Genomic DNA, 72,089 nt, shown 5'->3' on the forward strand with positions numbered 1-72,089 from the left:
TTTCACATCACATTTGTGGGTCTTGGTCTTCAACACAATCTGTGGAATTTTGAGCTGTCTGTGTTTGCTACAAGAGGAGATATCACAAAGTATGTTTTTTTCTTATTTACATTGGTTTCCATTTATTTTGGCGTAAAATGAGCATTTGCTGTTTTCTCTTAAACGCAATGTGGGAGAAAAACCATTAAAAATCACATTTGTGGGTCTTGGTCTTCAACACAATCTGTGAAATTTTGAGCTGTCTGTGTTTGCTACAAGAGGAGATATCACAAAGTATGCCCTTTTGTTGTTTCCATTGGTTTCAATGCATTTTGGCCTTAAACGAGCATTTGCTATTTTCTCTTAAACGCAACATGGGAGAAAAACCATTTCACATCACATTTGTGGGTCTTGGTCTTCAAAACAATCTGTGAAATTTTGAGCTGTCTGTGTTTGCTACAAGAGGAGATATCACAAAGTATGCGCTTTTGTTGTTTCCATTGGTTTCAATGCATTTTGGCCTTAAACGAGCATTTGCTATTTTCTCTTAAAACGCAACATGGGAGAAAAACCATTTAACATCATATTTGCCTGTCTTAGCTCAAAATTTCACAGATTGTTTTGAAAACTGTCTGTGTTTGCTACAAGAGGAGATTTCACAAAGTATGCGCTTTTGTTGTTTCCTTTGCATTCAATGCATTTTGGCCTTAAACGAGCATTTGCTGTTTCCTCTTAAACGCAACATGGGAGAAAAACCATTTTACATCACATTTGTGGGTCTTGTTCTTCAACACAATCTGTGAAATTTTGAGCTGTCTGGGTTTGCTACAAGAGGAGATATCACAAAGTATGCGCTTTTGTTGTTTCTATTGGTTTCAATGCATTTTGGCCTTAAACGAGCATTTGCTGTTTTCTCTTAAAACGCAACATGGGAGAAAAACCATTTCACATCACATTTGGGGGTCTTTGTCTTCAACACAATCTGTGAAAATTTGTGCTGTCTGTGTTTGCTACAAGAGGAGATATTACAAAGTATGCACTTTTGTTGTTTCCATTGCATTCAATGCATTTTGGCCTAAATCAAGCATTTGCTGTTTTCTCTTAAATGCAACATGGGAGAAAAACCATTTCACATCATATTTGTGGGTCTTGGTCTTCAACACAATCTGTGAAATTTTGAGCTGTCTGTTTGCTACAAGTGGAGATATCACAAAGTATGCACTTTTGTTGTTTCCATTGGTTTCAATGCATTTTGGCCATAAACGAGCATTTGTTCTTTTCTCTTAAACGCAACAAGGGAGAAAAACCGTTTCACATCACATTTGTGGGTCTTGATCTTCGAAACTAACTGTGAAATTTTGAGCTCTCTGTCTTTGCTACAAGATTAGATATCACAAAGTATGCGCTTTTGTTGTTTCCATTGGTTTCAATGCATTTTGGCCTTAAACGAGTATTTACTGTTTTCTCTTAAAACGCAACATGGGAGAAAAACCATTTCACATCACATTTGTGGGTCTTGTTCTTCAACACAATCTGTGAAATTTTGAGATGTCTCTGTTTGCTACAAGAGGAGATATCACAAAGTATGTGCTTTTGTTGTTTCCATTGCATTCAATGCATTTTGGCCTAAAACGAGCATTTGCTGTTTTTTCTTAAATGCAACATGGGAGATAAACCATTTCACATCACATTTGTGGGTCTTGGTCTTCAACACAATCTGTGAAATTTTGAGCTGTCTGTGTTTGCTACAAGAGGAGATATCACAAAGAATGCACTTTTGTTGTTTCCATTGGTTTCAATGCATTTTGGCCTAAAACGAGTATTTGCTGTTTTCTCTTAAAACACAACATGGGAGAAAAACCATTTTACATCACATTTGTGGGTCTTGGTCTTCAACACAATCTGTGAAATTTTGAGCTGTCTGTGTTTGCTACAAGAGGAGATATCACAAAGTATGCACTTTTGTTGTTTCCATTGGTTTCAATGCATTTTGGCCTAAAACGAGCATTTGCTGTTTTCTCTTAAATACAACATGGGAGAAAAATATTTCACATCACATTTCTGGGTCTTGGTCTTCAACACAATCTGTGAAATTTTGAGCTGTCTGTATTTGCTACAAGAGGAGATATCACAAAGTATGCGCTTTTGTTGTTTCCATTGGTTTCAATGCATTTTGGCCTAAAACGAGTATTTGCTGTTTTCTCTTAAAACGCAACATGGGAGAAAAACCATTTCACATCATATTTGTGGGTCTTGGTCTTCAACACAATCTGTGAAATTTTGAGCTGTCTGTGTTTGCTACAAGTATAGATATCACAAAGTATGCACTTTTGTTGTTTCCATTGGTTTCAATGCATTTTGGCCTTAAACGAGCATTTGCTGTTTTCTCTTAAAACGGAACATGTGTGAAAAACCATTTCACATCACATTTGGGGGTCTTGTTCTTCAACACAATCTGTGAAATTTTGAGATGTCTCTGTTTGCTACAAGAGGAGATATCACAAAGTATGTGCTTTTGTTGTTTCCATTGCATTTCAATGCATTTTGGCCTAAAACGAGTATTTGCTGTTTTCTCTTAAAACACAACATGGGAGAAAAACCATTTTACATCACATTTGTGGGTCTTGGTCTTCAACACAATCTGTGAAATTTTGAGCTGTCTGGGTTTGCTACAAGAGGAGATATCACAAAGTATGCGCTTTTGTTGTTTCTATTGGTTTCAATGCATTTTGGCCTTAAACGAGCATTTGCTGTTTTCTCTTAAAATGCAACATGGGAGATAAACCATTTCACATCACATTTGGGGGTCTTGTTCTTCAACACAATCTGTGAAATTTTGAGATGTCTCTGTTTGCTACAAGAGGAGATATCACAAAGTATGTGCATTTGTTGTTTCCATTGCATTCAATGCATTTTGGCCTAAAACGAGCATTTGCTGTTTTTACTTAAACACAACATGGGAGATAAACCATTTCACATCACATTTGTGGGTCTTGGTCTTCAACACAATCTGTGAAATTTTGAGCTGTCTGTTTGCTAAAAGAGGAGATATCACAAAGAATGCACTTTTGTTGTTTCCATTGGTTTCAATGCATTTTGGCCTAAAACGAGCATTTGCTGTTTTCTCTTAAACGCAACTCGGGAGAAAAACCATTTCACATCACATTTGTGGGTCTTGGTCTTCAACACAATCTGTGAAATTTTGAGCTGTCTGTCTTTGCTACAAGATTAGATATCACAAAGAATGCACTTTTGTTGTTTCCTTTGGTTTCAATGCATTTTGTCCTTAAACGAGTATTTGCTGTTTTCTCTTAAAACACAACATGGGAGAAAAACCAGTTTACATCACATTTGTGGGTCTTGGTCTTCAACACAATCTGTGAAATTTTCAGCTGTCTGTGTTTGCTACAAGAGGAGATATCACAAAGTATGCGCTTTTGTTGTTTCTATTGGTTTCAATGCATTTTGGCCTTAAACGAGCATTTGCTGTTTTCTCTTAAAACGCAACATGGGAGAAAAACCATTTCACATCACATTTGGGGTGTTTTGTCTTCAACACAATCTGTGAAAATTTGAGCTGTCTGTGTTTGCTAAAAGAAGAGATATCACAAAGAATGCACTTTTGTTGTTTCCATTGGTTTCAATGCATTTTGGCCTAAAACGAGCATTTGCTGTTTTCTCTTAAATGCAACTCTGGAGAAAAACCATTTCACATCACATTTGTGGGTCTTGGTCTTCAACACAATCTGTGGAATTTTGAGCTGTCTGTGTTTGCTACAAGAGGAGATATCACAAAGTATGTGATTTTCTTATTTAAATTGGTTTCCATGCATTTTGGCGTAAAATGAGCATTTGCTGTTTTCTCTTAAACGCAACGTGGGAGAAAAACCATTTCAAATCACATTTGTGGGTCTTTGTCTTCAACACAATCTGTGAAATTTTGAGCTGTCTGTGTTTGCTACAAGAGGAGATATCACAAAGTATGCGCTTTTGTTGTTTCCATTGGTTTCAATGCATTTTGGCCTTAAACGAGCATTTGCTATTTTCTCTTAAACGCAACATGGGAGAAAAAACATTTCACATCACATTTGTGGGTCTTGGTCTTCAAAACAATCTGTGAAATTTTGAGCTGTCTGTGTTTGCTACAAGAGGAGATATCACAAAGTATGCGCTTTTGTTGTTTCCATTGGTTTCAATGCATTTTGGCCTTAAACGAGCATTTGCTATTTTCTCTTAAACGCAACATGGGAGAAAAAACATTTCACATCACATTTGTGGGTCTTGGTCTTCAACACAATCTTTGAAATTTTGAGCTGTCTGTGTTTGCTACAAGAGTAGATACCACAAAGTATGCGCTTTTGTTGTTTCCATTGGTTTCAATGCATTTTGGCCTTAAATGAGTATTTGCTGTTTTCTCTTAAAACGCAACATGGGAGAAAAACCATTTAACATCATATTTGCGGGTCTTGGTCTTCAAAACAATCTGTGAAATTTTGAGCTGTCTGTGTTTGCTACAAGAGGAGATATCACAAAGTATGTGCATTTGTTGTTTCCATTGCATTCAGTGCATTTTGGCCTAAAACGAGCATTTGCTGTTTTTTCTTAAACGCAACATGGGAGATAAACCATTTCACATCACATTTGTGGGTCTTGGTCTTCAACACAATCTGTGAAATTTTGAGCTGTCTGGGTTTGCTACAAGAGGAGATATCACAAAGTATGCGCTTTTGTTGTTTCTATTGGTTTCAATGCATTTTGGCCTTAAACGAGCATTTGCTGTTTTCTCTTAAAACGCAACATGGGAGATAAACCATTTCACATCACATTTGGGGGTCTTGTTCTTCAACACAATCTGTGAAATTTTGAGATGTCTCTGTTTGCTACAAGAGGAGATATCACAAAGTATGTGCATTTGTTGTTTCCATTGCATTCAATGCATTTTGGCCTAAAACGAGCATTTGCTGTTTTTTCTTAAACGCAACATGGGAGATAAACCATTTCACATCACATTTGTGGGTCTTGGTCTTCAACACAATCTGTGATATCTCCTCTTGTAGCAAACACAGACAGCTCAAAATTCCACAAAGTATGTGATTTTCTTATTTACATTGGTTTCCATGCATTTTGGCGTAAAATGAGCATTTGCTGTTTTCTCTTAAACGGAACGTGGGAGAAAAACCATTTCAAATCACATTTGTGGGTCTTTGTCTTCAACACAATCTGTGAAATTTTGAGCTTTCTGTGTTTGCTACAAGAGGAGATATCACAAAGTATGCGCTTTTGTTGTTTCCATTGGTTTCAATGCATTTTGCCCTTAAACGAGCATTTGCTATTTTCTCTTAAACGCAACATGGGAGAAAAAATGTTTCACATCACATTTGTGGGTCTTGGTCTTCAAAACAATCTGTGAAATTTTGAGCTGTCTGTGTTTGCTACAAGAGGAGATATCACAAAGTATGCGCTTTTGTTGTTTCCATTGGTTTCAATGCATTTTGGCCTTAAACGAGCATTTGCTATTTTCTCTTAAAACACAACATGGGAGTAAAACCATTTCACATCACATTTGTGGGTCTTGGTCTTCAACACAATCTTTGAAATTTTGAGCTGTCTGTGTTTGCTACAAGAGTAGATACCACAAAGTATGCGCTTTTGTTGTTTCCATTGGTTTCAATGCATTTTGGCCTTAAATGAGTATTTGCTGTTTCTCTTAAAACGCAACATGGGAGAAAAACCATTTAACATCATATTTGCGGGTCTTGGTCTTCAAAACAATCTGTGAAATTTTGAGCTGTCTGTGTTTGCTACAAGAGGAGATTTCACAAAGTATGCGCTTTTGTTGTTTCCTTTGCATTCAATGCATTTTGGCCTTAAACGAGCATTTGCTGTTTCCTCTTAAACGCAACATGGGAGAAAAACCATTTTACATCACATTTGTGGGTCTTGGTCTTCAACACAATCTGTGAAATTTTGAGCTGTCTGGGTTTGCTACAAGAGGAGATATCACAAAGTATGCGCTTTTGTTATTTCTATTGGTTTCAATGCATTTTGGCCTTAAACGAGCATTTGCTGTTTTCTCTTAAAATGCAACATGGGAGAAAAACCAATTCACATCACATTTGGGGGTCTTTGTCTTCAACACAATCTGTGAAATTTTGAGCTGTCTGTGTTTGCTACAAGTGGAGATATCACAAAGTATGCACTTTTGTTGTTTCCATTGGTTTCGATGCATTTTGGCCTTAAACGAGCATTTGTTCTTTTCTCTTAAACGCAACACGGGAGAAAAAACTGTTTCAAATCACATTTGTGGGTCTTGATCTTCGAAACTAACTGTGAAATTTTGAGCTCTCTGTCTTTGCTACAAGATTAGATATCACAAAGTATGCGCTTTTGTTGTTTCCATTGGTTTCAATGCATTTTGGCCTTAAACGAGTATTTGCTGTTTTCTCTTAAAACGCAACATGGGAGAAAAACCATTTCACATCACATTTGTGGGTCTTGGTCTTCAACACAATCTGTGAAATTTTGAGCTGTCTGTGTTTGCTACAAGAGGAGATATCACAAAGTATGTTTTTTTCTTATTTACATTGGTTTCCATGCATTTTGGCGTAAAATGAGCATTTGCTGTTTTCTCTTAAACGCAACGTGGGAGAAAAACCATTTCAAATCACATTTGTGGGTCTTGGTCTTCAACACAATCTGTGAAATTTTGAGCTGTCTGTGTTTGCTACAAGAGGAGATATCACAAAGTATGCACTTTAGTTGTTTCCATTGGTTTCAATGCATTTTGGCCTTAAACGTGCATTTGCTGTTTTCTCTTAAAACGCAACATGGGAGTAAAACCATTTCACATCACATTTGTGGGTCTTGGTCTTCAACACAATCTGTGAAATTTTGAGCTGTCTGTCTTTGCTACAAGAGGAGATATCACAAAGAATGCACTTTTGTTGTTTCCATTGGTTTCAATGCATTTTGGCCTAAAACGAGCATTTGCTGTTTTCTCTTAAATGCAACTCTGGAGAAAAACCATTTCACATCACATTTGTGGGTCTTGGTCTTCAACACAATCTGTGGAATTTTGAGCTGTCTGTGTTTGCTACAAGAGGAGATATCACAAAGTATGTGATTTTCTTATTTACATTGGTTTCCATTTATTTTGGCGTAAAATGAGCATTTGCTGTTTTCTCTTAAACGCAACGTGGGAGAAAAACCATTTCACATCATATTTGTGGGTCTTGGTCTTCAACACAATCTGTGAAATTTTGAGCTGTCTATGTTTGCTACAAGAGGAGATATCACAAAGTATGCGCTTTTGTTGTTTCCATTGGTTTCAATGCATTTTGGCCTTAAACGAGCATTTGCTATTTTCTCTTAAAACGCAACATGGGAGAAAAACCATTTCACATCATATTTGCGGGTCTTAGCTCAAAATTTCACAGATTGTTTTGAAAACTGTCTGTGTTTGCTACAAGAGGAGATTTCACAAAGTATGCGCTTTTGTTGTTTCCTTTGCATTCAATGCATTTTGGCCTTAAACGAGCATTTGCTGTTTCCTCTTAAACGCAACATGGGAGAAAAACCATTTTACATCACATTTGTGGGTCTTGGTCTTCAACACAATCTGTGAAATTTTGAGCTGTCTGGGTTTGCTACAAGAGGAGATATCACAAAGTATGGGCTTTTGTTGTTTCTATTGGTTTCAATGCATTTTGGCCTAAAACAAGCATTTGCTGTTTTCTCTTAAACGCAACTCGGGAGAAAAACCATTTCACATCACATTTGTGGGTCTTGGTCTTCAACACAATCTGTGGAATTTTGAGCTGTCTGTGTTTGCTACAAGAGGAGATATCACAAAGTATGTGTTTTTCTTATTTACATTCGTTTCCATGGATTTTGGCGTAAAATGAGCATTTGCTATTTTCTCTTAAACGCAACATGGGAGAAAAACCATTTTACATCACATTTGTGGGTCTTGGTCTTCAACACAATCTGTGAAATTTTGAGCTGTCTGGGTTTGCTACAAGAGGAGATATCACAAAGTATGCGCTTTTGTTGTTTCTATTGGTTTCAATGCATTTTGGCCTTAAACGAGCATTTGCTGTTTACTCTTGAAACGCAACATGGGAGAAAAACCATTTAACATCATATTTGCGGGTCTTGGTCTTCAAAACAATCTGTGAAATTTTGAGCTGTCTGTGTTTGCTACAAGAGGAGATTTCACAAAGTATGCGCTTTTGTTGTTTCCTTTGCATTCAATGCATTTTGGCCTTAAACGAGCATTTGCTGTTTCCTCTTAAACGCAACATGGGAGAAAAACCATTTTACATCACATTTGTGGGTCTTGGTCTTCAACACAATCTGTGAAATTTTGAGCTGTCTGGGTTTGCTACAAGAGGAGATATCACAAAGTATGCGCTTTTGTTATTTCTATTGGTTTCAATGCATTTTGGCCTTAAACGAGCATTTGCTGTTTTCTCTTAAAATGCAACATGGGAGAAAAACCAATTCACATCACATTTGGGGGTCTTTGTCTTCAACACAATCTGTGAAATTTTGAGCTGTCTGTGTTTGCTACAAGTGGAGATATCACAAAGTATGCACTTTTGTTGTTTCCATTGGTTTCGATGCATTTTGGCCTTAAACGAGCATTTGTTCTTTTCTCTTAAACGCAACACGGGAGAAAAAACTGTTTCAAATCACATTTGTGGGTCTTGATCTTCGAAACTAACTGTGAAATTTTGAGCTCTCTGTCTTTGCTACAAGATTAGATATCACAAAGTATGCGCTTTTGTTGTTTCCATTGGTTTCAATGCATTTTGGCCTTAAACGAGTATTTGCTGTTTTCTCTTAAAACGCAACATGGGAGAAAAACCATTTCACATCACATTTGTGGGTCTTGGTCTTCAACACAATCTGTGAAATTTTGAGCTGTCTGTGTTTGCTACAAGAGGAGATATCACAAAGTATGTTTTTTTCTTATTTACATTGGTTTCCATGCATTTTGGCGTAAAATGAGCATTTGCTGTTTTCTCTTAAACGCAACGTGGGAGAAAAACCATTTCAAATCACATTTGTGGGTCTTGGTCTTCAACACAATCTGTGAAATTTTGAGCTGTCTGTGTTTGCTACAAGAGGAGATATCACAAAGTATGCACTTTAGTTGTTTCCATTGGTTTCAATGCATTTTGGCCTTAAACGTGCATTTGCTGTTTTCTCTTAAAACGCAACATGGGAGTAAAACCATTTCACATCACATTTGTGGGTCTTGGTCTTCAACACAATCTGTGAAATTTTGAGCTGTCTGTCTTTGCTACAAGAGGAGATATCACAAAGAATGCACTTTTGTTGTTTCCATTGGTTTCAATGCATTTTGGCCTAAAACGAGCATTTGCTGTTTTCTCTTAAATGCAACTCTGGAGAAAAACCATTTCACATCACATTTGTGGGTCTTGGTCTTCAACACAATCTGTGGAATTTTGAGCTGTCTGTGTTTGCTACAAGAGGAGATATCACAAAGTATGTGATTTTCTTATTTACATTGGTTTCCATTTATTTTGGCGTAAAATGAGCATTTGCTGTTTTCTCTTAAACGCAACGTGGGAGAAAAACCATTTCACATCATATTTGTGGGTCTTGGTCTTCAACACAATCTGTGAAATTTTGAGCTGTCTATGTTTGCTACAAGAGGAGATATCACAAAGTATGCGCTTTTGTTGTTTCCATTGGTTTCAATGCATTTTGGCCTTAAACGAGCATTTGCTATTTTCTCTTAAAACGCAACATGGGAGAAAAACCATTTCACATCATATTTGCGGGTCTTAGCTCAAAATTTCACAGATTGTTTTGAAAACTGTCTGTGTTTGCTACAAGAGGAGATTTCACAAAGTATGCGCTTTTGTTGTTTCCTTTGCATTCAATGCATTTTGGCCTTAAACGAGCATTTGCTGTTTCCTCTTAAACGCAACATGGGAGAAAAACCATTTTACATCACATTTGTGGGTCTTGGTCTTCAACACAATCTGTGAAATTTTGAGCTGTCTGGGTTTGCTACAAGAGGAGATATCACAAAGTATGGGCTTTTGTTGTTTCTATTGGTTTCAATGCATTTTGGCCTAAAACAAGCATTTGCTGTTTTCTCTTAAACGCAACTCGGGAGAAAAACCATTTCACATCACATTTGTGGGTCTTGGTCTTCAACACAATCTGTGGAATTTTGAGCTGTCTGTGTTTGCTACAAGAGGAGATATCACAAAGTATGTGTTTTTCTTATTTACATTCGTTTCCATGGATTTTGGCGTAAAATGAGCATTTGCTATTTTCTCTTAAACGCAACATGGGAGAAAAACCATTTTACATCACATTTGTGGGTCTTGGTCTTCAACACAATCTGTGAAATTTTGAGCTGTCTGGGTTTGCTACAAGAGGAGATATCACAAAGTATGCGCTTTTGTTGTTTCTATTGGTTTCAATGCATTTTGGCCTTAAACGAGCATTTGCTGTTTACTCTTGAAACGCAACATGGGAGATAAACCATTTCACATCACATTTGGGGGTCTTGTTCTTCAACACAATCTGTGAAATTTTGAGATGTCTCTGTTTGCTACAAGAGGAGATATCACAAAGTATGTGCATTTGTTGTTTCCATTGCATTCAATGCATTTTGGCCTAAAACGAGCATTTGCTGTTTTCTCTTAAACGCAACATGGGAGATAAACCATTTCAAATCACATTTGTGGGTCTTGGTCTTCAACACAATCTGTGAAATTTTGAGCTGTCTGTGTTTGCTACAAGAGGAGATATCACAAAGTATGGGCTTTTGTTGTTTCTATTGGTTTCAATGCATTTTGGCCTAAAACAAGCATATGCTGTTTTCTCTTAAACGCAACTCGGGAGAAAAACCATTTCACATCACATTTGTGGGTCTTGGTCTTCAACACAATCTGTGGAATTTTGAGCTGTCTGTGTTTGCTACAAGAGGAGATATCACAAAGTATGTTTTTTTCTTATTTACATTGGTTTCCATGCATTTTGGCGTAAAATGAGCATTTGCTGTTTTCTCTTAACCGCAACGTGGGAGAAAAACCATTTCAAATCACATTTGTGGGTCTTGGTCTTCAACACAATCTGTGAAATTTTGAGCTGTCTGTGTTTGCTACAAGAGGAGATATCACAAAGTATGCACTTTAGTTGTTTCCATTGGTTTCAATGCATTTTGGCCTTAAACGTGCATTTGCTGTTTTCTCTTAAAACGCAACATGGGAGTAAAACCATTTCACATCACATTTGTGGGTCTTGGTCTTCAACACAATCTGTGAAATTTTGAGCTGTCTGTCTTTGCTACAAGAGGAGATATCACAAAGAATGCACTTTTGTTGTTTCCATTGGTTTCAATGCATTTTGGCCTAAAACGAGCATTTGCTGTTTTCTCTTAAATGCAACTCTGGAGAAAAACCATTTCACATCACATTTGTGGGTCTTGGTCTTCAACACAATCTGTGGAATTTTGAGCTGTCTGTGTTTGCTACAAGAGGAGATATCACAAAGTATGTGATTTTCTTATTTACATTGGTTTCCATTTATTTTGGCGTAAAATGAGCATTTGCTGTTTTCTCTTAAACGCAACGTGGGAGAAAAACCATTTCACATCATATTTGTGGGTCTTGGTCTTCAACACAATCTGTGAAATTTTGAGCTGTCTGTGTTTGCTACAAGAGGAGATATCACAAAGTATGCGCTTTTGTTGTTTCCATTGGTTTCAATGCATTTTGGCCTTAAACGAGCATTTGCTATTTTCTCTTAAAACACAACATGGGAGAAAAACCATTTCACATCATATTTGCTGGTCTTAGCTCAAAATTTCACAGATTGTTTTGAAAACTGTCTGTGTTTGCTACAAGAGGAGATTTCACAAAGTATGCGCTTTTGTTGTTTCCTTTGCATTCAATGCATTTTGGCCTTAAACGAGCATTTGCTGTTTCCTCTTAAACGCAACATGGGAGAAAAACCATTTTACATCACATTTGTGGGTCTTGGTCTTCAACACAATCTGTGAAATTTTGAGCTGTCTGGGTTTGCTACAAGAGGAGATATCACAAAGTATGCGCTTTTGTTGTTTCTATTGGTTTCAAAGCATTTAGGCCTTAAACGAGCATTTGCTGTTTTCTCTTAAAACGCAACATGGGAGAAAAACCATTTCACATCACATTTGGGGGTCTTTGTCTTCAACACAATCTGTGAAAATTTGTGCTGTCTGTGTTTGCTACAAGAGGAGATATTACAAAGTATGCACTTTTGTTGTTTCCATTGCATTCAATGCATTTTGGCCTAAATCAAGCACTTGCTGTTTTCTCTTAAATGCAACATGGGAGAAAAACCATTTCACATCATATTTGTGGGTCTTGGTCTTCAACACAATCTGTGAAATTTTGAGCTGTCTGTGTTTGCTACAAGTGGAGATATCACAAAGTATGCACTTTTGTTGTTTCCATTGGTTTCAATGCATTTTGGCCTTAAACGAGCATTTGTTCTTTTCTCTTAAACGCAACACGGGAGAAAAACCGTTTCACATCACATTTGTGGGTCTTGATCTTCGAAACTAACTGTGAAATTTTGAGCTCTCTGTCTTTGCTACAAGATTAGATATCACAAAGTATGGGCTTTTGTTGTTTCTATTGGTTTCAATGCATTTTGGCCTAAAACGAGCATTTGCTGTTTTTTCTTAAACGCAACATGGGAGATAAACCATTTCACATCACATTTGTGGGTCTTGGTCTTCAACACTCTCTGTGAAATTTTGAGCTGTCTGTGTTTGCTACAAGAGGAGATATCACAAAGTATGGGCTTTTGTTGTTTCTATTGGTTTCAATGCATTTTGGCCTAAAACAAGCATTTGCTGTTTTCTCTTAAACGCAACTCGGGAGAAAAACCATTTCACATCACATTTGTGGGTCTTGGTCTTCAACACAATCTGTGGAATTTTGAGCTGTCTGTGTTTGCTACAAGAGGAGATATCACAAAGTGTGCGCTTTGTAGTTTCCATTGGTTTCAATGCATTTTGGCCTTAAACGAGCATTTGCTGTTTTCTCTTAAAACGCAACATGGGAGTAAAACCATTTCACATCACATTTGTGGGTCTTGGTCTTCAACACAATCTGTGAAATTTTGAGCTGTCTGTGTTTGCTACAAGAGGAGATATCACAAAGTATGCGCTTTTGTTGTTTCCATTGGTTTCAATGCATTTTGGCCTTAAACGAGTATTTGCTATTTTCTCTTAAAACGCAACATGGGAGAAAAACCATTTAACATCACATTTGCGGGTCTTGGTCTTCAAAACAATCTGTGAAATTTTGAGCTGTCTGTGTTTGCTACAAGAGGAGATTTCACAAAGTATGCACTTTTGTTGTTTCCATTGCATTCAATGCATTTTGGCCTTAAACGAGCATTTGCTGTTTCCTCTTAAACGCAACATGGGAGAAAAACCATTTTACATCACATTTGTGGGTCTTGGTCTTCAACACAATCTGTGAAATTTTGAGCTGTCTGGGTTTGCTACAAGAGGAGATATCACAAAGTATGCGCTTTTGTTGTTTCTATTGGTTTCAATGCATTTTGGCCTTAAACGAGCATTTGCTGTTTTCTCTTAAAACGCAACATGGGAGAAAAACCATTTCACATCACATTTGGGGGTCTTTGTCTTCAACACAGTCTATGAAAATTTGTGCTGTTTGTGTTTGCTACAAGAGGAGATATCACAAAGTATGCGCTTTTGTTGTTTCCATTGGTTTCAATGCATTTTGGCCTTAAACGAGCATTTGCTGTTTTCTCTTAAATGCAACATGGGAGAAAAATGTTTCACATCACATTTGTGGGTCTTGGTCTTCAACACAATCTGTGAAATTTTGAGCTGTCTGTGTTTGCTACAAGTGGAGATATCACAAAGTATGCACTTTTGTTGTTTCCATTGGTTTCAATGAATTTTGGCCTTAAATGAGCATTTGCTGTTTTCTCTTAAACGCAACTCGGGAGAAAAACCATTTCACATCACATTTGTGGGTCTTGGTCTTCAACACAATCTGTGGAATTTTGAGCTGTCTGTGTTTGCTACAAGAGGAGATTTCACAAAGAATGCACTTTTGTTGTTTCCATTGGTTTCAATGCATTTTGGCCTAAAACTAGTATTTGATGTTTTCTCTTAAAACACAACATGGGAGAAAAACCATTTTACATCACATTTGTGGGTCTTGGTCTTCAACACAATCTGTGAAATTTTGAGCTGTCTGGGTTTGCTACAAGAGGAGATATCACAAAGTATGCGCTTTTGTTGTTTCTATTGGTTTCAATGCATTTTGGTCTTAAACGAGCATTTGCTGTTTTCTCTTAAAACGCAACATGGGAGATAAACCATTTCACATCACATTTGGGGGTCTTGTTCTTCAACACAATCTGTGAAATTTTGGAATGTCTCTGTTTGCTACAGGAGGAGATATCACAAAGTATGTGCATTTGTTGTTTCCATTGCATTCAATGCATTTTGGCCTAAAACGAGCATTTGCTGTTTTTTCTTAAACGCAACATGGGAGATAAACCATTTCACATCACATTTGTGGGTCTTGGTCTTCAACACAATCTGTGAAATTTTGAGCTGTCTGTGTTTGCTACAAGAGGAGATATCACAAAGAATGCACTTTTGTTGTTTCCATTGGTTTCAATGCATTTTGGCCTAAAACGAGCATTTGCTGTTTTCTCTTAAACGCAACACGGGAGAAAAACCATTTCACATCACATTTGTGGATCTTGATCTTCAAGACTCTTTGTGAAATTTTGAGCTGTCTGTGTTTGCTACAAGAGGAGATATCACAAAGTATGCGCTTTTGTTGTTTCCATTGGTTTCAATGCATTTTGGCCTTAAACGAGCATTTGCTGTTTTCTCTTAAAACGCAACATGGGAGTAAAACCATTTCACATCACATTTGTGGGTCTTGGTCTTCAACACAATCTGTGAAATTTTGAGCTGTCTGTGTTTGCTACAAGAGGAGATATCACAAAGTATGCGCTTTTGTTGTTTCCATTGGTTTCAATGCATTTTGGCCTTAAACGAGCATTTGCTGTTTTCTCTTAAATGCAACATGGGAGAAAAATATTTCACATCACATTTGTGGGTCTTGGTCTTCAACACAATCTGTGAAATTTTGAGCTGTCTGTGTTTGCTACAAGAGGAGATATCACAAAGTATGCGCTTTTGTTGTTTCCATTGGTTTCAATGCATTTTGGCCTAAAACGAGCATTTGTTCTTTTCTCTTAAACGCAACACGGGAGAAAAACCGTTTCACATCACATTTGTGGGTCTTGGTCTTCAACACAATCTGTGGAATTTTGAGCTGTCTGTGTTTGCTACAAGAGGAGATATCACAAAGTATGTGTTTTTCTTATTTACATTGGTTTCCATGCATTTTGGCGTAAAATGAGCATTTGCTGTTTTCTCTTAAACGCAACGAGGGAGAAAAACCATTTCAAATCACATTTGTGGGTCTTGGTCTTCAACACAATCTGTGAAATTTTGAGCTGTCTGTGTTTGCTACAAGAGGAGATATCACAAAGTATGCACTTTAGTTGTTTGCATTGGTTTCAATGCATTTTGGCCTTAAACGAGCATTTGCTGTTTTCTCTTAAAACGCAACATGGGAGTAAAACCATTTCACATCACATTTGTGGGTCTTGGTCTTCAACACAATCTGTGAAATTTTGAGCTGTCCGTCTTTGCTACAACATTAGATATCACAAAGTATGCGCTTTTGTTGTTTCCTTTGGTTTCAATGCATTTTGGCCTTAAACAAGTATTTGCTGTTTTCTCTTAAAACACAACATGGGAGAAAAACCATTTTACATCACATTTGTGGGTCTTGGTCTTCAACACAATCTGTGAAATTTTGAGCTGTCTGTGTTTGCTACAAGTGGAGATATCACAAAGTATGCACTTTTGTTGTTTCCATTGCATTCAAAGCATTTTGGCCTAAAACGAGCATTTGCTGTTTTTTCTTAAACGCAACATGGGAGATAAACCATTTCACATCACATTTGTGGGTCTTGGTCTTCAACACAATCTCTGAAATTTTGAGCTGTCTGTGTTTGCTACAAGAGGAGATATCACAAAGAATGCACTTTTGTTATTTCCATTGGTTTCAATGCATTTTGGCCTAAAACGAGTATTTGCTGTTTTCTCTTAAAACACAACATGGGAGAAAAACCATTTTACATCACATTTGTGGGTCTTGGTCTTCAACACAATCTGTGAAATTTTGAGCTGTCTGGGTTTGCTACAAGAGTAGATATCACAAAGTATGCGCTTTTGTTGTTTCCATTGGTTTCAATGCATTTTGGCCTTAAACGAGCATTTGCTGTTTTCTCTTAAAACGCAACATGGGAGTAAAACAATTTCACATCATATTTGTGGGTCTTGGTCTTCAACACAATCTGTGAAATTTTGAGCTGTCTGTGTTTGCTATAAGTGGAGATATCACAAAGTATGCACTTTTGTTGTTTCCATTGCATTCAAAGCATTTTGGCCTAAAACGAGCATTTGCTGTTTTTTCTTAAACGCAACATGGGAGATAAACCATTTCACATCACATTTGTGGGTCTTGGTCTTCAACACAATCTGTGAAATTTTGAGCTGTCTGTGTTTGCTACAAGAGGAGATATCACAAAGAATGCACTTTTGTTATTTCCATTGGTTTCAATGCATTTTGGCCTAAAACGAGTATTTGCTGTTTTCTCTTAAAACACAACATGGGAGAAAAACCATTTTACATCACATTTGTGGGTCTTGGTCTTCAACACAATCTGTGAAATTTTGAGCTGTCTGTGTTTGCTACAAGAGGAGATATCACAAAGTATGCACTTTTGTTGTTTCCATTGGTTTCAATGCATTTTGGCCTAAAACGAGCATTTGTTCTTTTCTCTTAAACGCAACATGGGAGAAAAACCGTTTCACATCACATTTGTGGGTCTTGATCTTCAAAACTAACTGTGAAATTTTGAGCTGTCTGTCTTTGCTACAAGATTAGATATCACAAAGTATGCGCTTTTGTTGTTTCCATTGGTTTCAATGCATTTTGGCCTTAAACGAGTATTTGCTGTTTTCTCTTAAAACGCAACATGGGAGAAAAACCATTTCACATCACATTTGTGGGTCTTGGTCTTCAACACAATCTGTGGAATTTTGAGCTGTCTGTGTTTGCTACAAGAGGAGATATCACAAAGTATGTGTTTTTCTTATTTACATTCGTTTCCATGGATTTTGGCGTAAAATGAGCATTTGCTATTTTCTCTTAAACGCAACATGGGAGAAAAAACATGTCACATCACATTTGTGGGTCTTGGTCTTCAACACAATCTGTGGAATTTTGAGCTGTCTGTGTTTGCTACAAGAGGAGATATCACAAAGTGTGCGCTTTGTAGTTTCCATTGGTTTCAATGCATTTTGGCCTTAAACGAGCATTTGCTGTTTTCTCTTAAAACGCAACATGGGAGTAAAACCATTTCACATCACATTTGTGGGTCTTGGTCTTCAACACAATCTGTGAAATTTTGAGCTGTCTGTGTTTGCTACAAGAGGAGATATCACAAAGTATGCGCTTTTGTTGTTTCCATTGGTTTCAATGCATTTTGGCCTTAAACGAGTATTTGCTATTTTCTCTTAAAACGCAACATGGGAGAAAAACCATTTAACATCACATTTGCGGGTCTTGGTCTTCAAAACAATCTGTGAAATTTTGAGCTGTCTGTGTTTGCTACAAGAGGAGATTTCACAAAGTATGCACTTTTGTTGTTTCCATTGCATTCAATGCATTTTGGCCTTAAACGAGCATTTGCTGTTTCCTCTTAAACGCAACATGGGAGAAAAACCATTTTACATCACATTTGTGGGTCTTGGTCTTCAACACAATCTGTGAAATTTTGAGCGGTCTGGGTTTGCTACAAGAGGAGATATCACAAAGTATGCACTTTTGTTGTTTCTATTGGTTTCAATGCATTTTGGCCTTAAACGAGCATTTGCTGTTTTCTCTTAAAACGCAACAGGGAGAAAAACCATTTCACATCACATTTGGGGGTCTTTGTCTTCAACACAATCTGTGAAAATTTGTGCTGTTTGTGTTTGCTACAAGAGGAGATATCACAAAGTATGCGCTTTTGTTGTTTCCATTGGTTTCAATGCATTTTGGCCTTAAACGAGCATTTGCTGTTTTCTCTTAAATGCAACATGGGAGAAAAATGTTTCACATCACATTTGTGGGTCTTGGTCTTCAACACAATCTGTGAAATTTTGAGCTGTCTGTGTTTGCTACAAGTGGAGATATCACAAAGTATGCACTTTTGTTGTTTCCATTGGTTTCAATGCATTTTGGCCTTAAACGAGCATTTGCTGTTTTCTCTTAAATGCAACATGGGAGAAAAATATTTCACATCACATTTGTGGGTCTTGGTCTTCAACACAATCTGTGAAATTTTGAGCTGTCTGTGTTTGCTACAAGAGGAGATATCACAAAGTATGCACTTTTGTTGTTTCCATTGGTTTCAATGCATTTTGGCCTAAAACGAGCATTTGTTCTTTTCTCTTAAAACACAACATGGGAGAAAAACCATTTTACATCACATTTGTGGGTCTTGGTCTTCAACACAATCTGTGAAATTTTGAGCTGTCTGGGTTTGCTACAAGAGGAGATATCACAAAGTATGCGCTTTTGTTGTTTCTATTGGTTTCAATGCATTTTGGTCTTAAACGAGCATTTGCTGTTTTCTCTTAAAACGCAACATGGGAGATAAACCATTTCACATCACATTTGGGGGTCTTGTTCTTCAACACAATCTGTGAAATTTTGAGATGTCTCTGTTTGCTACAGGAGGAGATATCACAAAGTATGTGCATTTGTTGTTTCCATTGCATTCAATGCATTTTGGCCTAAAACGAGCATTTGCTGTTTTTTCTTAAACGCAACATGGGAGATAAACCATTTCACATCACATTTGTGGGTCTTGGTCTTCAACACAATCTGTGAAATTTTGAGCTGTCTGTGTTTGCTACAAGAGGAGATATCACAAAGAATGCACTTTTGTTGTTTCCATTGGTTTCAATGCATTTTGGCCTAAAACGAGCATTTGCTGTTTTCTCTTAAACGCAACACGGGAGAAAAACCATTTCACATCACATTTGTGGATCTTGATCTTCAACACTCTTTGTGAAATTTTGAGCTGTCTGTGTTTGCTACAAGAGGAGATATCACAAAGTATGCGCTTTTGTTGTTTCCATTGGTTTCAATGCATTTTGGCCTTAAACGAGCATTTGCTGTTTTCTCTTAAAACGCAACATGGGAGTAAAACCATTTCACATCACATTTGTGGGTCTTGGTCTTCAACACAATCTGTGAAATTTTGAGCTGTCTGTGTTTGCTACAAGAGGAGATATCACAAAGTATGCGCTTTTGTTGTTTCCATTGGTTTCAATGCATTTTGGCCTTAAACGAGCATTTGCTGTTTTCTCTTAAATGCAACATGGGAGAAAAATATTTCACATCACATTTGTGGGTCTTGGTCTTCAACACAATCTGTGAAATTTTGAGCTGTCTGTGTTTGCTACAAGAGGAGATATCACAAAGTATGCGCTTTTGTTGTTTCCATTGGTTTCAATGCATTTTGGCCTAAAACGAGCATTTGTTCTTTTCTCTTAAACGCAACACGGGAGAAAAACCGTTTCACATCACATTTGTGGGTCTTGGTCTTCAACACAATCTGTGGAATTTTGAGCTGTCTGTGTTTGCTACAAGAGGAGATATCACAAAGTATGTGTTTTTCTTATTTACATTGGTTTCCATGCATTTTGGCGTAAAATGAGCATTTGCTGTTTTCTCTTAAACGCAACGAGGGAGAAAAACCATTTCAAATCACATTTGTGGGTCTTGGTCTTCAACACAATCTGTGAAATTTTGAGCTGTCTGTGTTTGCTACAAGAGGAGATATCACAAAGTATGCACTTTAGTTGTTTGCATTGGTTTCAATGCATTTTGGCCTTAAACGAGCATTTGCTGTTTTCTCTTAAAACGCAACATGGGAGTAAAACCATTTCACATCACATTTGTGGGTCTTGGTCTTCAACACAATCTCTGAAATTTTGAGCTGTCTGTGTTTGCTACAAGAGGAGATATCACAAAGAATGCACTTTTGTTATTTCCATTGGTTTCAATGCATTTTGGCCTAAAACGAGTATTTGCTGTTTTCTCTTAAAACACAACATGGGAGAAAAACCATTTTACATCACATTTGTGGGTCTTGGTCTTCAACACAATCTGTGAAATTTTGAGCTGTCTGGGTTTGCTACAAGAGTAGATATCACAAAGTATGCGCTTTTGTTGTTTCCATTGGTTTCAATGCATTTTGGCCTTAAACGAGCATTTGCTGTTTTCTCTTAAAACGCAACATGGGAGTAAAACAATTTCACATCATATTTGTGGGTCTTGGTCTTCAACACAATCTGTGAAATTTTGAGCTGTCTGTGTTTGCTACAAGTGGAGATATCACAAAGTATGCACTTTTGTTGTTTCCATTGCATTCAAAGCATTTTGGCCTAAAACGAGCATTTGCTGTTTTTTCTTAAACGCAACATGGGAGATAAACCATTTCACATCACATTTGTGGGTCTTGGTCTTCAACACAATCTGTGAAATTTTGAGCTGTCTGTGTTTGCTACAAGAGGAGATATCACAAAGAATGCACTTTTGTTATTTCCATTGGTTTCAATGCATTTTGGCCTAAAACGAGTATTTGCTGTTTTCTCTTAAAACACAACATGGGAGAAAAACCATTTTACATCACATTTGTGGGTCTTGGTCTTCAACACAATCTGTGAAATGTTGAGCTGTCTGGGTTTGCTACAAGAGAAGATATCACAAAGTATGCGCTTTTGTTGTTTCTATTGGTTTCAATGCATTTTGGCCTTAAACGAGCATTTGCTGTTTTCTCTTAAAACGGAACATGGGAGATAAGCCATTTCACATCAATTTGGGGGTCTTGTTCTTCAACACAATCTGTGAAATTTTGAGATGTCTCTGTTTGCTACAAGAGGAGATATCACAAAGTATGTGCATTTGTTGTTTCCATTGCATACAATGCATTTTGGCCTAAAACGAGCATTTGCTGTTTTTTCTTAAACGCAACATGGGAGAAAAACCATTTCACATCACATTTGTGGGTCTTGGTCTTCAACACAATCTGTGAAATTTTGAGCTGTCTGTGTTTGCTACAAGAGGAGATATCACAAAGTATGCGCTTTTGTTGTTTCCATTGGTTTCAATGCATTTTGGCCTTAAACGAGCATTTGCTGTTTTCTCTTAAAACGCAACATGTGAGAAAAACCATTTCACATCACATTTGGGGGTCTTGTTCTTCAACACAATCTGTGAAATTTTGAGATGTCTCTGTTTGCTACAAGAGGAGATATCACAAAGTATGTGCTTTTGTTGTTTCCATTGCATTCAATGCATTTTGGCCTAAAACGAGCATTTGCTGTTTTTTCTTAAACGCAACATGGGAGATAAACCATTTCACATCACATTTGTGGGTCTTGGTCTTCAACACAATCTGTGAAATTTTGAGCTGTCTGTGTTTGCTACAAGAGGAGATATCACAAAGTATGCACTTTTGTTGTTTCCATTGGTTTCAATGCATTTTGGCCTAAAACGAGCATTTGTTCTTTTCTCTTAAACGCAACATGGGAGAAAAACCGTTTCACATCACATTTGTGGGTCTTGATCTTCAAAACTAACTGTGAAATTTTGAGCTGTCTGTCTTTGCTACAAGATTAGATATCACAAAGTATGCGCTTTTGTTGTTTCCATTGGTTTCAATGCATTTTGGCCTTAAACGAGTATTTGCTGTTTTCTCTTAAAACGCAACATGGGAGAAAAACCATTTAACATCACATTTGTGGGTCTTGGTCTTCAAAACAATCTGTGAAATTTTGAGATGTCTGTGTTTGATGCAAGAGGAGATATCACAAAGTATGTGCATTTGTTGTTTCCATTGCATTCAAAGCATTTTGGCCTAAAACGAGCATTTGCTGTTTTTTCTTAAACGCAACATGGGAGATAAACCATTTCACATCACATTTGTGGGTCTTGGTCTTCAACACAATCTGTGAAATTTTGAGCTGTCTGTGTTTGCTACAAGAGGAGATATCACAAAGAATGCACTTTTGTTGTTTCCATTGGTTTCAATGCATTTTGGCCTAAAACGAGCATTTGCTGTTTTCTCTTAAACGCAACACGGGAGAAAAACCATTTCACATCACATTTGTGGATCTTGATCTTCAACACTCTTTGTGAAATTTTGAGCTGTCTGTGTTTGCTACAAGAGGAGATATCACAAAGTATGCGCTTTTGTTGTTTCCATTGGTTTCAATGCATTTTGGCCTTAAACGAGCATTTGCTGTTTTCTCTTAAAACGCAACATGGGAGTAAAACCATTTCACATCACATTTGTGGGTCTTGGTCTTCAACACAATCTGTGAAATTTTGAGCTGTCTGTGTTTGCTACAAGAGGAGATATCACAAAGTATGCGCTTTTGTTGTTTCCATTGGTTTCAATGCATTTTGGCCTTAAACGAGCATTTGCTGTTTTCTCTTAAATGCAACATGGGAGAAAAATATTTCACATCACATTTGTGGGTCTTGGTCTTCAACACAATCTGTGAAATTTTGAGCTGTCTGTGTTTGCTACAAGAGGAGATATCACAAAGTATGCGCTTTTGTTGTTTCCATTGGTTTCAATGCATTTTGGCCTAAAACGAGCATTTGTTCTTTTCTCTTAAACGCAACACGGGAGAAAAACCGTTTCACATCACATTTGTGGGTCTTGGTCTTCAACACAATCTGTGGAATTTTGAGCTGTCTGTGTTTGCTACAAGAGGAGATATCACAAAGTATGTGTTTTTCTTATTTACATTGGTTTCCATGCATTTTGGCGTAAAATGAGCATTTGCTGTTTTCTCTTAAACGCAACGAGGGAGAAAAACCATTTCAAATCACATTTGTGGGTCTTGGTCTTCAACACAATCTGTGAAATTTTGAGCTGTCTGTGTTTGCTACAAGAGGAGATATCACAAAGTATGCACTTTAGTTGTTTGCATTGGTTTCAATGCATTTTGGCCTTAAACGAGCATTTGCTTTTTTCTCTTAAAACGCAACATGGGAGTAAAACCATTTCACATCACATTTGTGGGTCTTGGTCTTCAACACAATCTGTGAAATTTTGAGCTGTCTGTCTTTGCTACAACATTAGATATCACAAAGTATGCGCTTTTGATGTTTCCTTTGGTTTCAATGCATTTTGGCCTTAAACAAGTATTTGCTGTTTTCTCTTAAAACACAACATGGGAGAAAAACCATTTTACATCACATTTGTGGGTCTTGGTCTTCAACACAATCTGTGAAATTTTGAGCTGTCTGTGTTTGCTACAAGTGGAGATATCACAAAGTATGCACTTTTGTTGTTTCCATTGCATTCAAAGCATTTTGGCCTAAAACGAGCATTTGCTGTTTTTTCTTAAACGCAACATGGGAGATAAACCATTTCACATCACATTTGTGGGTCTTGGTCTTCAACACAATCTCTGAAATTTTGAGCTGTCTGTGTTTGCTACAAGAGGAGATATCACAAAGAATGCACTTTTGTTATTTCCATTGGTTTCAATGCATTTTGGCCTAAAACGAGTATTTGCTGTTTTCTCTTAAAACACAACATGGGAGAAAAACCATTTTACATCACATTTGTGGGTCTTGGTCTTCAACACAATCTGTGAAATTTTGAGCTGTCTGGGTTTGCTACAAGAGTAGATATCACAAAGTATGCGCTTTTGTTGTTTCCATTGGTTTCAATGCATTTTGGCCTTAAACGAGCATTTGCTGTTTTCTCTTAAAACGCAACATGGGAGTAAAACAATTTCACATCATATTTGTGGGTCTTGGTCTTCAACACAATCTGTGAAATTTTGAGCTGTCTGTGTTTGCTACAAGTGGAGATATCACAAAGTATGCACTTTTGTTGTTTCCATTGCATTCAAAGCATTTTGGCCTAAAACGAGCATTTGCTGTTTTTTCTTAAACGCAACATGGGAGATAAACCATTTCACATCACATTTGTGGGTCTTGGTCTTCAACACAATCTGTGAAATTTTGAGCTGTCTGTGTTTGCTACAAGAGGAGATATCACAAAGAATGCACTTTTGTTATTTCCATTGGTTTCAATGCATTTTGGCCTAAAACGAGTATTTGCTGTTTTCTCTTAAAACACAACATGGGAGAAAAACCATTTTACATCACATTTGTGGGTCTTGGTCTTCAACACAATCTGTGAAATGTTGAGCTGTCTGGGTTTGCTACAAGAGAAGATATCACAAAGTATGCGCTTTTGTTGTTTCTATTGGTTTCAATGCATTTTGGCCTTAAACGAGCATTTGCTGTTTTCTCTTAAAACGCAACATGGGAGATAAACCATTTCACATAACATTTGGGGGTCTTGTTCTTCAACACAATCTGTGAAATTTTGAGATGTCTCTGTTTGCTACAAGAGGAGATATCACAAAGTATGTGCATTTGTTGTTTCCATTGCATACAATGCATTTTGGCCTAAAACGAGCATTTGCTGTTTTTTCTTAAACGCAACATGGGAGAAAAACCATTTCACATCACATTTGTGGGTCTTGGTCTTCAACACAATCTGTGAAATTTTGAGCTGTCTGTGTTTGCTACAAGAGGAGATATCACAAAGTATGCGCTTTTGTTGTTTCCATTGGTTTCAATGCATTTTGGCCTTAAACGAGCATTTGCTGTTTTCTCTTAAAACGCAACATGTGAGAAAAACCATTTCACATCACATTTGGGGGTCTTGTTCTTCAACACAATCTGTGAAATTTTGAGATGTCTCTGTTTGCTACAAGAGGAGATATCACAAAGTATGTGCTTTTGTTGTTTCCATTGCATTCAATGCATTTTGGCCTAAAACGAGCATTTGCTGTTTTTTCTTAAACGCAACATGGGAGATAAACCATTTCACATCACATTTGTGGGTCTTGGTCTTCAACACAATCTGTGAAATTTTGAGCTGTCTGTGTTTGCTACAAGAGGAGATATCACAAAGTATGCACTTTTGTTGTTTCCATTGGTTTCAATGCATTTTGGCCTAAAACGAGCATTTGTTCTTTTCTCTTAAACGCAACATGGGAGAAAAACCGTTTCACATCACATTTGTGGGTCTTGATCTTCAAAACTAACTGTGAAATTTTGAGCTGTCTGTCTTTGCTACAAGATTAGATATCACAAAGTATGCGCTTTTGTTGTTTCCATTGGTTTCAATGCATTTTGGCCTTAAACGAGTATTTGCTGTTTTCTCTTAAAACGCAACATGGGAGAAAAACCATTTAACATCACATTTGTGGGTCTTGGTCTTCAAAACAATCTGTGAAATTTTGAGATGTCTGTGTTTGATGCAAGAGGAGATATCACAAAGTATGTGCATTTGTTGTTTCCATTGCATTCAAAGCATTTTGGCCTAAAACGAGCATTTGCTGTTTTTTCTTAAACGCAACATGGGAGATAAACCATTTCACATCACATTTGTGGGTCTTGGTCTTCAACACAATCTGTGAAATTTTGAGCTGTCTGTGTTTGCTACAAGAGGAGATATCACAAAGAATGCACTTTTGTTATTTCCATTGGTTTCAATGCATTTTGGCCTAAAACGAGTATTTGCTGTTTTCTCTTAAAACACAACATGGGAGAAAAACCATTTTACATCACATTTGTGGGTCTTGGTCTTCAACACAATCTGTGAAATTTTGAGCTGTCTGGGTTTGCTACAAGAGTAGATATCACAAAGTATGCGCTTTTGTTGTTTCCATTGGTTTCAATGCATTTTGGCCTTAAACGAGCATTTGCTGTTTTCTCTTAAAACGCAACATGGGAGTAAAACAATTTCACATCATATTTGTGGGTCTTGGTCTTCAACACAATCTGTGAAATTTTGAGCTGTCTGTGTTTGCTACAAGTGGAGATATCACAAAGTATGCACTTTTGTTGTTTCCATTGCATTCAAAGCATTTTGGCCTAAAACGAGCATTTGCTGTTTTTTCTTAAACGCAACATGGGAGATAAACCATTTCACATCACATTTGTGGGTCTTGGTCTTCAACACAATCTGTGAAATTTTGAGCTGTCTGTGTTTGCTACAAGAGGAGATATCACAAAGAATGCACTTTTGTTATTTCCATTGGTTTCAATGCATTTTGGCCTAAAATGAGTATTTGCTGTTTTCTCTTAAAACACAACATGGGAGAAAAACCATTTTACATCACATTTGTGGGTCTTGGTCTTCAACACAATCTGTGAAATGTTGAGCTGTCTGGGTTTGCTACAAGAGAAGATATCACAAAGTATGCGCTTTTGTTGTTTCTATTGGTTTCAATGCATTTTGGCCTTAAACGAGCATTTGCTGTTTTCTCTTAAAACGCAACATGGGAGATAAACCATTTCACATCACATTTGGGGGTCTTGTTCTTCAACACAATCTGTGAAATTTTGAGATGTCTCTGTTTGCTACAAGAGGAGATATCACAAAGTATGTGCATTTGTTGTTTCCATTGCATACAATGCATTTTGGCCTAAAACGAGCATTTGCTGTTTTTTCTTAAACGCAACATGGGAGAAAAACCATTTCACATCACATTTGTGGGTCTTGGTCTTCAACACAATCTGTGAAATTTTGAGCTGTCTGTGTTTGCTACAAGAGGAGATATCACAAAGTATGCGCTTTTGTTGTTTCCATTGGTTTCAATGCATTTTGGCCTTAAACGAGCATTTGCTGTTTTCTCTTAAAACGCAACATGTGAGAAAAACCATTTCACATCACATTTGGGGGTCTTGTTCTTCAACACAATCTGTGAAATTTTGAGATGTCTCTGTTTGCTACAAGAGGAGATATCACAAAGTATGTGCTTTTGTTGTTTCCATTGCATTCAATGCATTTTGGCCTAAAACGAGCATTTGCTGTTTTTTCTTAAACGCAACATGGGAGATAAACCATTTCACATCACATTTGTGGGTCTTGGTCTTCAACACAATCTGTGAAATTTTGAGCTGTCTGTGTTTGCTACAAGAGGAGATATCACAAAGTATGCACTTTTGTTGTTTCCATTGGTTTCAATGCATTTTGGCCTAAAACGAGCATTTGTTCTTTTCTCTTAAACGCAACATGGGAGAAAAACCGTTTCACATCACATTTGTGGGTCTTGATCTTCAAAACTAACTGTGAAATTTTGAGCTGTCTGTCTTTGCTACAAGATTAGATATCACAAAGTATGCGCTTTTGTTGTTTCCATTGGTTTCAATGCATTTTGGCCTTAAACGAGTATTTGCTGTTTTCTCTTAAAACGCAACATGGGAGAAAAACCATTTAACATCACATTTGTGGGTCTTGGTCTTCAAAACAATCTGTGAAATTTTGAGATGTCTGTGTTTGATGCAAGAGGAGATATCACAAAGTATGTGCATTTGTTGTTTCCATTGCATTCAAAGCATTTTGGCCTAAAACGAGCATTTGCTGTTTTTTCTTAAACGCAACATGGGAGATAAACCATTTCACATCACATTTGTGGGTCTTGGTCTTCAACACAATCTGTGAAATTTTGAGCTGTCTGTGTTTGCTACAAGAGGAGATATCACAAAGAATGCACTTTTGTTGTTTCCATTGGTTTCAATGCATTTTGGCCTAAAACGAGCATTTGCTGTTTTCTCTTAAACGCAACACGGGAGAAAAACCATTTCACATCACATTTGTGGATCTTGATCTTCAACACTCTTTGTGAAATTTTGAGCTGTCTGTGTTTGCTACAAGAGGAGATATCACAAAGTATGCGCTTTTGTTGTTTCCATTGGTTTCAATGCATTTTGGCCTTAAACGAGCATTTGCTGTTTTCTCTTAAATGCAACATGGGAGAAAAATATTTCACATCACATTTGTGGGTCTTGGTCTTCAACACAATCTGTGAAATTTTGAGCTGTCTGTGTTTGCTACAAGAGGAGATATCACAAAGTATGCGCTTTTGTTGTTTCCATTGGTTTCAATGCATTTTGGCCTAAAACGAGCATTTGTTCTTTTCTCTTAAACGCAACACGGGAGAAAAACCGTTTCACATCACATTTGTGGGTCTTGGTCTTCAACACAATCTGTGGAATTTTGAGCTGTCTGTGTTTGCTACAAGAGGAGATATCACAAAGTATGTGTTTTTCTTATTTACATTGGTTTCCATGCATTTTGGCGTAAAATGAGCATTTGCTGTTTTCTCTTAAACGCAACGAGGGAGAAAAACCATTTCAAATCACATTTGTGGGTCTTGGTCTTCAACACAATCTGTGAAATTTTGAGCTGTCTGTGTTTGCTACAAGAGGAGATATCACAAAGTATGCGCTTTTGTTGTTTCCATTGGTTTCAATGCATTTTGGCCTTAAACGAGCATTTGCTGTTTTCTCTTAAATGCAACATGGGAGAAAAATATTTCACATCACATTTGTGGGTCTTGGTCTTCAACACAATCTGTGAAATTTTGAGCTGTCTGTGTTTGCTACAAGAGGAGATATCACAAAGTATGCGCTTTTGTTGTTTCCATTGGTTTCAATGCATTTTGGCCTAAAACGAGCATTTGTTCTTTTCTCTTAAACGCAACACGGGAGAAAAACCGTTTCACATCACATTTGTGGGTCTTGGTCTTCAACACAATCTGTGGAATTTTGAGCTGTCTGTGTTTGCTACAAGAGGAGATATCACAAAGTATGTGTTTTTCTTATTTACATTGGTTTCCATGCATTTTGGCGTAAAATGAGCATTTGCTGTTTTCTCTTAAACGCAACGAGGGAGAAAAACCATTTCAAATCACATTTGTGGGTCTTGGTCTTCAACACAATCTGTGAAATTTTGAGCTGTCTGTGTTTGCTACAAGAGGAGATATCACAAAGTATGCACTTTAGTTGTTTGCATTGGTTTCAATGCATTTTGGCCTTAAACGAGCATTTGCTTTTTTCTCTTAAAACGCAACATGGGAGTAAAACCATTTCACATCACATTTGTGGGTCTTGGTCTTCAACACAATCTGTGAAATTTTGAGCTGTCTGTCTTTGCTACAACATTAGATATCACAAAGTATGCGCTTTTGTTGTTTCCTTTGGTTTCAATGCATTTTGGCCTTAAACAAGTATTTGCTGTTTTCTCTTAAAACACAACATGGGAGAAAAACCATTTTACATCACATTTGTGGGTCTTGGTCTTCAACACAATTTGTGAAATTTTGAGCTGTCTGTGTTTGCTACAAGTGGAGATATCACAAAGTATGCACTTTTGTTGTTTCCATTGCATTCAAAGCATTTTGGCCTAAAACGAGCATTTGCTGTTTTTTCTTAAACGCAACATGGGAGATAAACCATTTCACATCACATTTGTGGGTCTTGGTCTTCAACACAATCTCTGAAATTTTGAGCTGTCTGTGTTTGCTACAAGAGGAGATATCACAAAGAATGCACTTTTGTTATTTCCATTGGTTTCAATGCATTTTGGCCTAAAACGAGTATTTGCTGTTTTCTCTTAAAACACAACATGGGAGAAAAACCATTTTACATCACATTTGTGGGTCTTGGTCTTCAACACAATCTGTGAAATTTTGAGCTGTCTGGGTTTGCTACAAGAGTAGATATCACAAAGTATGCGCTTTTGTTGTTTCCATTGGTTTCAATGCATTTTGGCCTTAAACGAGCATTTGCTGTTTTCTCTTAAAACGCAACATGGGAGTAAAACAATTTCACATCATATTTGTGGGTCTTGGTCTTCAACACAATCTGTGAAATTTTGAGCTGTCTGTGTTTGCTACAAGTGGAGATATCACAAAGTATGCACTTTTGTTGTTTCCATTGCATTCAAAGCATTTTGGCCTAAAACGAGCATTTGCTGTTTTTTCTTAAACGCAACATGGGAGATAAACCATTTCACATCACATTTGTGGGTCTTGGTCTTCAACACAATCTGTGAAATTTTGAGCTGTCTGTGTTTGCTACAAGAGGAGATATCACAAAGAATGCACTTTTGTTATTTCCATTGGTTTCAATGCATTTTGGCCTAAAACGAGTATTTGCTGTTTTCTCTTAAAACACAACATGGGAGAAAAACCATTTTACATCACATTTGTGGGTCTTGGTCTTCAACACAATCTGTGAAATGTTGAGCTGTCTGGGTTTGCTACAAGAGAAGATATCACAAAGTATGCGCTTTTGTTGTTTCTATTGGTTTCAATGCATTTTGGCCTTAAACGAGCATTTGCTGTTTTCTCTTAAAACGCAACATGGGAGATAAACCATTTCACATCACATTTGGGGGTCTTGTTCTTCAACACAATCTGTGAAATTTTGAGATGTCTCTGTTTGCTACAAGAGGAGATATCACAAAGTATGTGCATTTGTTGTTTCCATTGCATACAATGCATTTTGGCCTAAAACGAGCATTTGCTGTTTTTTCTTAAACGCAACATGGGAGAAAAACCATTTCACATCACATTTGTGGGTCTTGGTCTTCAACACAATCTGTGAAATTTTGAGCTGTCTGTGTTTGCTACAAGAGGAGATATCACAAAGTATGCGCTTTTGTTGTTTCCATTGGTTTCAATGCATTTTGGCCTTAAACGAGCATTTGCTGTTTTCTCTTAAAACGCAACATGTGAGAAAAACCATTTCACATCACATTTGGGGGTCTTGTTCTTCAACACAATCTGTGAAATTTTGAGATGTCTCTGTTTGCTACAAGAGGAGATATCACAAAGTATGTGCTTTTGTTGTTTCCATTGCATTCAATGCATTTTGGCCTAAAACGAGCATTTGCTGTTTTTTCTTAAACGCAACATGGGAGATAAACCATTTCACATCACATTTGTGGGTCTTGGTCTTCAACACAATCTGTGAAATTTTGAGCTGTCTGTGTTTGCTACAAGAGGAGATATCACAAAGTATGCACTTTTGTTGTTTCCATTGGTTTCAATGCATTTTGGCCTAAAACGAGCATTTGTTCTTTTCTCTTAAACGCAACATGGGAGAAAAACCGTTTCACATCACATTTGTGGGTCTTGATCTTCAAAACTAACTGTGAAATTTTGAGCTGTCTGTCTTTGCTACAAGATTAGATATCACAAAGTATGCGCTTTTGTTGTTTCCATTGGTTTCAATGCATTTTGGCCTTAAACGAGTATTTGCTGTTTTCTCTTAAAACGCAACATGGGAGAAAAACCATTTAACATCACATTTGTGTGTCTTGGTCTTCAAAACAATCTGTGAAATTTTGAGATGTCTGTGTTTGATGCAAGAGGAGATATCACAAAGTATGTGCTTTTGTTGTTTCCATTGCATTCAATGCATTTTGGCCTAAAATGAGCATTTGCTGTTTTTTCTTAAACGCAACATGGGAGATAAACCATTTCACATCACATTTGTGGGTCTTGGTCTTCAACACAATCTGTGAAATTTTGAGCTGTCTGTGTTTGCTACAAGAGGAGATATCACAAAGAATGCACTTTTGTTGTTTCCATTGGTTTCAATGCATTTTGGCCTAAAACGAGTATTTGCTGTTTTCTCTTAAAACACAACATGGGAGAAAAACCATTTTACATCACATTTGTGGGTCTTGGTCTTCAACACAATCTGTGAAATTTTGAGCTGTCTGGGTTTGCTACAAGAGGAGATATCACAAAGTATGCGCTTTTGTTGTTTCTATTGGTTTCAATGCATTTTGGTCTTAAACGAGCATTTGCTGTTTTCTCTTAAAACGCAACATGGGAGATAAACCATTTCACATCACATTTGGGGGTCTTGTTCTTCAACACAATTTGTGAAATTTTGAGATGTCTCTGTTTGCTACAGGAGGAGATATCACAAAGTATGCGCATTTGTTGTTTCCATTGCATTCAATGCATTTTGGCCTAAAACGAGCATTTGCTGTTTTTTCTTAAACGCAACATGGGAGATAAACCATTTCACATCACATTTGTGGGTCTTGGTCTTCAACACAATCTGTGAAATTTTGAGCTGTCTGTGTTTGCTACAAGAGGAGATATCACAAAGAATGCACTTTTGTTGTTTCCATTGGTTTCAATGCATTTTGGCCTAAAACGAGCATTTGCTGTTTTCTCTTAAACGCAACACGGGAGAAAAACCATTTCACATCACATTTGTGGATCTTGATCTTCAACACTCTTTGTGAAATTTTGAGCTGTCTGTGTTTGCTACAAGAGGAGATATCACAAAGTATGCGCTTTTGTTGTTTCCATTGGTTTCAATGCATTTTGGCCTTAAACGAGCATTTGCTGTTTTCTCTTAAAACGCAACATGGGAGTAAAACCATTTCACATCACATTTGTGGGTCTTGGTCTTCAACACAATCTGTGAAATTTTGAGCTGTCTGTGTTTGCTACAAGAGGAGATATCACAAAGTATGCGCTTTTGTTGTTTCCATTGGTTTCAATGCATTTTGGCCTTAAACGAGCATTTGCTGTTTTCTCTTAAATGCAACATGGGAGAAAAATATTTCACATCACATTTGTGGGTCTTGGTCTTCAACACAATCTGTGAAATTTTGAGCTGTCTGTGTTTGCTACAAGAGGAGATATCACAAAGTATGCGCTTTTGTTGTTTCCATTGGTTTCAATGCATTTTGGCCTAAAACAAGCATTTGTTCTTTTCTCTTAAACGCAACACGGGAGAAAAAACCGTTTCACATCACATTTGTGGGTCTTGGTCTTCAACACAATCTGTGGAATTTTGAGCTGTCTGTGTTTGCTACAAGAGGAGATATCACAAAGTATGTGTTTTTCTTATTTACATTGGTTTCCATGCATTTTGGCGTAAAATGAGCATTTGCTGTTTTCTCTTAAACGCAACGAGGGAGAAAAACCATTTCAAATCACATTTGTGGGTCTTGGTCTTCAACACAATCTGTGAAATTTTGAGCTGTCTGTGTTTGCTACAAGAGGAGATATCACAAAGTATGCACTTTAGTTGTTTGCATTGGTTTCAATGCATTTTGGCCTTAAACGAGCATTTGCTGTTTTCTCTTAAAACGCAACATGGGAGTAAAACCATTTCACATCACATTTGTGGGTCTTGGTCTTCAACACAATCTGTGAAATTTTGAGCTGTCTGTCTTTGCTACAACATTAGATATCACAAAGTATGCGCTTTTGTTGTTTCCTTTGGTTTCAATGCATTTTGGCCTTAAACAAGTATTTGCTGTTTTCTCTTAAAACACAACATGGGAGAAAAACCATTTTACATCACATTTGTGGGTCTTGGTCTTCAACACAATCTGTGAAATTTTGAGCTGTCTGTGTTTGCTACAAGTGGAGATATCACAAAGTATGCACTTTTGTTGTTTCCATTGCATTCAAAGCATTTTGGCCTAAAACGAGCATTTGCTGTTTTTTCTTAAACGCAACATGGGAGATAAACCATTTCACATCACATTTGTGGGTCTTGGTCTTCAACACAATCTCTGAAATTTTGAGCTGTCTGTGTTTGCTACATGAGGAGATATCACAAAGAATGCACTTTTGTTATTTCCATTGGTTTCAATGCATTTTGGCCTAAAACGAGTATTTGCTGTTTTCTCTTAAAACACAACATGGGAGAAAAACCATTTTACATCACATTTGTGGGTCTTGGTCTTCAACACAATCTGTGAAATTTTGAGCTGTCTGGGTTTGCTACAAGAGTAGATATCACAAAGTATGCACTTTTGTTGTTTCCATTGGTTTCAATGCATTTTGGCCTTAAACGAGCATTTGCTGTTTTCTCTTAAAACGCAACATGGGAGTAAAACAATTTCACATCATATTTGTGGGTCTTGGTCTTCAACACAATCTGTGAAATTTTGAGCTGTCTGTGTTTGCTACAAGTGGAGATATCACAAAGTATGCACTTTTGTTGTTTCCATTGCATTCAAAGCATTTTGGCCTAAAATGAGCATTTGCTGTTTTTTCTTAAACGCAACATGGGAGATAAACAATTTCACATCACATTTGTGGGTCTTGGTCTTCAACACAATCTGTGAAATTTTGAGCTGTCTGTGTTTGCTACAAGAGGAGATATCACAAAGAATGCACTTTTGTTATTTCCATTGATTTCAATGCATTTTGGCCTAAAACGAGTATTTGCTGTTTTCTCTTAAAACACAACATGGGAGAAAAACCATTTTACATCACATTTGTGGGTCTTGGTCTTCAACACAATCTGTGAAATGTTGAGCTGTCTGGGTTTGCTACAAGAGAAGATATCACAAAGTATGCGCATTTGTTGTTTCTATTGGTTTCAATGCATTTTGGCCTTAAACGAGCATTTGCTGTTTTCTCTTAAAACGCAACATGGGAGATAAACCATTTCACATCACATTTGGGGGTCTTGTTCTTCAACACAATCTGTGAAATTTTGAGATGTCTCTGTTTGCTACAAGAGGAGATATCACAAAGTATGTGCATTTGTTGTTTCCATTGCATACAATGCATTTTGGCCTAAAACGAGCATTTGCTGTTTTTTCTTAAATGCAACATGGGAGAAAAACCATTTCACATCACATTTGTGGGTCTTGGTCTTCAACACAATCTGTGAAATTTTGAGCTGTCTGTGTTTGCTACAAGAGGAGATATCACAAAGTATGCGCTTTTGTTGTTTCCATTGGTTTCAATGCATTTTGGCCTTAAACGAGCATTTGCTGTTTTCTCTTAAAACGCAACATGTGAGAAAAACCGTTTCACATAACATTTGGGGGTCTTGTTCTTCAACACAATCTGTGAAATTTTGAGATGTCTCTGTTTGCTACAAGAGGAGATATCACAAAGTATGTGCTTTTGTTGTTTCCATTGCATTCAATGCATTTTGGCCTAAAACGAGCATTTGCTGTTTTTTCTTAAACGCAACATGGGAGAAAAACCATTTCACATCACATTTGTGGGTCTTGGTCTTCAACACAATCTGTGAAATTTTGAGCTGTCTGTGTTTGCTACAAGAGGAGATATCACAAAGTATGCGCTTTTGTTGTTTCCATTGATTTCAATGCATTTTGGCCTTAAACGAGCATTTGCTGTTTTCTCTTAAAACGCAACATGTGAGAAAAACCATTTCACATCACATTTGGGGGTCTTGTTCTTCAACACAATCTGTGAAATTTTGAGATGTCTCTGTTTGCTACAAGAGGAGATATCACAAAGTATGTGCTTTTGTTGTTTCCATTGCATTCAATGCATTTTGGCCTAAAACGAGCATTTGCTGTTTTTTCTTAAACGCAACATGGGAGATAAACCATTTCACATCACATTTGTGGGTCTTGGTCTTCAACACAATCTGTGAAATTTTGAGCTGTCTGTGTTTGCTACAAGAGGAGATATCACAAAGAATGCACTTTTGTTGTTTCCATTGGTTTCAATGCATTTTGGCCTAAAACGAGTATTTGCTGTTTTCTCTTAAAACACAACATGGGAGAAAAACCATTTTACATCACATTTGTGGGTCTTGGTCTTCAACACAATCTGTGAAATTTTGAGCTGTCTGGGTTTGCTACAAGAGGAGATATCACAAAGTATGCGCTTTTGTTGTTTCTATTGGTTTCAATGCATTTTGGCCTTAAACGAGCATTTGCTGTTTTCTCTTAAAACGCAACATGGGAGATAAACCATTTCACATTACATTTGGGGGTCTTGTTCTTCAACACAATCTGTGAAATTTTGAGATGTCTCTGTTTGCTACAAGAGGAGATATCACAAAGTATGTGCTTTTGTTGTTTCCATTGCATTCAATGCATTTTGGCCTAAAACGAGCATTTGCTGTTTTTTCTTAAACGCAACATGGGAGATAAACCATTTCACATCACATTTGTGGGTCTTGGTCTTCAACACAATCTGTGAAATTTTGAGCTGTCTGTGTTTGCTACAAGAGGAGATATCACAAAGAATGCACTTTTGTTGTTTCCATTGGTTTCAATGCATTTTGGCCTAAAACGAGTATTTGCTGTTATCTCTTAAAACACAACATGGGAGAAAAACCATTTTACATCACATTTGTGGGTCTTGGTCTTCAACACAATCTGTGAAATTTTGAGCTGTCTGGGTTTGCTACAAGAGGAGATATCACAAAGTATGCGCTTTTGTTGTTTCTATTGGTTTCAATGCATTTTGGCCTTAAACGAGCATTTGCTGTTTTCTCTTAAAACGCAACATGGGAGATAAACCATTTCACATCACATTTGGGGGTCTTGGTCTTCAACACTCTCTGTGAAATTTTGAGCTGTCTGTGTTTGCTACAAGAGGAGATATCACAAAGTATGGGCTTTTGTTGTTTCTATTGGTTTCCATGGATTTTGGCGTAAAATGAGCATTTGCTGTTTTCTCTTAAACGCAACGTGGGAGAAAAACCATTTCAAATCACATTTGTGGGTCTTGGTCTTCAACACAATCTGTGAAATTTTGAGCTGTCTGTGTTTGCTACAAGAGGAGATATCACAAAGTATGCGCTTTTGTTGTTTCCATTGGTTTCAATGCATTTTGGCCTTAAACGAGCATTTGCTGTTTTCTCTTAAAACGCAACATGTGAGAAAAACCATTTCACATCACATTTGGGGGTCTTGTTCTTCAACACAATCTGTGAAATTTTGAGATGTCTCTGTTTGCTACAAGAGGAGATATCACAAAGTATGTGCTTTTGTTGTTTCCATTGCATTCAATGCATTTTGGCCTAAAACGAGCATTTGCTGTTTTTTCTTAAACGCAACATGGGAGATAAACCATTTCACATCACATTTGTGGGTCTTGGTCTTCAACACAATCTGTGAAATTTTGAGCTGTCTGTGTTTGCTACAAGAGGAGATATCACAAAGTATGCACTTTTGTTGTTTCCATTGGTTTCAATGCATTTTGGCCTAAAACGAGCATTTGTTCTTTTCTCTTAAACGCAACATGGGAGAAAAACCGTTTCACATCACATTTGTGGGTCTTGATCTTCAAAACTAACTGTGAAATTTTGAGCTGTCTGTCTTTGCTACAAGATTAGATATCACAAAGTATGCGCTTTTGTTGTTTCCATTGGTTTCAATGCATTTTGGCCTTAAACGAGTATTTGCTGTTTTCTCTTAAAACGCAACATGGGAGAAAAACCATTTAACATCACATTTGTGGGTCTTGGTCTTCAAAACAATCTGTGAAATTTTGAGATGTCTGTGTTTGATGCAAGAGGAGATATCACAAAGTATGTGCTTTTGTTGTTTCCATTGCATTCAATGCATTTTGGCCTAAAATGAGCATTTGCTGTTTTTTCTTAAACGCAACATGGGAGATAAACCATTTCACATCACATTTGTGGGTCTTGGTCTTCAACACAATCTGTGAAATTTTGAGCTGTCTGTGTTTGCTACAAGAGGAGATATCACAAAGAATGCACTTTTGTTGTTTCCATTGGTTTCAATGCATTTTGGCCTAAAACGAGTATTTGCTGTTTTCTCTTAAAACACAACATGGGAGAAAAACCATTTTACATCACATTTGTGGGTCTTGGTCTTCAACACAATCTGTGAAATTTTGAGCTGTCTGGGTTTGCTACAAGAGGAGATATCACAAAGTATGCGCTTTTGTTGTTTCTATTGGTTTCAATGCATTTTGGTCTTAAACGAGCATTTGCTGTTTTCTCTTAAAACGCAACATGGGAGATAAACCATTTCACATCACATTTGGGGGTCTTGTTCTTCAACACAATTTGTGAAATTTTGAGATGTCTCTGTTTGCTACAGGAGGAGATATCACAAAGTATGCGCATTTGTTGTTTCCATTGCATTCAATGCATTTTGGCCTAAAACGAGCATTTGCTGTTTTTTCTTAAACGCAACATGGGAGATAAACCATTTCACATCACATTTGTGGGTCTTGGTCTTCAACACAATCTGTGAAATTTTGAGCTGTCTGTGTTTGCTACAAGAGGAGATATCACAAAGAATGCACTTTTGTTGTTTCCATTGGTTTCAATGCATTTTGGCCTAAAACGAGCATTTGCTGTTTTCTCTTAAACGCAACACGGGAGAAAAACCATTTCACATCACATTTGTGGATCTTGATCTTCAACACTCTTTGTGAAATTTTGAGCTGTCTGTGTTTGCTACAAGAGGAGATATCACAAAGTATGCGCTTTTGTTGTTTCCATTGGTTTCAATGCATTTTGGCCTTAAACGAGCATTTGCTGTTTTCTCTTAAAACGCAACATGGGAGATAAACCATTTCACATCACATTTGGGGGTCTTGTTCTTCAACACAATCTGTGAAATTTTGAGATGTCTCTGTTTGCTACAAGAGGAGATATCACAAAGTATGTGCATTTGTTGTTTCCATTGCATACAATGCATTTTGGCCTAAAACGAGCATTTGCTGTTTTTTCTTAAATGCAACATGGGAGAAAAACCATTTCACATCACATTTGTGGGTCTTGGTCTTCAACACAATCTGTGAAATTTTGAGCTGTCTGTGTTTGCTACAAGAGGAGATATCACAAAGTATGCGCTTTTGTTGTTTCCATTGGTTTCAATGCATTTTGGCCTTAAACGAGCATTTGCTGTTTTCTCTTAAAACGCAACATGTGAGAAAAACCGTTTCACATAACATTTGGGGGTCTTGTTCTTCAACACAATCTGTGAAATTTTGAGATGTCTCTGTTTGCTACAAGAGGAGATATCACAAAGTATGTGCTTTTGTTGTTTCCATTGCATTCAATGCATTTTGGCCTAAAACGAGCATTTGCTGTTTTTTCTTAAACGCAACATGGGAGAAAAACCATTTCACATCACATTTGTGGGTCTTGGTCTTCAACACAATCTGTGAAATTTTGAGCTGTCTGTGTTTGCTACAAGAGGAGATATCACAAAGTATGCGCTTTTGTTGTTTCCATTGATTTCAATGCATTTTGGCCTTAAACGAGCATTTGCTGTTTTCTCTTAAAACGCAACATGTGAGAAAAACCATTTCACATCACATTTGGGGGTCTTGTTCTTCAACACAATCTGTGAAATTTTGAGATGTCTCTGTTTGCTACAAGAGGAGATATCACAAAGTATGTGCTTTTGTTGTTTCCATTGCATTCAATGCATTTTGGCCTAAAACGAGCATTTGCTGTTTTTTCTTAAACGCAACATGGGAGATAAACCATTTCACATCACATTTGTGGGTCTTGGTCTTCAACACAATCTGTGAAATTTTGAGCTGTCTGTGTTTGCTACAAGAGGAGATATCACAAAGAATGCACTTTTGTTGTTTCCATTGGTTTCAATGCATTTTGGCCTAAAACGAGTATTTGCTGTTTTCTCTTAAAACACAACATGGGAGAAAAACCATTTTACATCACATTTGTGGGTCTTGGTCTTCAACACAATCTGTGAAATTTTGAGCTGTCTGGGTTTGCTACAAGAGGAGATATCACAAAGTATGCGCTTTTGTTGTTTCTATTGGTTTCAATGCATTTTGGCCTTAAACGAGCATTTGCTGTTTTCTCTTAAAACGCAACATGGGAGATAAACCATTTCACATTACATTTGGGGGTCTTGTTCTTCAACACAATCTGTGAAATTTTGAGATGTCTCTGTTTGCTACAAGAGGAGATATCACAAAGTATGTGCTTTTGTTGTTTCCATTGCATTCAATGCATTTTGGCCTAAAACGAGCATTTGCTGTTTTTTCTTAAACGCAACATGGGAGATAAACCATTTCACATCACATTTGTGGGTCTTGGTCTTCAACACAATCTGTGAAATTTTGAGCTGTCTGTGTTTGCTACAAGAGGAGATATCACAAAGAATGCACTTTTGTTGTTTCCATTGGTTTCAATGCATTTTGGCCTAAAACGAGTATTTGCTGTTATCTCTTAAAACACAACATGGGAGAAAAACCATTTTACATCACATTTGTGGGTCTTGGTCTTCAACACAATCTGTGAAATTTTGAGCTGTCTGGGTTTGCTACAAGAGGAGATATCACAAAGTATGCGCTTTTGTTGTTTCTATTGGTTTCAATGCATTTTGGCCTTAAACGAGCATTTGCTGTTTTCTCTTAAAACGCAACATGGGAGATAAACCATTTCACATCACATTTGGGGGTCTTGGTCTTCAACACTCTCTGTGAAATTTTGAGCTGTCTGTGTTTGCTACAAGAGGAGATATCACAAAGTATGGGCTTTTGTTGTTTCTATTGGTTTCCATGGATTTTGGCGTAAAATGAGCATTTGCTGTTTTCTCTTAAACGCAACGTGGGAGAAAAACCATTTCAAATCACATTTGTGGGTCTTGGTCTTCAACACAATCTGTGAAATTTTGAGCTGTCTGTGTTTGCTACAAGAGGAGATATCACAAAGTATGCGCTTTTGTTGTTTCCATTGGTTTCAATGCATTTTGGCCTTAAACGAGCATTTGCTGTTTTCTCTTAAAACGCAACATGTGAGAAAAACCATTTCACATCACATTTGGGGGTCTTGTTCTTCAACACAATCTGTGAAATTTTGAGATGTCTCTGTTTGCTACAAGAGGAGATATCACAAAGTATGTGCTTTTGTTGTTTCCATTGCATTCAATGCATTTTGGCCTAAAACGAGCATTTGCTGTTTTTTCTTAAACGCAACATGGGAGATAAACCATTTCACATCACATTTGTGGGTCTTGGTCTTCAACACAATCTGTGAAATTTTGAGCTGTCTGTGTTTGCTACAAGAGGAGATATCACAAAGTATGCACTTTTGTTGTTTCCATTGGTTTCAATGCATTTTGGCCTAAAACGAGCATTTGTTCTTTTCTCTTAAACGCAACATGGGAGAAAAACCGTTTCACATCACATTTGTGGGTCTTGATCTTCAAAACTAACTGTGAAATTTTGAGCTGTCTGTCTTTGCTACAAGATTAGATATCACAAAGTATGCGCTTTTGTTGTTTCCATTGGTTTCAATGCATTTTGGCCTTAAACGAGTATTTGCTGTTTTCTCTTAAAACGCAACATGGGAGAAAAACCATTTAACATCACATTTGTGGGTCTTGGTCTTCAAAACAATCTGTGAAATTTTGAGATGTCTGTGTTTGATGCAAGAGGAGATATCACAAAGTATGTGCTTTTGTTGTTTCCATTGCATTCAATGCATTTTGGCCTAAAATGAGCATTTGCTGTTTTTTCTTAAACGCAACATGGGAGATAAACCATTTCACATCACATTTGTGGGTCTTGGTCTTCAACACAATCTGTGAAATTTTGAGCTGTCTGTGTTTGCTACAAGAGGAGATATCACAAAGAATGCACTTTTGTTGTTTCCATTGGTTTCAATGCATTTTGGCCTAAAACGAGTATTTGCTGTTTTCTCTTAAAACACAACATGGGAGAAAAACCATTTTACATCACATTTGTGGGTCTTGGTCTTCAACACAATCTGTGAAATTTTGAGCTGTCTGGGTTTGCTACAAGAGGAGATATCACAAAGTATGCGCTTTTGTTGTTTCTATTGGTTTCAATGCATTTTGGTCTTAAACGAGCATTTGCTGTTTTCTCTTAAAACGCAACATGGGAGATAAACCATTTCACATCACATTTGGGGGTCTTGTTCTTCAACACAATTTGTGAAATTTTGAGATGTCTCTGTTTGCTACAGGAGGAGATATCACAAAGTATGCGCATTTGTTGTTTCCATTGCATTCAATGCATTTTGGCCTAAAACGAGCATTTGCTGTTTTTTCTTAAACGCAACATGGGAGATAAACCATTTCACATCACATTTGTGGGTCTTGGTCTTCAACACAATCTGTGAAATTTTGAGCTGTCTGTGTTTGCTACAAGAGGAGATATCACAAAGAATGCACTTTTGTTGTTTCCATTGGTTTCAATGCATTTTGGCCTAAAACGAGCATTTGCTGTTTTCTCTTAAACGCAACACGGGAGAAAAACCATTTCACATCACATTTGTGGATCTTGATCTTCAACACTCTTTGTGAAATTTTGAGCTGTCTGTGTTTGCTACAAGAGGAGATATCACAAAGTATGCGCTTTTGTTGTTTCCATTGGTTTCAATGCATTTTGGCCTTAAACGAGCATTTGCTGTTTTCTCTTAAAACGCAACATGGGAGTAAAACCATTTCACATCACATTTGTGGGTCTTGGTCTTCAACACAATCTGTGAAATTTTGAGCTGTCTGTGTTTGCTACAAGAGGAGATATCACAAAGTATGCGCTTTTGTTGTTTCCATTGGTTTCAATGCATTTTGGCCTTAAACGAGCATTTGCTGTTTTCTCTTAAATGCAACATGGGAGAAAAATATTTCACATCACATTTGTGGGTCTTGGTCTTCAACACAATCTGTGAAATTTTGAGCTGTCTGTGTTTGCTACAAGAGGAGATATCACAAAGTATGCGCTTTTGTTGTTTCCATTGGTTTCAATGCATTTTGGCCTAAAACAAGCATTTGTTCTTTTCTCTTAAACGCAACACGGGAGAAAAAACCGTTTCACATCACATTTGTGGGTCTTGGTCTTCAACACAATCTGTGGAATTTTGAGCTGTCTGTGTTTGCTACAAGAGGAGATATCACAAAGTATGTGTTTTTCTTATTTACATTGGTTTCCATGCATTTTGGCGTAAAATGAGCATTTGCTGTTTTCTCTTAAACGCAACGAGGGAGAAAAACCATTTCAAATCACATTTGTGGGTCTTGGTCTTCAACACAATCTGTGAAATTTTGAGCTGTCTGTGTTTGCTACAAGATGAGATATCACAAAGTATGCACTTTAGTTGTTTGCATTGGTTTCAATGCATTTTGGCCTTAAACGAGCATTTGCTGTTTTCTCTTAAAACGCAACATGGGAGTAAAACCATTTCACATCACATTTGTGGGTCTTGGTCTTCAACACAATCTGTGAAATTTTGAGCTGTCTGTCTTTGCTACAACATTAGATATCACAAAGTATGCGCTTTTGTTGTTTCCTTTGGTTTCAATGCATTTTGGCCTTAAACAAGTATTTGCTGTTTTCTCTTAAAACACAACATGGGAGAAAAACCATTTTACATCACATTTGTGGGTCTTGGTCTTCAACACAATCTGTGAAATTTTGAGCTGTCTGTGTTTGCTACAAGTGGAGATATCACAAAGTATGCACTTTTGTTGTTTCCATTGCATTCAAAGCATTTTGGCCTAAAACGAGCATTTGCTGTTTTTTCTTAAACGCAACATGGGAGATAAACCATTTCACATCACATTTGTGGGTCTTGGTCTTCAACACAATCTCTGAAATTTTGAGCTGTCTGTGTTTGCTACATGAGGAGATATCACAAAGAATGCACTTTTGTTATTTCCATTGGTTTCAATGCATTTTGGCCTAAAACGAGTATTTGCTGTTTTCTCTTAAAACACAACATGGGAGAAAAACCATTTTACATCACATTTGTGGGTCTTGGTCTTCAACACAATCTGTGAAATTTTGAGCTGTCTGGGTTTGCTACAAGAGTAGATATCACAAAGTATGCACTTTTGTTGTTTCCATTGGTTTCAATGCATTTTGGCCTTAAACGAGCATTTGCTGTTTTCTCTTAAAACGCAACATGGGAGTAAAACAATTTCACATCATATTTGTGGGTCTTGGTCTTCAACACAATCTGTGAAATTTTGAGCTGTCTGTGTTTGCTACAAGTGGAGATATCACAAAGTATGCACTTTTGTTGTTTCCATTGCATTCAAAGCATTTTGGCCTAAAATGAGCATTTGCTGTTTTTTCTTAAACGCAACATGGGAGATAAACAATTTCACATCACATTTGTGGGTCTTGGTCTTCAACACAATCTGTGAAATTTTGAGCTGTCTGTGTTTGCTACAAGAGGAGATATCACAAAGAATGCACTTTTGTTATTTCCATTGATTTCAATGCATTTTGGCCTAAAACGAGTATTTGCTGTTTTCTCTTAAAACACAACATGGGAGAAAAACCATTTTACATCACATTTGTGGGTCTTGGTCTTCAACACAATCTGTGAAATGTTGAGCTGTCTGGGTTTGCTACAAGAGAAGATATCACAAAGTATGCGCATTTGTTGTTTCTATTGGTTTCAATGCATTTTGGCCTTAAACGAGCATTTGCTGTTTTCTCTTAAAACGCAACATGGGAGATAAACCATTTCACATCACATTTGGGGGTCTTGTTCTTCAACACAATCTGTGAAATTTTGAGATGTCTCTGTTTGCTACAAGAGGAGATATCACAAAGTATGTGCATTTGTTGTTTCCATTGCATACAATGCATTTTGGCCTAAAACGAGCATTTGCTGTTTTTTCTTAAATGCAACATGGGAGAAAAACCATTTCACATCACATTTGTGGGTCTTGGTCTTCAACACAATCTGTGAAATTTTGAGCTGTCTGTGTTTGCTACAAGAGGAGATATCACAAAGTATGCGCTTTTGTTGTTTCCATTGGTTTCAATGCATTTTGGCCTTAAACGAGCATTTGCTGTTTTCTCTTAAAACGCAACATGTGAGAAAAACCGTTTCACATCACATTTGGGGGTCTTGTTCTTCAACACAATCTGTGAAATTTTGAGATGTCTCTGTTTGCTACAAGAGGAGATATCACAAAGTATGTGCTTTTGTTGTTTCCATTGCATTCAATGCATTTTGGCCTAAAACGAGCATTTGCTGTTTTTTCTTAAACGCAACATGGGAGAAAAACCATTTCACATCACATTTGTGGGTCTTGGTCTTCAACACAATCTGTGAAATTTTGAGCTGTCTGTGTTTGCTACAAGAGGAGATATCACAAAGTATGCGCTTTTGTTGTTTCCATTGATTTCAATGCATTTTGGCCTTAAACGAGCATTTGCTGTTTTCTCTTAAAACGCAACATGTGAGAAAAACCATTTCACATCACATTTGGGGGTCTTGTTCTTCAACACAATCTGTGAAATTTTGAGATGTCTCTGTTTGCTACAAGAGGAGATATCACAAAGTATGTGCTTTTGTTGTTTCCATTGCATTCAATGCATTTTGGCCTAAAACGAGCATTTGCTGTTTTTTCTTAAACGCAACATGGGAGATAAACCATTTCACATCACATTTGTGGGTCTTGGTCTTCAACACAATCTGTGAAATTTTGAGCTGTCTGTGTTTGCTACAAGAGGAGATATCACAAAGAATGCACTTTTGTTGTTTCCATTGGTTTCAATGCATTTTGGCCTAAAACGAGTATTTGCTGTTTTCTCTTAAAACACAACATGGGAGAAAAACCATTTTACATCACATTTGTGGGTCTTGGTCTTCAACACAATCTGTGAAATTTTGAGCTGTCTGGGTTTGCTACAAGAGGAGATATCACAAAGTATGCGCTTTTGTTGTTTCTATTGGTTTCAATGCATTTTGGCCTTAAACGAGCATTTGCTGTTTTCTCTTAAAACGCAACATGGGAGATAAACCATTTCACATTACATTTGGGGGTCTTGTTCTTCAACACAATCTGTGAAATTTTGAGATGTCTCTGTTTGCTACAAGAGGAGATATCACAAAGTATGTGCTTTTGTTGTTTCCATTGCATTCAATGCATTTTGGCCTAAAACGAGCATTTGCTGTTTTTTCTTAAACGCAACATGGGAGATAAACCATTTCACATCACATTTGTGGGTCTTGGTCTTCAACACAATCTGTGAAATTTTGAGCTGTCTGTGTTTGCTACAAGAGGAGATATCACAAAGAATGCACTTTTGTTGTTTCCATTGGTTTCAATGCATTTTGGCCTAAAACGAGTATTTGCTGTTATCTCTTAAAACACAACATGGGAGAAAAACCATTTTACATCACATTTGTGGGTCTTGGTCTTCAACACAATCTGTGAAATTTTGAGCTGTCTGGGTTTGCTACAAGAGGAGATATCACAAAGTATGCGCTTTTGTTGTTTCTATTGGTTTCAATGCATTTTGGCCTTAAACGAGCATTTGCTGTTTTCTCTTAAAACGCAACATGGGAGATAAACCATTTCACATCACATTTGGGGGTCTTGGTCTTCAACACTCTCTGTGAAATTTTGAGCTGTCTGTGTTTGCTACAAGAGGAGATATCACAAAGTATGGGCTTTTGTTGTTTCTATTGGTTTCCATGGATTTTGGCGTAAAATGAGCATTTGCTGTTTTCTCTTAAACGCAACGTGGGAGAAAAACCATTTCAAATCACATTTGTGGGTCTTGGTCTTCAACACAATCTGTGAAATTTTGAGCTGTCTGTGTTTGCTACAAGAGGAGATATCACAAAGTATGCGCTTTTGTTGTTTCCATTGGTTTCCATGCATTTTGGCCTTAAACGAGCATTTGCTATTTTCTCTTAAACGCAACATGGGAGAAAAAAACATGTCACATCACATTTGTGGGTCTTGGTCTTCAAAACAATCTGTGAAATTTTGAGCTGTCTGTGTTTGCTACAAGAGGAGATATCACAAAGTATGCGCTTTTGTTGTTTCCATTGGTTTCAATGCATTTTGGCCTTAAACGAGTATTTGCTGTTTTCTCTTAAAACGCAACATGGGAGAAAAACCATTTAACATCACATTTGCGGGTCTTGGTCTTCAAAACAATCTGTGAAATTTTGAGCTGTCTGTGTTTGCTAAAGAGGAGATTTCACAAAGTATGCGCTTTTGTTGTTTCCATTGCATTCAATGCATTTTGGCCTAAAACAAGCATTTGTTCTTTTCTCTTAAACGCAACACGGGAGAAAAACCGTTTCACATCACATTTGTGGGTCTTGATCTTCAAAACTGTGAAATTTTGAGCTGTCTGTCTTTGCTACAAGATTAGATATCACAAAGTATGCGCTTTTGTTGTTTCCATTGGTTTCAATGCATTTTGGCCTTAAACGAGTATTTGCTGATTTCTCTTAAAACGCAACATGGGAGAAAAACCATTTCACATCACATTTGTGGGTCTTGGTCTTCAACACAATCTGTGAAATTTTGAGTTGTCTGTGTTTGCTACAAGAGGAGATATCACAAAGAATGAACTTTTGTTGTTTCCATTGGTTTCAATGCATTTTGGCCTAAAACGAGTATTTGCTGTTTTCTCTTAAAACACAACATGGGAGAAAAACCGTTTTACATCACATTTGTGGGTCTTGGTCTTCAACACAATCTGTGAAATTTTGAGCTGTCTGGGTTTGCTACAAAAGGAGATATCACAAAGTATGTGCATTTGTTGTTTCCATTGCATTCAATGCATTTTGGCCTAAAACAAGCATTTGCTGTTTTTTCTTAAAACGCAACATGGGAGATAAACCATTTCACATCACATTTGGGGGTCTTGTTCTTCAACACAATCTGTGAAATTTTGAGATGTCTCTGTTTTCTACAAGAGGATATATCACAAAGTATGTGCATTTGTTGTTTCCATTGCATTCAATGCATTTTGGCCTAAAACAAGCATTTGCTGTTTTTTCTTAAACGGAACATGGGAGATAAACCCTTTCACATCACATTTGTGGGTTTTGGTCTTCAACACAATCTGCGAAATTTTGAGTTGTCTGTGTTTGCTACAAGAGGAGATATCACAAAGAATGCACTTTTGTTGTTTCCATTGGTTTCAATGCATTTTGGCCTAAAACGAGCATTTGCTGTTTTCTCTTAAACGCAACACGGGAGAAAAACCATTTCACATCACATTTGTGGATCTTGATCTTCAACACTCTTTGTGAAATTTTGAGCTGTCTGTGTTTGCTACAAGAGGAGATATCACAAAGTATGCGCTTTTGTTGTTTCCATTGGTTTCAATGCATTTTGGCCTTAAACGAGTATTTGCTATTTTCTCTTAAAACGCAACATGGGAGAAAAACCATTTAACATCATATTTGCGGGTCTTGGTCTTCAAAACAATCTGTGAAATTTTGAGCTGTCTGTGTTTGCTACAAGAGGAGATTTCACAAAGAATGCACTTTTGTTGTTTCCATTGCATTCAATGCATTTTGGCCTTAAATGAGCATTTGCTGTTTCCTCTTAAACGCAACATGGGAGAAAAACCATTTTACATCACATTTGTGGGTCTTGGTCTTCAACACAATCTGTGAAATTTTGAGCTGTCTGGGTTTGCTACAAGAGGAGATATCACAAAGTATGCGCTTTTGTTGTTTCTATTGGTTTCAATGCATTTTGGCCTTAAACGAGCATTTGCTGTTTTCTCTTAAAACGCAACATGGGAGAAAAACCATTTCACATCACATTTGGGGGTCTTTGTCTTCAACACAATCTGTGAAAATTTGTGCTGTTTGTGTTTGCTACAAGAGGAGATATCACAAAGTATGCACTTTTGTTGTTTCCATTGGTTTCAATGCATTTTGGCCTTAAACGAGCATTTGCTGTTTTCTCTTAAATGCAACATGGGAGAAAAATATTTCACATCACATTTGTGGGTCTTGGTCTTCAACACAATCTGTGAAATTTTGAGCTGTCTGTGTTTGCTACAAGAGGAGATATCACAAAGTATGCACTTTTGTTGTTTCCATTGGTTTCAATGCATTTTGGCCTAAAACGAGTATTTGCTGTTTTCTCTTAAAACACAACATGGGAGAAAAACCATTTTACATCACATTTGTGGGTCTTGGTCTTCAACACAATCTGTGAAATTTTGAGCTGTCTGGGTTTGCTACAAGAGGAGATATCACAAAGTATGCGCTTTTGTTGTTTCTATTGGTTTCAATGCATTTTGGTCTTAAACGAGCATTTGCTGTTTTCTCTTAAAACGCAACATGGGAGATAAACCATTTCACATCACATTTGGGGGTCTTGTTCTTCATATCAATCTGTGAAATTTTGAGATGTCTCTGTTTGCTACAGGAGGAGATATCACAAAGTATGTGCATTTGTTGTTTCCATTGCATTCAATGCATTTTGGCCTAAAACGAGCATTTGCTGTTTTTTCTTAAACGCAACATGGGAGATAAACCATTTCACATCACATTTGTGGATCTTGGTCTTCAACACAATCTGTGAAATTTTGAGCTGTCTGTGTTTGCTACAAGAGGAGATATCACAAAGAATGCACTTTTGTTGTTTCCATTGGTTTCAATGCATTTTGGCCTAAAACGAGCATTTGCTGTTTTCTCTTAAACGCAACACGGGAGAAAAACCATTTCACATCACATTTGTGGATCTTGATCTTCAACACTCTTTGTGAAATTTTGAGCTGTCTGTGTTTGCTACAAGAGGAGATATCACAAAGTATGCGCTTTTGTTGTTTCCATTGGTTTCAATGCATTTTGGCCTTAAACGAGCATTTGCTGTTTTCTCTTAAAACGCAACATGGGAGTAAAACCATTTCACATCACATTTGTGGGTCTTGGTCTTCAACACAATCTGTGAAATTTTGAGCTGTCTGTGTTTGCTACAAGAGGAGATATCACAAAGTATGCGCTTTTGTTGTTTCCATTGGTTTCAATGCATTTTGGCCTTAAACGAGCATTTGCTGTTTTCTCTTAAAACGCAACATGTGAGAAAAACCATTTCACATCACATTTGGGGGTCTTGTTCTTCAACACAATCTGTGAAATTTTGAGATGTCTCTGTTTGCTACAAGAGGAGATATCACAAAGTATGTGCTTTTGTTGTTTCCATTGCATTCAATGCATTTTGGCCTAAAACGAGCATTTGCTGTTTTTTCTTAAACGCAACATGGGAGATAAACCATTTCACATCACATTTGTGGGTCTTGGTCTTCAACACAATCTGTGAAATTTTGAGCTGTCTGTGTTTGCTACAAGAGGAGATATCACAAAGAATGCACTTTTGTTGTTTCCATTGGTTTCAATGCATTTTGGCCTAAAACGAGTATTTGCTGTTTTCTCTTAAAACACAACATGGGAGAAAAACCATTTTACATCACATTTGTGGGTCTTGGTCTTCAACACAATCTGTGAAATTTTGAGCTGTCTGGGTTTGCTACAAGAGGAGATATCACAAAGTATGCGCTTTTGTTGTTTCTATTGGTTTCAATGCATTTTGGCCTTAAACGAGCATTTGCTGTTTTCTCTTAAAACGCAACATGGGAGATAAACCATTTCACATCACATTTGGGGGTCTTGTTCTTCAACACAATCTGTGAAATTTTGAGATGTCTCTGTTTGCTACAAGAGGAGATATCACAAAGTATGTGCTTTTGTTGTTTCCATTGCATTCAATGCATTTTGGCCTAAAACGAGCATTTGCTGTTTTTTCTTAAACGCAACATGGGAGATAAACCATTTCACATCACATTTGTGGGTCTTGGTCTTCAACACAATCTGTGAAATTTTGAGCTGTCTGTGTTTGCTACAAGAGGAGATATCACAAAGAATGCACTTTTGTTGTTTCCATTGGTTTCAATGCATTTTGGCCTAAAACGAGTATTTGCTGTTTTCTCTTAAAACACAACATGGGAGAAAAACCATTTTACATCACATTTGTGGGTCTTGGTCTTCAACACAATCTGTGAAATTTTGAGCTGTCTGTGTTTGCTACAAGAGGAGATATCACAAAGTATGCGCTTTTGTTGTTTCCATTGGTTTCCATGCATTTTGGCCTTAAACGAGCATTTGCTATTTTCTCTTAAACGCAACATGGGAGAAAAAAACATGTCACATCACATTTGTGGGTCTTGGTCTTCAAAACAATCTGTGAAATTTTGAGCTGTCTGTGTTTGCTACAAGAGGAGATATCACAAAGTATGCGCTTTTGTTGTTTCCATTGGTTTCAATGCATTTTGGCCTTAAACGAGTATTTGCTGTTTTCTCTTAAAACGCAACATGGGAGAAAAACCATTTAACATCACATTTGCGGGTCTTGGTCTTCAAAACAATCTGTGAAATTTTGAGCTGTCTGTGTTTGCTAAAGAGGAGATTTCACAAAGTATGCGCTTTTGTTGTTTCCATTGCATTCAATGCATTTTGGCCTTAAACGAGCATTTGCTGTTTCCTCTTAAACGCAACATGGGAGAAAAACCATTTTACATCACATTTGTGGGTCTTGGTCTTCAACACAATCTGTGAAATTTTGAGCTGTCTGGGTTTGCTACAAGAGGAGATATCACAAAGTATGCGCTTTTGTTGTTTCTATTGGTTTCAATGCATTTTGGCCTTAAACGAGCATTTGCTGTTTTCTCTTAAAACACAACATGGGAGAAAAACCATTTTACATCACATTTGTGGGTCTTGGTCTTCAACACAATCTGTGAAATTTTGAGCTGTCTGTGTTTGCTACAAGAGGAGATATCACAAAGTATGCGCTTTTGTTGTTTCCATTGGTTTCCATGCATTTTGGCCTTAAACGAGCATTTGCTATTTTCTCTTAAACGCAACATGGGAGAAAAAAACATGTCACATCACATTTGTGGGTCTTGGTCTTCAAAACAATCTGTGAAATTTTGAGCTGTCTGTGTTTGCTACAAGAGGAGATATCACAAAGTATGCGCTTTTGTTGTTTCCATTGGTTTCAATGCATTTTGGCCTTAAACGAGTATTTGCTGTTTTCTCTTAAAACGCAACATGGGAGAAAAATCATTTAACATCACATTTGCGGGTCTTGGTCTTCAAAACAATCTGTGAAATTTTGAGCTGTCTGTGTTTGCTAAAGAGGAGATTTCACAAAGTATGCGCTTTTGTTGTTTCCATTGCATTCAATGCATTTTGGCCTTAAACGAGCATTTGCTGTTTCCTCTTAAACGCAACATGGGAGAAAAACCATTTTACATCACATTTGTGAGTCTTGGTCTTCAACACAATCTGTGAAATTTTGAGCTGTCTGGGTTTGCTACAAGAGGAGATATCACAAAGTATGCGCTTTTGTTGTTTCTATTGGTTTCAATGCATTTTGGCCTTAAACGAGCATTTGCTGTTTTCTCTTAAAACGCAACATGGGAGAAAAACCATTTCACATCACATTTGGGGGTCTTTGTCTTCAACACAATCTGTGAAAATTTGTGCTGTCTGTGTTTGCTACAAGAGGAGATATCAAAAAGTATGCGCTTTTGTTGTTTCCATTGCATTCAATGCATTTTGGCCTAAATCAAGCATTTGCTGTTTTCTCTTAAATGCAACATGGGAAAAAACCATTTCACATCATATTTGTGGGTCTTGGTCTTCAACACAATCTGTGAAATTTTGAGCTGTCTGTGTTTGCTACAAGTGGAGATATCACAAAGTATGCACTTTTGTTGTTTCCATTGGTTTCAATGCATTTTGGCCTTAAACGAGCATTTGCTGTTTTCTCTTAAATGCAACATGGGAGAAAAATATTTCACATCACATTTGTGGGTCTTGGTCTTCAACACAATCTGTGAAATTTTGAGCTGTCTGTGTTTGCTACAAGAGGAGATATCACAAAGTATGCACTTTTGTTGTTTCCATTGGTTTCAATGCATTTTGGCCTAAAACGAGCATTTGTTCTTTTCTCTTAAACGCAACACGGGAGAAAAACCGTTTCACATCACATTTGTGGGTCTTGATCTTCAAAACTGTGAAATTTTGAGCTGTCTGTCTTTGCTACAAGATTAGATATCACAAAGTATGCGCTTTTGTTGTTTCCATTGGTTTCAATGCATTTTGGCCTTAAACGAGTATTTGCTGATTTCTCTTAAAACGCAACATGGGAGAAAAACCATTTCACATCACATTTGTGGGTCTTGGTCTTCAACACAATCTGTGAAATTTTGAGCTGTCTGTGTTTGCTACAAGAGGAGATATCACAAAGTATGCGCTTTTGTTGTTTCCATTGGTTTCAATGCATTTTGGCCTTAAACGAGCATTTGCTGTTTTCTCTTAAAACGCAACATGTGAGAAAAACCATTTCACATCACATTTGGGGGTCTTGTTCTTCAACACAATCTGTGAAATTTTGAGATGTCTCTGTTTGCTACAAGAGGAGATATCACAAAGTATGTGCTTTTGTTGTTTCCATTGCATTCAATGCATTTTGGCCTAAAACGAGCATTTGCTGTTTTTTCTTAAACACAACATGGGAGAAAAACAATTTTACATCACATTTGTGGGTCTTGGTCTTCAACACAATCTGTGAAATTTTGAGCTGTCTGGGTTTGCTACAAGAGGAGATATCACAAAGTATGCGCTTTTGTTGTTTCTATTGGTTTCAATGCATTTTGGCCTTAAACGAGCATTTGCTGTTTTCTCTTAAAACGCAACATGGGAGATAAACCATTTCACATCACATTTGGGGGTCTTGTTCTTCAACACAATCTGTGAAATTTTGAGATGTCTCTGTTTGCTACAAGAGGAGATATCACAAAGTATGTGCTTTTGTTGTTTCCATTGCATTCAATGCATTTTGGCCTAAAACGAGCATTTGCTGTTTTTTCTTAAACGCAACATGGGAGATAAACCATTTCACATCACATTTGTGGGTCTTGGTCTTCAACACAATCTGTGAAATTTTGAGCTGTCTGTGTTTGCTACAAGAGGAGATATCACAAAGAATGCACTTTTGTTGTTTCCATTGGTTTCAATGCATTTTGGCCTAAAACGAGTATTTGCTGTTTTCTCTTAAAACACAACATGGGAGAAAAACCATTTTACATCACATTTGTGAGTCTTGGTCTTCAACACAATCTGTGAAATTTTGAGCTGTCTGGGTTTGCTACAAGAGGAGATATCACAAAGTATGCGCTTTTGTTGTTTCTATTGGTTTCAATGCATTTTGGCCTTAAATGAGCATTTGCTGTTTTCTCTTAAAACGCAACATGGGAGATAAACCATTTCACATCACATTTGGGGGTCTTGGTCTTCAACACTCTCTGTGAAATTTTGAGCTGTCTGTGTTTGCTACAAGAGGAGATATCACAAAGTATGCACTTTTGTTGTTTCCATTGGTTTCAATGCATTTTGGCCTTAAACGAGCATTTGCTGTTTTCTCTTAAATGCAACATGGGAGAAAAATATTTCACATCACATTTGTGGGTCTTGGTCTTCAACACAATCTGTGAAATTTTGAGCTGTCTGTGTTTGCTACAAGAGGAGATATCACAAAGTATGCACTTTTGTTGTTTCCATTGGTTTCAATGCATTTTGGCCTAAAACGAGCATTTGTTCTTTTCTCTTAAACGCAACACGGGAGAAAAACCGTTTCACATCACATTTGTGGGTCTTGATCTTCAAAACTGTGAAATTTTGAGCTGTCTGTCTTTGCTACAAGATTAGATATCACAAAGTATGCGCTTTTGTTGTTTCCATTGGTTTCAATGCATTTTGGCCTTAAACGAGTATTTGCTGATTTCTCTTAAAACGCAACATGGGAGAAAAACCATTTCACATCACATTTGTGGGTCTTGGTCTTCAACACAATCTGTGAAATTTTGAGCTGTCTGTGTTTGCTACAAGAGGAGATATCACAAAGAATGTACTTTTGTTGTTTCCATTGGTTTCAATGCATTTTGGCCTAAAACGAGTATTTGCTGTTTTCTCTTAAAACACAACATGGGAGAAAAACCGTTTTACATCACATTTGTGGGTCTTGGTCTTCAACACAATCTGTGAAATTTTGAGCTGTCTGGGTTTGCTACAAAAGGAGATATCACAAAGTATGCGCTTTTGTTGTTTCTATTGGTTTCAATGCATTTTGGCCTTAAACGAGCATTTGCTGTTTTCTCTTAAAATGCAACATGGGAGATAAACCATTTCACATCACATTTGGGGGTCTTGTTCTTCAACACAATCTGTGAAATTTTGAGATGTCTCTGTTTTCTACAAGAGGATATATCACAAAGTATGTGCATTTGTTGTTTCCATTGCATTCAATGCATTTTGGCCTAAAACAAGCATTTGCTGTTTTTTCTTAAACGCAACATGGGAGATAAACCATTTCACATCACATTTGTGGGTTTTGGTCTTCAACACAATCTGCGAAATTTTGAGCTGTCTGTGTTTGCTACAAGAGGAGATATCACAAAGAATGCACTTTTGTTGTTTCCATTGGTTTCAATGCATTTTGGCCTAAAACGAGCATTTGCTGTTTTCTCTTAAACGCAACACGGGAGAAAAACCATTTCACATCACATTTGTGGATCTTGATCTTCAACACTCTTTGTGAAATTTTGAGCTGTCTGTGTTTGCTACAAGAGGAGATATCACAAAGTATGCGCTTTTGTTGTTTCCATTGGTTTCAATGCATTTTGGCCTTAAACGAGCATTAGCTGTTTTCTCTTAAAACGCAACATGGGAGTAAAACCATTTCACATCACATTTGTGGGTCTTGGTCTTCAACACAATCTGTGAAATTTTGAGCTGTCTGTGTTTGCTACAAGAGGAGATATCACAAAGTATGCGCTTTTGTTGTTTCCATTGGTTTCAATGCATTTTGGCCTTAAACGAGTATTTGCTGTTTTCTCTTAAAACGCAACATGGGAGAAAAACCATTTAACATCACATTTGCGGGTCTTGGTCTTCAAAACAATCTGTGAAATTTTGAGCTGTCTGTGTTTGCTACAAGAGGAGATTTCACAAAGTATGCGCTTTTGTTGTTTCCATTGCATTCAATGCATTTTGGCCTTAAACGAGCATTTGCTGTTTCCTCTAAAACGCAACATGGGAGAAAAACCATTTTACATCACATTTGTGGGTCTTGGTCTTCAACACAATCTGTGAAATTTTTAGCTGTCTGTGTTTGCTACAAGAGGAGATATCACAAAGTATGCGCTTTTGTTGTTTCCATTGGTTTCAATGCATTTTGGCCTTAAACGAGCATTTGCTGTTTTCTCTTAAAACGCAACATGGGAGTAAAACCATTTCACATCACATTTGTGGGTCTTGGTCTTCAACACAATCTGTGAAATTTTGAGCTGTCTGTGTTTGCTACAAGAGGAGATATCACAAAGTATGCACTTTTGTTGTTTCCATTGGTTTCAATGCATTTTGGCCTAAAACGAGCATTTGCTGTTTTCTCTTAAAACGCAACATGTGAGAAAAACCATTTCACATCACATTTGGGGGTCTTGTTCTTCAACACAATCTGTGAAATTTTGAGATGTCTCTGTTTGCTACAAGAGGAGATATCACAAGCTATGCGCTTTTGTTGTTTCCATTGGTTTCAATGCATTTTGGCCTAAAACTTGCATTTGCTGGTTTCTCTTAAACGCAAAATGGGAGAAAAACCATTTCACATCACATTTGGGGGTCTTGGTCTTCAACACAATCTGTGAAATTTTGAGCTGTCTGTGTTTGGTACAAGAGGAGATATCACAAAGTATGCATTTTTGTTGTTTCCATTGGTTTCAATGCATTTTGGCCTAAAACGAGCATTTGCTGTTTTCTCTTAAATGCAACATGGGAGAAAAATATTTCACATCACATTTCTGGGTCTTGGTCTTCAACACAATCTGTGAAATTTTGAGCTGTCTGTGTTTGCTACAAGAGGAGATATCACAAAGTATGCGTTTTTCTTATTTCCATTGGTTTCAATGCATTAAGGCCTAAAACGAGCATTTGCAGTTTTCTCTTAAGTGCAACATGGGAGAAAAACCATGTCACATCACATTTGTGGGTCTTGGTCTTCCACACAATCTTTGAAATTTTGAGCTGTCTGTGTTTGCTACAAGAGAAGATATCACAAAGTATGCGCTTTTGTTGTTTCCATTGGTTTCAATGCATTTTGGCCTAAAACGAGCATTTGCTGTTTTCTCTTAAATGCAACGTGCAAGAAAAACCATTTCACATCACATTTGTGGGTCTTGGTCTTCAACACAATCTGTGAAATTTTGAGCTGTCTGTGTTTTCTACAAGAGGAGATATCACAAAGTATGCGTTTTTCTTGTTTACATTTGTTTCAATGCATTTTGGCGTAAAATGAGCATTTGCTGTTTTCTCTTAAACTCAACGTGGGAGAAAAACCATTTCAAATCACATTTGTGGGTCTTGGTCTTCAACACAATCTGTGAAATTTTGAGCTGTCTGTGTTTGCTACAAGAGGAGATATCACAAAGTATGCGCTTTTGTTGTTTCCATTGGTTTCCATGCATTTTGGCCTTAAACGAGCATTTGCTGTTTCCTCTTAAACGCAACATGGGAGAAAAACCATTTTACATCACATTTGTGGGTCTTGGTCTTCAACACAATCTGTGAAATTTTGAGCTGTCTGGGTTTGCTACAAGAGGATATATCACAAAGTATGCGCTTTTGTTGTTTCTATTGGTTTCAATGCATTTTGGCCTTAAACGAGCATTTGCTGTTTTCTCTTAAAACGCAACATGGGAGAAAAACCATTTCACATCACATTTGGGGGTCTTTGTCTTCAACACAATCTGTGAAAATTTGTGCTGTCTGTGTTTTCTACAAGAGGAGATATCAAAAAGTATGCGCTTTTGTTGTTTCCATTGCATTCAATGCATTTTGGCCTAAATCAAGCATTTGCTGTTTTCTCTTAAATGCAACATGGGAGAAAAACCATTTCACATCATATTTGTGGGTCTTGGTCTTCAACACAATCTGTGAAATTTTGAGCTGTCTGTGTTTGCTACAAGTGGAGATATCACAAAGTATGCACTTTTGTTGTTTCCATTGGTTTCAATGCATTTTGGCCTTAAACGAGCATTTGCTGTTTTCTCTTAAATGCAACATGGGAGAAAAATATTTCACATCACATTTGTGGGTCTTGGTCTTCAACACAATCTGTAAAATTTTGAGCTGTCTGTGTTTGCTACAAGAGGAGATATCACAAAGTATGCGCTTTTGTTGTTTCCATTGGTTTCAATGCATTTTGGCCTTAAACGAGTATTTGCTGTTTTCTCTTAAAACGCAACATGGGAGAAAAACCATTTAACATCACATTTGCGGGTCTTGGTCTTCAAAACAATCTGTGAAATTTTGAGCTGTCTGTGCTTGCTACAAGAGGAGATATCACAAAGTATGCGCTTTTGTTGTTTCCATTGGTTTCAATGCATTTTGGCCTTAAACGAGCATTTGCTGTTTTCTCTTAAAATGCAACATGGGAGTAAAACCATTTCACATCACATTTGTGGGTCTTGGTCTTCAACACAATCTGTGAAATTTTGAGCTGTCTGTGTTTGCTACAAGAGGAGATATCACAAAGTATGCGCTTTTGTTGTTTCTATTGGTTTCAATGCATTTTGGCCTTAAACGAGCATTTGCTGTTTTCTCTTAAAACGCAACATGGGAGATAAACCATTTCACATCACATTTGGGGGTCTTGTTCTTCAACACAATCTGTGAAATTTTGAGATGTCTCTGTTTTCTACAAGAGGATATATCACAAAGTATGTGCATTTGTTGTTTCAATTGCATTCAATGCATTTTGGCCTAAAACGAGCATTTGCAGTTTTCTCTTAAGTGCAACATGGGAGAAAAACCATGTCACATCACATTTGTGGGTCTTGGTCTTCCACACAATCTTTGAAATTTTGAGCTTTCTGTGTTTGCTACAAGAAAAGATATCACAAAGTATGCGCTTTTGTTGTTTCCATTGGTTTCAATGCATTTTGGCCTAAAACGAGCATTTGCTGTTTTCTCTTAAATGCAACGTGCAAGAAAAACCATTTCACATCACATTTGTGGGTCTTGGTCTTCAACACAATCTGTGAAATTTTGAGCTGTCTGTGTTTTCTACAAGAGGAGATATCACAAAGTATGCGTTTTTCTTGTTTACATTGGTTTCAATGCATTTTGGCGTAAAATGAGCATTTGCTGTTTTCTCTTAAACTCAACGTGGGAGAAAAACCATTTCAAATCACATTTGTGGGTCTTGGTCTTCAACACAATCTGTGAAATTTTGAGCTGTCTGTGTTTGCTACAAGAGGAGATATCACAAAGTATGCGCTTTTGTTGTTTCCATTGGTTTCCATGCATTTTGGCCTTAAACGAGCATTTGTTGTTTCCTCTTAAACGCAACATGGGAGAAAAACCATTTTACATCACATTTGTGGGTCTTGGTCTTCAACACAATCTGTGAAATTTTGAGCTGTCTGGGTTTGCTACAAGAGGAGATATCACAAAGTATGCGCTTTTGTTGTTTCTATTGGTTTCAATGCATTTTGGCCTTAAACGAGCATTTGCTGTTTTCTCTTAAAACGCAACATGGGAGAAAAACCATTTCACATCACATTTGGGGGTCTTTGTCTTCAACACAATCTGTGAAAATTTGTGCTGTCTGTGTTTGCTACAAGAGGAGATATCAAAAAGTATGCGCTTTTGTTGTTTCCATTGCATTCAATGCATTTTGGCCTAAATCAAGCATTTGCTGTTTTCTCTTAAATGCAACATGGGAGAAAAACCATTTCACATCATATTTGTGGGTCTTGGTCTTCAACACAATCTGTGAAATTTTGAGCTGTCTGTGTTTGCTACAAGTGGAGATATCACAAAGTATGCACTTTTGTTGTTTCCATTGGTTTCAATGCATTTTGGCCTTAAACGAGCATTTGCTGTTTTCTCTTAAATGCAACATGGGAGAAAAATATTTCACATCACATTTGTGGGTCTTGGTCTTCAACACAATCTGTGAAATTTTGAGCTGTCTGTGTTTGCTACAAGAGGAGATATCACAAAGTATGCACTTTTGTTGTTTCCATTGGTTTCAATGCATTTTGGCCTAAAACGAGCATTTGTTCTTTTCTCTTAAACGCAACACGGGAGAAAAACCGTTTCACATCACATTTGTGGGTCTTGATCTTCAAAACTGTGAAATTTTGAGCTGTCTGTCTTTGCTACAAGATTAGATATCACAAAGTATGCGCTTTTGTTGTTTCCATTGGTTTCAATGCATTTTGGCCTTAAACGAGTATTTGCTGATTTCTCTTAAAACGCAACATGGGAGAAAAACCATTTCACATCACATTTGTGGGTCTTGGTCTTCAACACAATCTGTGAAATTTTGAGCTGTCGGTGTTTGCTACAAGAGGAGATATCACAAAGAATGAACTTTTGTTGTTTCCATTGGTTTCAATGCATTTTGGCCTAAAACGAGTATTTGCTGTTTTCTCTTAAAACACAACATGGGAGAAAAACCGTTTTACATCACATTTGTGGGTCTTGGTCTTCAACACAATCTGTGAAATTTTGAGCTGTCTGGGTTTGCTACAAAAGGAGATATCACAAAGTATGTGCATTTGTTGTTTCCATTGCATTCAATGCATTTTGGCCTAAAACAAGCATTTGCTGTTTTTTCTTAAACGCAACATGGGAGATAAACCATTTCACATCACATTTGTGGGTTTTGGTCTTCAACACAATCTGCGAAATTTTGAGCTGTCTGTGTTTGCTACAAGAGGAGATATCACAAAGAATGCACTTTTGTTGTTTCCATTGGTTTCAATGCATTTTGGCCTAAAACGAGCATTTGCTGTTTTCTCTTAAACGCAACACGGGAGAAAAACCATTTCACATCACATTTGTGGATCTTGATCTTCAACACAATTTGTGAAATTTTGAGCTGTCTGTGTTTGCTACAAGAGGAGATATCACAAAGTATGCGCTTTTGTTGTTTCCATTGGTTTCAATGCATTTTGGCCTTAAACGAGCATTAGCTGTTTTCTCTTAAAACGCAACATGGGAGTAAAACCATTTCACATCACATTTGGGGGTCTTGGTCTTCAACACAATCATTGAAATTTTGAGCTGTCTGTGTTTGCTACAAGAGGAGATATCACAAAGTATGCGCTTTTGTTGTTTCCATTGGTTTCAATGCATTTTGGCCTTAAACGAGTATTTGCTGTTTTCTCTTAAAACGCAACATGGGAGAAAAACCATTTAACATCACATTTGCGGGTCTTGGTCTTCAAAACAATCTGTGAAATTTTGAGCTGTCTGTGCTTGCTACAAGAGGAGATTTCACAAAGTATGCGCTTTTGTTGTTTCCATTGCATTCAATGCATTTTGGCCTTAAACGAGCATTTGCTGTTTCCTCTTAAACGCAACATGGGAGAAAAACCATTTTACATCACATTTGTGGGTCTTGGTCTTCAACACAATCTGTGAAATTTTGAGCTGTCTGTGTTTGCTACAAGAGGAGATATCACAAAGTATGCGCTTTTGTTGTTTCCATTGGTTTCAATGCATTTTGGCCTTAAACGAGCATTTGCTGTTTTCTCTTAAAACGCAACATGGGAGTAAAACCATTTCACATCACATTTGTGGGTCTTGGTCTTCAACACAATCTGTGAAATTTTGAGCTGTCTGTGTTTGCTACAAGAGGAGATATCACAAAGTATGCACTTTTGTTGTTTCCATTGGTTTCAATGCATTTTGGCCTAAAACGAGCATTTGCTGTTTTCTCTTAAAACGCAACATGTGAGAAAAATCATTTCACATCACATTTGGGGGTCTTGTTCTTCAACACAATCTGTGAAATTTTGAGATGTCTCTGTTTGCTACAAGAGGAGATATCACAAAGTATGTGCTTTTGTTGTTTCCATTGCATTCAATGCATTTTGGCATAAAACGAGCATTTGCTGTTTTTTCTTAAACGCAACATGGGAGATAAACCATTTCACATCACATTTGTGGATCTTGATCTTCAACACTATCTGTGAAATTTTGAGCTGTCTGTATTTGCTACAAGAGGAGATATCACAAAGTATGTTTTTTTCTTATTTACATTGGTTTCAATGCATTTTGGCGTAAAATGAGCATTTGCTGTTTTCTCTTAAACGCAACGTGGGAGAAAAACCATTTCAAATCACATTTGTGGGTCTTGGTCTTCAACACAATCTGTGAAATTTTGAGCTGTCTGGGTTTGCTACAAGAGGAGATATCACAAAGTATGTGCTTTTGTTGTTTCCATTGGTTTCAATGCATTTTGGCCTTAAACGAGCATTTGCTGTTTTCTCTTAAATGCAACATGGGAGAAAAATATTTCACATCACATTTCTGGGTCTTGGTCTTCAACACAATCTGTGAAATTTTGAGCTGTCTGTGTTTGCTACAAGAGGAGATATCACAAAGTATGCTTTTTTCTTATTTCCATTGGTTTCAATGCATTAAGGCCTAAAACGAGCATTTGCAGTTTTCTCTTAAGTGCAACATGGGAGAAAAACCATGTCACATCACATTTGTGGGTCTTGGTCTTCCACACAATCTTTGAAATTTTGAGCTGTCTGTGTTTGCTACAAGAGAAGATATCACAAAGTATGCGCTTTTGTTGTTTCCATTGGTTTCAATGCATTTTGGCCTAAAACGAGCATTTGCTGTTTTCTCTTAAATGCAATGTGCAAGAAAAACCATTTCACATCACATTTGTGGGTCTTGGTCTTCAACACAATCTGTGAAATTTTGAGCTGTCTGTGTTTTCTACAAGAGGAGATATCACAAAGTATGCGTTTTTCTTGTTTACATTGGTTTCAATGCATTTTGGCGTAAAATGAGCATTTGCTGTTTTCTCTTAAACTCAACGTGGGAGAAAAACCATTTCAAATCACATTTGTGGGTCTTGGTCTTCAACACAATTTGTGAAATTTTGAGCTGTCTGTGTTTGCTACAAGAGGAGATATCACAAAGTATGTGCTTTTGTTGTTTCCATTGGTTTCAATGCATTTTGGCCTAAAACGAGCATTTGCTGTTTTCTCTTAAACGCAACACGGGAGAAAAACCATTTCACATCACATATGTGGATCTTGATCTTCAACACTCTCTGTGAAATTTTGAGCTGTCTGTGTTTGCTACAAGAGGAGATATCACAAAGTATGGGCTTTTGTTGTTTCTATTGGTTTCAATGCATTTTGGCCTAAAACAAGCATTTGCTGTTTTCTCTTAAACGCAACTCGGGAGAAAAACCATTTCACATCACATTTGTGGGTCTTGGTCTTCAACACAATCTGTGAAATTTTGAGTTGTCTGTGTTTGCTACAAGAGGAGATATCACAAGGTATGTGTTTTTCTTATTTACATTGGTTTCCATGCATTTTGGCGTAAAATGAGCATTTGCTGTTTTCTCTTAAACGCAACGTGGGAGAAAAACCATTTCAAATCACATTTGTGGGTCTTGGTCTTCAACACAATCTGTGAAAATTTGAGCTGTCTGTGTTTGCTACAAGAGGAGATATCACAAAGAATGTACTTTTGTTGTTTCCATTGGTTTCAATGCATTTTGGCCTAAAACGAGCATTTGCTGTTTTCTCTTAAACGCAACACGGGAGAAAAACCATTTCACATCACATTTGTGGATCTTGATCTTCAACACTCTCTGTGAAATTTTGAGCTGTCTGTGTTTGCTACAAGAGGAGATATCACAAAGTATGGGCTTTTGTTGTTTCTATTGGTTTCAATGCATTTTGGCCTAAAACAAGCATTTGCTGTTTTCTCTTAAACGCAACTCGGGAGAAAAACCATTTCACATCACATTAGTGGGTCTTGGTCTTCAACACAATCTGTGGAATTTTGAGCTGTCTGTGTTTGCTACAAGAGGAGATATCACAAAGTATGTGTTTTTCTTATTTACATTGGTTTCCATGCATTTTGGCATAAAATGAGCATTTGCTGTTTTCTCTTAAACGCAACGTGGGAGAAAAACCATTTCAAATCACATTTGTGGGTCTTGGTCTTCAACACAATCTGTGAAATTTTGAGCTGTCTGTGTTTGCTACAAGAGGAGATATCACAAAGTATGCGCTTTTGTTGTTTCCATTGGTTTCAATGCATTTTGGCCTTAAACGAGCATTTGCTATTTTCTCTTAAACGCAACATGGGAGAAAAAACATGTCACATCACATTTGTGGGTCTTGGTCTTCAAAACAATCTGTGAAATTTTGAGCTGTCTGTGTTTGCTACAAGAGGAGATATCACAAAGTATGCGCTTTTGTTGTTTCCATTGGTTTCAATGCATTGTGGCCTTAAACAAGCATTTGCTGTTTTCTCTTAAAACGCAACATGGGAGTAAAACATTTCACATCACATTTGTGGGTCTTGGTCTTCAACACAATCTGTGAAATTTTGTGCTGTCTGTGTTTGCTACAAGAGGAGATATCACAAAGTATGCGCTTTTGTTGTTTCCATTGGTTTCAATGCATTTTGGCCTTAAACGAGTATTTGCTGTTTTCTCTTAAAACGCAACATGGGAGAAAAACCATTTAACATCACATTTGCGGGTCTTGGTCTTCAAAACAATCTGTGAAATTTTGAGCTGTCTGTGTTTGCTACAAGAGGAGATTTCACAAAGTATGCGCTTTTGTTGTTTCCATTGCATTCAATGCATTTTGGCCTTAAACGAGCATTTGCTGTTTCCTCTTAAACGCAACATGGGAGAAAAACCATTTTACATCACATTTGTGGGTCTTGGTCTTCAACACAATCTGTGAAATTTTGAGCTGTCTGGGTTTGCTACAAGAGGAGATATCACAAAGTATGCATTTTTGTTGTTTCCATTGCATTCAATGCATTTTGGCCTAAAACGAGCATTTGCTGTTTTCTCTTAAATGCAACATGGGAGAAAAATATTTCACATCACATTTCTGGGTCTTGGTCTTCAACACAATCTGTGAAATTTTGAGCTGTCTGTGTTTGCTACAAGAGGAGATATCACAAAGTATGCGTTTTTCTTATTTCCATTGGTTTCAATGCATTAAGGCCTAAAACGAGCATTTGCAGTTTTCTCTTAAGTGCAACATGGGAGAAAAACCATGTCACATCACATTTGTGGGTCTTGGTCTTCCACACAATCTTTGAAATTTTGAGCTGTCTGTGTTTGCTACAAGAGAAGATATCACAAAGTATGCGCTTTTGTTGTTTCCATTGGTTTCAATGCATTTTGGCCTAAAACGAGCATTTGCTGTTTTCTCTTAAATGCAACGTGCAAGAAAAAACATTTCACATCACATTTGTGGGTCTTGGTCTTCAACACAATCTGTGAAATTTTGAGCATTCTGTGTTTTCTACAAGAGGAGATATCACAAAGTATGCGTTTTTCTTGTTTACATTGGTTTCAATGCATTTTGGCGTAAAATGAGCATTTGCTGTTTTCTCTTAAACTCAACGTGGGAGAAAAACCATTTCAAATCACATTTGTGGGTCTTGGTCTTCAACACAATTTGTGAAATTTTGAGCTGTCTGTGTTTGCTACAAGAGGAGATATCACAAAGTATGCGCTTTTGTTGTTTCCATTGGTTTCAATGCATTTTGGCCTAAAACGAGCATTTGCTGTTTTCTCTTAAACGCAACACGGGAGAAAAACCATTTCACATCACATTTGTGGATCTTGATCTTCAACACTCTCTGTGAAATTTTGAGCTGTCTGTGTTTGCTACAAGAGGAGATATCACAAAGTATGGGCTTTTGTTGTTTCTATTGGTTTCAATGCATTTTGGCCTAAAACAAGCATTTGCTGTTTTCTCTTAAACGCAACACGGGAGAAAAACCATTTCACATCACATTTGTGGGTCTTGGTCTTCAACACAATCTGTGGAATTTTGAGCTGTCTGTGTTTGCTACAAGAGGAGATATCACAAGGTATGTGTTTTTCTTATTTACATTGGTTTCCATGCATTTTGGCGTAAAATGAGCATTTGCTGTTTTCTCTTAAACGCAACGTGGGAGAAAAACCATTTCAAATCACATTTGTGGGTCTTGGTCTTCAACACAATCTGTGAAATTTTGAGATGTCTCTGTTTGCTACAAGAGGAGATATCACAAAGTATGTGCATTTGTTGTTTAAATTGCATTCAATGCATTTTGGCCTAAAACGAGCATTTGCTGTTTTTTCTTAAACGCAACATGGGAGATAAACCATTTCACATCACATTTGTGGGTCTTGGTCTTCAACACAATCTGTGAAATTTTGAGCTGTCTGTGTTTGCTACAAGAGGAGATATCACAAAGAATGCACTTTTGTTGTTTCCATTGGTTTCAATGCATTTTGGCCTAAAACGAGCATTTGCTGTTTTCTCTTAAACGCAACACGGGAGAAAAACCATTTCACATCACATTTGTGGATCTTGATCTTCAACACTCTTTGTGAAATTTTGAGCTGTCTGTGTTTGCTACAAGAGGAGATATCACAAAGTATGCGCTTTTGTTGTTTCCATTGGTTTCAATGCATTTTGGCCTTAAACGAGCATTTGCTGTTTTCTCTTAAAACGCAACATGTGAGTAAAACCATTTCACATCACATTTGTGGGTCTTGGTCTTCAAAACAATCTGTGAAATTTTGAGCTGTCTGTGTTTGCTACAAGAGGAGATATCACAAAGTATGCGCTTTTGTTATTTCCATTGGTTTCAATGCATTTTGGCCTTAAACGAGTATTTGCTGTTTTCTCTTAAAACGCAACATGGGAGAAAAACCATTTAACATCACATTTGCGGGTCTTGGTCTTCAAAACAATCTGTGAAATTTTGAGCTGTCTGTGTTTGCTACAAGAGGAGATTTCACAAAGTATGCGCTTTTGTTGTTTCCATTGGTTTCAATGCATTTTGGCCTTAAACGAGCATTTGCTGTTTTCTCTTAAAACGCAACATGGGAGTAAAACCATTTCACATCACATTTGTGGGTCTTGGTCTTCAACACAATCTGTGAAATTTTGAGCTGTCTGTGTTTGCTACAAGAGGAGATATCACAAAGTATGCACTTTTGTTGTTTCCATTGGTTTCAATGCATTTTGGCCTAAAACGAGCATTTGCTGTTTTCTCTTAAAACGCAACATGTGAGAAAAACCATTTCACATCACATTTGGGGGTCTTGTTCTTCAACACAATCTGTGAAATTTTGAGATGTCTCTGTTTGCTACAAGAGGAGATATCACAAAGTATGTGCTTTTGTTGTTTCCATTGCATTCAATGCATTTTGGCATAAAACGAGCATTTGCTGTTTTTTCTTAAACGCAACATGGGAGATAAACCATTTCACATCACATTTGTGGATCTTGGTCTTCAACACAATCTGTGAAATTTTGAGCTGTCTGTGTTTGCTACAAGAGGAGATATCACAAAGAATGCACTTTTGTTGTTTCCATTGGTTTCAATGCATTTTGGCCTAAAACGAGCATTTGCTATTTTCTCTTAAACGCAACATGGGAGAAAAAACATGTCACATCACATTTGTGGGTCTTGGTCTTCAAAACAATCTGTTAAATTTTGAGCTGTCTGTGTTTGCTACAAGAGGAGATATCACAAGGTATGCGCTTTTGTTGTTTCCATTGGTTTCAATGCATTTTGGCCTAAAACGAGCATTTGCTGTTTTCTCTTAAATGCAACATGGGAGAAAAATATTTCACATCACATTTCTGGGTCTTGGTCTTCAACACAATCTGTGAAATTTTGAGCTGTCTGTGTTTGCTACAAGAGGAGATATCACAAAGTGTGCGTTTTTCTTATTTCCATTGGTTTCAATGCATTAAGGCCTAAAACGAGCATTTGCAGTTTTCTCTTAAGTGCAACATGGGAGAAAAACCATGTCACATCACATTTGTGGGTCTTGGTCTTCCACACAATCTTTGAAATTTTGAGCCGTCTGTGTTTGCTACAAGAGAAGATATCACAAAGTATGCGCTTTTGTTGTTTCCATTGGTTTCAATGCATTTTGGCCTAAAACGAGCATTTGCTGTTTTCTCTTAAATGCAACGTGCAAGAAAAACCATTTCACATCACATTTGTGGGTCTTGGTCTTCAACACAATCTGTGAAATTTTGAGCTGTCTGTGTTTGCTACAAGAGGAGATTTCACAAAGTATGCGCTTTTGTTGTTTCCATTGCATTCAATGCATTTTGGCCTTAAACGAGCATTTGCTGTTTCCTCTTAAACGCAACATGGGAGAAAAACCATTTTACATCACATTTGTGGGTCTTGGTCTTCAACACAATCTGTGAAATTTTTAGCTGTCTGTGTTTGCTACAAGAGGAGATATCACAAAGTATGCGCTTTTGTTGTTTCCATTGGTTTCAATGCATTTTGGCCTTAAACGAGCATTTGCTGTTTTCTCTTAAAACGCAACATGGGAGTAAAACCATTTCACATCACATTTGTGGGTCTTGGTCTTCAACACAATCTGTGAAATTTTGAGCTGTCTGTGTTTGCTACAAGAGGAGATATCACAAAGTATGCACTTTTGTTGTTTCCATTGGTTTCAATGCATTTTGGCCTAAAACGAGCATTTGCTGTTTTCTCTTAAAACGCAACATGTGAGAAAAACCATTTCACATCACATTTGGGGGTCTTGTTCTTCAACACAATCTGTGAAATTTTGAGATGTCTCTGTTTGCTACAAGAGGAGATATCACAAAGTATGTGCTTTTGTTGTTTCCATTGCATTCAATGCATTTTGGCATAAAACGAGCATTTGCTGTTTTCTCTTAAATGCAACATGGGAGAAAAATATTTCACATCACATTTCTGGGTCTTGGTCTTCAACACAATCTGTGAAATTTTGAGCTGTCTGTGTTTGCTACAAGAGGAGATATCACAAAGTATGCGTTTTTCTTATTTCCATTGGTTTCAATGCATTAAGGCCTAAAACGAGCTTTTGCAGTTTTCTCTTAAGTGCAACATGGGAGAAAAACCATGTCACATCACATTTGTGGGTCTTGGTCTTCCACACAATCTTTGAAATTTTGAGCCGTCTGTGTTTGCTACAAGAGAAGATATCACAAAGTATGCGCTTTTGTTGTTTCCATTGGTTTCAATGCATTTTGGCCTAAAACGAGCATTTGCTGTTTTCTCTTAAATGCAACGTGCAAGAAAAACCATTTCACATCACATTTGTGGGTCTTGGTCTTCAACACAATCTGTGAAATTTTGAGCTGTCTGTGTTTTCTACAAGAGGAGATATCACAAAGTATGCATTTTTCTTGTTTACATTGGTTTCAATGCATTTTGGCGTAAAATGAGCATTTGCTGTTTTCTCTTAAACTCAACGTGGGAGAAAAACCATTTCAAATCACATTTGTGGGTCTTGGTCTTCAACACAATTTGTGAAATTTTGTGCTGTCTGTGTTTGCTACAAGAGGAGATATCACAAAGTATGCGCTTTTGTTGTTTCCATTGGTTTCAATGCATTTTGGCCTAAAACGAGCATTTGCTGTTTTCTCTTAAACGCAACACGGGAGAAAAACCATTTCACATCACATTTGTGGATCTTGATCTTCAACACTCTCTGTGAAATTTTGAGCTGTCTGTGTTTGCTACAAGAGGAGATATCACAAAGTATGGGCTTTTGTTGTTTCTATTGGTTTCAATGCATTTTGGCCTAAAACAAGCATTTGCTGTTTTCTCTTAAACGCAACTCGGGAGAAAAACCATTTCACATCACATTTGTGGGTCTTGGTCTTCAACACAATCTGTGGAATTTTGAGCTGTCTGTGTTTGCTACAAGAGGAGATATCACAAAGTATGTGTTTTTCTTATTTACATTGGTTTCCATGCATTTTGGTGTAAAATGAGCATTTGCTGTTTTCTCTTAAACGCAACGTGGGAGAAAAAACATTTCAAATCACATTTGTGGGTCTTGGTCTTCAACACAATCTGTGAAATTTTGAGCTGTCTGTGTTTGCTACAAGAGGAGATATCACAAAGTATGCGCTTTTGTTGTTTCCATTGGTTTCAATGCATTTTGGCCTTAAACGAGCATTTGCTATTTTCTCTTAAACGCAACATGGGAGAAAAAACATGTCACATCACATTTGTGGGTCTTGGTCTTCAAAACAATCTGTGAAATTTTGAGCTGTCTGTGTTTGCTACAAGAGGAGATATCACAAAGTATGCGCTTTTGTTGTTTCCATTGGTTTCAATGCATTGTGGCCTTAAACGAGCATTTGCTGTTTTCTCTTAAAACGCAACATGGGAGTAAAACCATTTCACATCACATTTGTGGGTCTTGGTCTTCAACACAATCTGTGAAATTTTGAGCTGTCTGTGTTTGCTACAAGAGGAGATATCACAAAGTATGCGCTTTTGTTGTTTCCATTGGTTTCAATGCATTTTGGCCTTAAACGAGTATTTGCTGTTTTCTCTTAAAACGCAACATGGGAGAAAAACCATTTAACATCACATTTGCGGGTCTTGGTCTTCAAAACAATCTGTGAAATTTTGAGCTGTCTGTGTTTGCTACAAGAGGAGATTTCACAAAGTATGCGCTTTTGTTGTTTCCATTGCATTCAATGCATTTTGGCCTTAAACGAGCATTTGCTGTTTCCTCTTAAACGCAACATGGGAGAAAAACCATTTTACATCACATTTGTGGGTCTTGGTCTTCAACACAATCTGTGAAATTTTGAGCTGTCTGGGTTTGCTACAAGAGGAGATATCACAAAGTATGCGCTTTTGTTGTTTCTATTGGTTTCAATGCATTTTGGCCTTAAACGAGCATTTGCTGTTTTCTCTTAAAACGCAATATGGGAGAAAAACCATTTCACATCACATTTGGGGGTCTTTGTCTTCAACACAATCTGTGAAAATTTGTGCTGTCTGTGTTTGCTACAAGAGGAGATATCACAAAGTATGCATTTTTGTTGTTTCCATTGCATTCAATGCATTTTGGCCTAAAACGAGCATTTGCTGTTTTTTCTTAAACGCAACATGGGAGATAAACCATTTCACATCACATTTGTGGGTCTTGGTCTTCAACACAATCTGTGAAATTTTGAGCTGTCTGTGCTTGCTACAAGAGGAGATATCACAAAGAATGCACTTTTGTTGTTTCCATTGGTTTCAATGCATTTTGGCCTAAAACGAGCATTTGCTATTTTCTCTTAAACGCAACATGGGAGAAAAAACATGTCACATCACATTTGTGGGTCTTGGTCTTCAAAACAATCTGTGAAATTTTGAGGTGTCTGTGTTTGCTACAAGAGGAGATATCACAAAGTATGCGCTTTTGTTGTTTCCATTGGTTTCAATGCATTTTGGCCTTAAACGAGCATTTGCTGGTTTCTCTTAAACGCAATATGGGAGAAAAACCATTTCACATCACATTTGGGGGTCTTGGTCTTCAACACAATCTGTGAAATTTTGAGCTGTCTGTGTTTGGTACAAGAGGAGATATCACAAAGTATGCATTTTTGTTGTTTCCATTGGTTTCAATGCATTTTGGCCTAAAACGAGCATTTGCTGTTTTCTCTTAAATGCAATTGGGAGAAAAATATTTCACATCACATTTCTGGGTCTTGGTCTTCAACACAATCTGTGAAATTTTGAGCTGTCTGTGTTTGCTACAAGAGGAGATATCACAAAGTATGCGTTTTTCTTATTTCCATTGGTTTCAATGCATTAAGGCCTAAAACGAGCATTTGCAGTTTTCTCTTAAGTGCAACATGGGAGAAAAACCATGTCACATCACATTTGTGGGTCTTGGTCTTCCACACAATCTGTGAAATTTTGAGATGTCTCTGTTTGCTACAAGAGGAGATATCACAAAGTATGTGCATTTGTTGTTTAAATTGCATTCAATGCATTTTGGCCTAAAACGAGCATTTGCTGTTTTTTCTTAAACGCAACATGGGAGATAAACCATTTTACATCACATTTGTGGGTCTTGGTCTTCAACACTCTCTGTGAAATTTTGAGCTGTCTGTGTTTGCTACAAGAGGAGATATCACAAAGTATGTGTTTTTCTTATTTACATTGGTTTCCATGCATTTTGGCGTAAAATGAGCATTTGCTGTTTCCTCTTAAACGCAACATGGGAGAAAAACCATTTTACATCACATTTGTGGGTCTTGGTCTTCAACACAATCTGTGAAAATTTGTGCTGTCTGTGTTTGCTACAAGAGGAGATATCACAAAAGTATGCGCTTTTGTTGTTTCCATTGCATTCAATGCATTTTGGCCTAAATCAAGCATTTGCTGTTTCCTCTTAAATGCAACATGGGAGAAAAACCATTTCTCATCATATTTGTGGGTCTTGGTCTTCAACACAATCTGTGAAATTTTGAGCTGTCTGTGTTTGCTACAAGTGGAGATATCACAAAGTATGCACTTTTGTTGTTTCCATTGGTTTCAATGCATTTTGGCCTTAAACGAGCATTTCCTGTTTTCTCTTAAAACGCAACATGTGAGAAAAACCATTTCACATCACATTTGGGG

Source organism: Taudactylus pleione, unplaced genomic scaffold, assembly GCF_031769625.1.
Source record: "Taudactylus pleione unplaced genomic scaffold, aTauple2 ptg000760l, whole genome shotgun sequence".
NCBI classification, from domain to species: Eukaryota; Metazoa; Chordata; class Amphibia; order Anura; family Myobatrachidae; genus Taudactylus; species Taudactylus pleione.